We start from the raw sequence: 72,089 nt of genomic DNA on the forward strand, positions 1-72,089 counted from the left end.
AGGGTCCCTCCTTATGAAACCTCCTGCATTTTTGCTATGAACATGGGACAATAAAGATATCAGGACATTCTGAAACTCAGAGCTCCTCTTTCTCACTGAATTTTGTTCCTGCATCTCTGAGTGATATAAGTTAAAATATTACACAGAAAGGGCAAATTGCCCTGGTTCCTGTGCAGCAGAGCTGTTCCCTTCCCATCAGGGAGGGTTTTCCCAGAACGACTTTCCGTGCTGCTCCGAGGATGCTGAGGTTCTGTGCCAGCACAGCCCCTCTCCCCATTCCCCACCCGGTGCCGGTAACTTTGGATGTACAAACAGCAAAGGACATCCCACAGTGAGGAACTGGGCTGTTGTGACTTCTGTTGACAGGGAGAAGGGGAAGGGCAGACTGGCACCATGCCACAAATCACCCACTTTAACATATTCCTTTGCTTCCTTTTGAGTTTGCGTGGGTACTGTAGACACGGCAGACAGGCCGACTAAAAGAAAAGTTGGGCTGGGTGATTCAGTGTTCCAATACAGCGCTGTTTACAGCATTTCTCCTTGCTGTTTCATAACATCAACAGTTGGCAGAGTAAAACGGACGCAATTTGATTTGGGGCTGACTTCCTCTCCATTTCCAGGCTGCTGACTTTTTTGAAAGGAACATTTTTACATCGCAATGACAGTGTTTCATTTTCTCCATAAAACCAGGTCTCCACGTAGCTGCGCTTACAGCCGCGCGTTCCAACCAGCTCTTCAGGATTTCAGGATTTAACTCTTACCTCCCTCTCTCCTCTTAAAAGAACTCAAGTCTCCGGAACGTTCTGGTTGCCAGCGCTGCTTTCTCTAAATGGCCCTGAGTTATTTGTCCCACCAGTCGTGCCCATGGCGAGTGGCCCCATCCCCAACTGGCACCCCTTGACTATCACTTTCACACTGCTTTGGCTGTTAAATACAGAACGATTTTCTCTCTTCCTGCCGTTGTCTGAGCCAAATAAACTCATATGCAACTCAAATTACAGCTGCACACCAGCAAATAGCCACATATCTACACAACACAGCGGAAGGTGACACAAGGAGCGATGGTGTGGAATGCGCTGCGCAGAGCTCAGCCGTGCACTGGGCGCTGAAATACCCCCCTAAGAACGTGGAGAAAGGCGAGGGTGTTTGACTTGTCATTTTTGTCATTCAGAGTCCTGGTCTCCTCTGAACCGCAGGATCTGGAAGGTTTTTACCAGCGTTCTGCTAAGATCACGCATTTCCAGGGAGGTTCTGTGGAACCTCCCCACCGCTGATTTCTGTCCGGGCAACAGAAAAGGTATTGAAAGCTCTTCATAACCGAGTGAACGGGATGGCAGTTGAGCTCAAACTATGGGACATGGATAGAAAAAGTAACTATGTAAGAACACGTAATGGGAAGCTGTTTGCTAAGGGAACAGTTCATTTATAGCAGACTGTTGAGAAGCTGCTTTTGTAGCACTGACAATACCTGAATGAAATCAGTGACTCTTCAGTGACTTGACAGAAACTGCGGGTAGATCCCACTTTGCTGAAGCTTTTATTAAGCTGTAAAACTCATTACTAGCAAAGGGCTAAAAGCTGTAAAACATTGGTCTTGAAAGTTCCAGTGTCGATGTGAGGCCTTGAAAAAAATGGGTTTTGAACGGGCTGCCAAGTTCAGAGTTAGAACTGAGCTTTGAGATCCTCGTTACTGAAGCACAAACATTCAGCAGGGGCTGCTGCTTCGGGGTCACGGCTGCTTATGTCTCCCCTAAGGGGATGCCGTCACTTTTGGCACCAGACAGGGGCTTTGAAGAGGCCCAGGATGAAGCTGGAGCAGCCACAAGTCCTGGACCACCCGCAAGTCCTGGACCAGCCAAGCAGAAACCTCGTGCAACAAGGAAAGAAGTGCTTATAAGCACCTGTGGACAGGCTGTTCTCATCCAGCAGAGACCCATTCACAAACACAACAATATATTAGAGAATGCATGGAGATATTTGGCCACCAGCCTGTTAAGGGGCCAAGAAAGTATTTCCCCGAGAGGGTCAGATCACTTGAGGGCTGCCCCAACGTGGCATTTTCAGACTCCACGAGATGTTCTCCTGATCTCTCGCGAGGTGAAATGGGAAGGAACAACTTGGAAGCAGGACAAATAGCAGCCAAATGCACTGCCCCTGGTTTTAGATGCACAGTGTATGTAAGTAACGACTTGGGTTGACATTCCCGTTCATTGTGAATCACCTGCCGTTGTTTAGATGGTGCCTCAGCCAAGTTATCAATTTCTTACGGCTCCAGTTTTTCACAACTCAGTTCTGAAATCTGTGAATGCATTAAATCACGGTACCGTCTCCCTTCTTCACTCCCAAATGAGACAGAACACCAGGAAATCTGAGCCACACGCAAACACAGAACTGCACCTTCTATTGCTAGAAAAAAGGTAAAAAAAGAAAGCCCAGTAGTGGAATAATCTTGAATTGTAGTTGAAACTGGACATTGTCATACGTGGTTCAGTTTTACCTGTGGTCTGACTTCCCAAATGATGCAGCTGTGGGATCTAAGCTACGTTTGCCTGCACCTGAACAAGCCTCTGTGTGCAATCTGCAACACCCATTTGAACCCATTCTTCCCATTTTTAACTCTGTATACTATCCTAATTGACATTTACAACATATTCTATTCTCTCTTCCCAAGCAGACAGGCCACTTACGGAAGATTTCCCACAACACAGCTATTATTGAAGGATAAATAGCAATGTTTACTGTATCTTCATATTCTTAAAGCATAAAGGCAAAGAGCGTTCTTTGTTTCTAGTTGGTATCTCGTGTTTGCTTGTGGCTCGAATACGACCATCGCGTTCGTGCTTTTACGTGTTGTCACAATAAATCCTGCGAATGTCACCAGACCCGAGCCCTCCCTTCGGTGACAATGGGGAGCAGCTCTGAGGATGCGAAGTTCAACACGAGCAGCCCATCGCACATCGTCTCACCCCCACACACCCACAAGAGCTTTTGTTTGTCTCTCTGAGACGTCTCCCACTTATCCATAGGAAGAGTGAACAGCTTATTGCTTCAAATAGAGACACAGACAATGAAACCAGCCCCCTACTTCCCTAATGGCATCCAACCCATTTGCCCTCAACAGAAAAGGCCCTACCGAACTCAGATGTCACAGAAAGCACGATCCCAGCTCTCTGGATCACACCTTCGGGCTCCCAGGATTGTCAGACGAGGTCAGTGATTTTGAAGGCTGGCGGCTCCATCGTTTCTGTGAAGCAAGCGGTGATGGCGCTGCCCGGCATCCTCAGCTCCATGTAAAGCAGCTGTTACCCTGGGAAGGAAGCACAGAATTGCTTCAGCCTCCAAAGATTCAACACTTCATTCGCTGCCAAAGTTGCACCAGCCTTAAAACCCAGCAAATTTCCCTGTCACAATATGAGAGCAAGCGCTTTACACCACCACTTATTGTACCCCCGCTCAAAAAACCATCACACTGCCTTCAAAATCATCCGGCTGTCAGAACCGAGGGACTGTCTCTTTGCCAGTTAAGTAACACTGGACCAACGCCATCAGATTTGCCAGCACAGCTCACTCATTTTTACAGTATTCCCTTAAATTCAACATATAATATCACTCTTTGTCCACTTTGCTTCCTTATCTACAATGCCTTAAAATAGAAATAGCTTTAGGAAAGGATGAAAGATGTGTTTAATTTTTGCCAAGTGTGATACCATTAAAGTCATTAACCACTATTGGTTCCAATGGGAGATTATGAACAGCGGGAATTCAACGTGCTCCTTCTGCAGGATTAATAGCTACAGGTCTCAGCCGGGCTTGTGCACAACAACAGCTGGGGGCTGTCAGCTCTACCATTTCCTGATTAAAAACCATCAGCCGAGCTTACACCCGATGGAGAAGCACAAACAGGAGATGCAGCTGAAGACAAATCATTACGTGACGCACCCAGTTTTAGCACATAGGAAGGTTTTGGCAAAGGGATGTCTGGGTTCAGGGGGTGTTCTTGTTGGATCATGATGTTCAGCTATGAGGTTTCACAGATTACATAGCATATTATTATATTTTTAAATGTATCTGTTTTATAAAGGGGAAGCAGTTCAACAAAAGCTGCTTTAGTATAACCGCCTGTTTTCAGTCCTTGAGACAATTTCTATTGCTGTTGCGGCAGGACGGGGGGCACGCACCCTCGGACCGAACACAGCCCTGTCAAGCTGTTCCAGAGACACGGGACAGCTCCACCTGGGACACGCAGAGGGGAGGCAAACCCGTCATCTCCACCTGGGTTAGGACGAGCGGTCCTGGAGCATCAGCAACACCAACCACGAGCAGCAGAGGATGGCAGAGACCTCTGGAGATGGAGCCAAGGGCTTGGAAACGACCGCACAAAGCCAGAGCAGGGGCCCAGCTCTGCCTGCAGTCGGGTTTGATGTCTCCAGGGATGGACACTTCACTCCACCACCTTTTTGGACAATGACAACAGCCGGGCGTGAACAACCAGAGCCAGAGCTGCCAGCCGCCCCCCGAAGGACGGGAGCGGAGCCATCACACGGGGCTGCGCAGGGACCCCCAGGTCACCAGACGGGCATGTGGTGACACCAGAGTCACCTGTGGGTCCCAGTCCAGGTGAACAAGGTCCCCATCCATGCAGAGGCTGTGATGGACAAACCTCCATCGGCGGCAGGGCGCGGAGGCTGCGGTGAAGGTCCAACGAGGCCGGTTGGGACCATAGGGTCCATTACTGCGTTCAGGGCCCTGCCAGACACAACACAAATGAGCTGGAAATATCTTCCCCCTGACAAATGGCAGCACAGCTCACAGGGACAGCGTGAACCCAAACAGATAAGGGACCTGCACAAAAGAATAATGATCGGCTGTTCTCTCTTTGATACGGCAATTCTGAGAAAACTATTAACTTACAAACTCAATTCACGATTCAACTGAGTAAACCGGTGGCTCCTTGTTATGCAAATACATGGAATGTTTTGTCCTGGGAATTTAAACAATAGATTGGGCCATCTAAAGAACCTTTATTCCTCTGTCAGTATACACCACCACACTTAAACCCCACATATTTCACTGTAAAAATCCAAGGGAGTAAGAGGCTTCCCGTTAGAAATACACCCTGGAGCAGTTGCCTTGTCGCTCCGTGTTGAGGATCCACGGGGAGGTTTCTCGGTGAGGTCAAGGCCACGCAGCTTTCTGACTGCTCTCACAGCACAAACAGCTCACTGGAAACCAACGCTGAGAACGGCGCTGGAGCACACGTCACCCTTCCCATTTGTAGGGCAGCATCTCATGATTTTGGTAAGAAACTCTTAATTGTTGTATTTGATCTAGGATCCTCACCGTGCAGCAGGCAGGGCACCGGAGCCCGCGCACCGCGCACGTTTGACTGGTGCAGCAGCCTGAGGCTGAAGGACATTCTCACACTTACCAAGGTGGGAAAACGCTCATCTTTCCAGCAGTCCTTACAAAATGCGTTTTCCCTTTCCATTTTTCTTTAGAAAATGGATTATTACAGCTTCAGAAAGGAGGAGCGGTGATTACAGATAACTTGTTTCCTTCCTTGTGATGCCAAACCCTCGGACCTGTTTCTTGATCAGAGTTCAGCACAACGAAAGTCAGGCTTTCGTTGTCGTTGGTTTTTGGGTTTTTTCCAACTTTAGCATTTCTGAAGGAAAAAAAACTGTTTTAACAAGCAAGAGTAATAATCTAACAGACAATCCTACCATCACCGAGGCTACCATGCCCTATCAAATAAAGTTGCAGATCAACACCTTTGGATTGCATTTCAACAAGAAACCCCAAACTATACAGGACTTCCTCCTAGAAGAACACATCCTTAGAGTTTTACAAGAAACAGGACAAGAAGAAGCTTGGCTCCCCAAATTCTGCCGGTTCCCATGAAGAACCATGTGGTGTGCACCCCCCACTCCCTGCTGTCCGGGGAAATCGGCGTCTGTCCTTCCCCATCCCATATGGGGAACCCCCTCACCCAGCAGGCAGCTGGACTTACAACACCAAGTATCATCAGGAAACAACCACACTTTCTATTTAGAGATCAACAGTCCAACGCTCGGTCTAAGGAGCAAAATGAGTCTGTTCGTGTGCATCCAGATGGGCGGGCAGGGTGTCCTTGTCAGAACCCCCGTGTCGCGGGCGGAGTGGCCGCGATCCAGAGCCCGGAGATCAGCACCAGCGCTCTGAAACCGCTCCAGCAGAGCTTTCCGTGATGTTTGTCGTGCTGTATGTTCAGGATTAATTGTTGCCAAGAGATTAGCATCCTCGTTCAAATTAAAGGTATTAAATTAATACCCTGGAAGTTTCAAGTTCACTGGAAGGTAAAAGTGGATTTGTTATCAACAGTCGGGACTTGCTTGAAGATTATCTGAGATCCAGTGGGGTGTCACCGCGCCTCGGGTCACCCCGAGCGGGGAAAATTAAGGCAAGAAACAAAGGCATGCTTAGCATGGAGAACGATCCCGAATCCTCCGCTGGGTCAAGCACAGTAACAAAGCAACATCACACAGTTGGCCACCAGAAATAATGGAAAGCTAATTAGCGTGCAGGCAGGTATTATTTTCCAACCAACCGCTCCACTAAAGCTTTTCCTTTTAGATGTAATACATAACGACAGGTTTGGTGCTGAAAGGATCTGTCTAAAAGCAACACATTGAGAACATGTTTGTATCTAAATCACGACAGAAAAATAACCAAACGCTGAGCTTTCAACTTTTAAGAGCTGCACTGAGAAGTTCAAATGGATTTTCATAAAGTTATAGTCAAGTTAACCTACAAGATGAAAATCAGGGCGTTAGAGCAGTGCAGTGCTGTATTTTGCGCTTTCAGATCATAAGGCAAAAGAAAACCGAGTAAAGATGATGCTTTACCATATTAGGAACCTCAATCCACAGGTCTTTTACTTCTTTGCTTCATGTAATTAGTTGCTGAGTAGGGACAGAAGAAGAGGAATAGATGATAAACACAATTTACTTAATTAGAAATCTAATTAAATAGGATTTTCCAATCAGATTTCTTCAGAAAAGATAACGGACATTGCGTTAAACCCCAGATAGCACGAGCTCCCCGGGTCGGGTCCCAGCGGGTCCCCCACCCAAAATCTGCACCTGGAAACAGGAACCCAAACACTTCCCGGTTCCGAGTTCTTGAGACATTCTCCTGGTACTGGTTACATGTTCTCCTGATACCGGTTACACGTTCTCCTGATCCACCAGCCATCATAGCTCCATTTCCAAGCAGTTACAACCCAGCTGGTGCCTGTGACAGACCAAAAAACCAGCACTCATTTCTGAATGTGAATATATACAGAGCAATTCTTCTGGTAAAGCAGTTCAAACCCCTTTAATATGGTGAAAATGCCCATTTTGGCTGGAAAGAGAAAAAAAACCACACAGTAAAGTGCTAGTACTTTGTAAATTCTGGAGAATACAACTATCCCTGCGAGTGCTGAACGCAAACAAGCCTCAGTAGACAATAGTGTACAAAAATGCAGATTAATCTACATTTTCCTGGAGCTAAACGCTCCATCTCGCTTTGTGTGACAAAAGGGAATAAGAAGAAAAAAACAAACCCAAACCCCCCAAAACCAGAAAAAGAATTGCTAAAATATTTAAAGAACTAAAGCAACAACCTTCCCAAAGAGAATAACTCTGCAAAGCAGCAGCGAAACCAGCTGCCCAGCGTATTCCATCACACAGGGGCTTCTTTGCTACTACACGCCAAACAACTGGCATCCAAGCCGCCAATTATTTCACCACGGCGAGCCTCCGGACTCCATTTACGAGCGAAAAATAAAGCTGCTGTAAATTTAACACCGCGCAACAATCTGCAAGAGTTGCCTGCGAAATCTACTTTATGTCCTTTTACATCTCTGTCTCTATTAGCACCATTTCATAAACGCGCACAGAGAAACGCCACCTCTCTCGCACTGGTTGGAAGTTGGTTTTGTTCCAGTCAAAATGTGACAAATACCTTTGAAAGAAGCAGGTGAGCGGTGGGTACGGGATCCTGCATCACCATTCCCGACAACAGTTCTGCTGAGCTCGGCCCAAGCGTGAAGGAAGATCAAACATTTCTCAGCTTAAGGTGGGCAGGGAGGCAGGACAAGTGTTAACCGCACAACTAAGGACTCCACAAAAAGTACCTAATGAAAGATGTTTCCTTCTTTATTACTGTGTAATACTTCTTTCACAGAAACATGATATTTACAAATATACACATATAGACCGCTGATCATAAAATGTTACTGAGGAATTAGTCAAAAAATCAATTTACAAAAACCAAAAACTTTCCAAAGATATTCCGGCTGAAAAAGTTTAATGAAATTTCAAGGAGACGCTTCTGTACAGGGAGGTTCAGCTCCTCCAGTCCCGGCTGTGGACCAGGCGGGCTGTGGACCAGGCGGGCTGTGGACCAGGCGAGCCGAGCTCAGCTGTACACGGGAGATGAGGCAGTTCTTTAAAAAATTGTTCTTTTCCACACCATTTCCTGGGGGCAGTTGAACGGGTCTCAGGAGGCACTGGTTTGGATGTTTTTGGAAGCTGCAAGCATTGCTCTCACTTTGGCCATTAGATCCTGTAGAAAAGAAAAGGAAAATGATCAGCCGTGTCTGGGCTTTGATGAAGCTGAAGCCGAACCTGCAGCAGGGGCTGGCTCGGGCCACACACCCAGCACCTGGGGCACCATCGGCAGGTATTACAGAGACCTTGCCTAAATGAGCGACATAATCTGCAGGAAGTTTGTATGACAGCAAATAAAGTCTGTTTTTACTACAATGCTACCAAGTGCTGCTCTGCGTAGTATTTAGAGCAGTTTCTATACAGCAACACACAGGTATCACTGCAACTGAAATGGAAAGAAACCACAACTGTATCTTCACAAAAGCTGCGGTGAACACACGCACTGAGCACTGGAGTCTGCTGGTAAGCAGAAGGCTCTAACAATTACTGGCTAAAACAGGGCTTTTGTTCTTTGCTTTGTAAACCTGAATGAAGAATTTCCATAGCAGCAGCATATTCACATTGGACACAGTGACTGAAGCATTGAGACTGCTGAGAAACCAAACAGCCGCTCTCAGTCTTGCCCAAGTCTCCAGTGGGAACACCTTTACGTAAGGAAATGAAACTTCATGTAAATGGCATTGATCATTAGGTTGCAAAAAATGATAACAAAAAGTGTGGATAAGTTATGAATTAAAGTTACTTTAAACATTTATTCACAAATGCAATGCAAATGAATAAAAATCCTTAGTTATTTTAAAGCATTTTTCATCTGAAGCTCTCAAAATGCTTCACGGGGAATTCGGCATCATTATTACACTTTACAGATGACGGGATGTGAACGGGAGAAGTGCTGAATTGGTCAGGGCAGCAAAATAATCTTACTAATAATCAGGTAAATTAGATTTCTTCGAGCCCTTCAAAAGCTGCTAAACAAATCTATGTTGGGAAATAGCTTGCAGATTTGTCGAAGTTTTCTTCTTTTTGTACTTTTTGCAGAGAGTCCCTAACACCCGTGTTCTGATCCGGTGGGCGGCGGGTGGGAGGCGCTGGGAGCTGCTCTGCAGCGGGTGCTGCCCCCTCGGCCCCCAGCGCTGCCCCCTCGGCCCCCAGCGCTGCCCCCTCGGCCCCCAGCGCTGCCCCCTCGGCCCCCAGCGCTGCCCCAGCACACGCAGACCCACCCGGCACACGGGGGCCAGCGGCGATTACCGAACCCAGAACCGCGCAGCCGTCACCTCTGGCTGAAATGGGCAGGGTTTAAAGGGTGGGATGTTGACTCTGCTTTCAAGACCTTATAGTTCATATCGCATTCCTCCTACCAGGAATTCCCATGTGTTTGGCAGCCTAAGCAGCGCTAGGGCCTTCATGCTCCGTTTTCCTTCTCCAGTGCCTCTAATTGCTATTTTCCATTTTCCTGAATATTCCATGTTTTCTCATCAAAAATGGACCAAATATGGTATGTACAGTACTAGTCTACTGGTATTAATTCTGAGCTACCACTATTTCCCTACCGGAACTAAATCTTTGAACGATGTTAACTTACAGAAAGAATCATCTATCCATTGAAAAAATGAGAATATAAAAAGCAATCCTGATTTTATATTGTAAATTTGCCAAAGCATAATTAAAAGCTTTCCTCCTCTAAACCTGGCACATTCAATTGAAGGAAACTTAAATATGCATGAAGACTCTAAGAGGATGACTGAAATTAAAAATTTTGAAAAGTAATACCTTGCAGCAGCTTTTAAAACAGAAATGGAATTATTTCAACAGAGATTGAGTATCTTAAAACTGTGCTAGGGAAGCTGAATGCATTTACATTATTGCATAGAGGCACATACTCAACATGCCATGATTCACAGCAAACTTGAATATATCAACGAAATCGTAACCGTGAAAGATCAGAGACAGGGAGTCGAAGCTACTGCTCAGTGCAAAGCATACACCCGAGTTTGCAAGAGGACGTAGTTTTCTTCTACTGCCAACACCACAAACTCAGCCTTTGCCAAGGTATTTCTGCTCCTTTCTTTCATGAAAGGTGTTAAGAGCAGCCCATGGTGAGATGGGCGCTCAGAGAGGAGGCCCAGAGTGGGGAACACAGAGAAACGGGCCGAGGAGCCAGGGGCAGGTCAGCAAAGGGAAAGCTCACAGTGTATGGGAAGCTCAGAATGGTACAGGGTAGGAAGAGAGGAAAGCGGCATGATGGGCACACTTAAGCAGGCAACATAATCTGAATTTTTTAATCTTACCTGAGTGATTTTACTCTGCACTGAAGACACAATTGCTGAAGAGATTTGGCCATCTTTTTCCTGAGAAACTCCCCTAGAAAAGTTGAATTAGAAGCAGAAAATTATTGTACATGTTTTAAAAACGCATTTCACACATTGCACACGCACAGAGCTCCTCACCATCCAAGTCACGTCAAAAGACACACAGCGTCAGGAGCCATCAGCCCTGCAGAGCTCGGTACAAGTGCTGTTACCTGGAGCGTTCCTGGCTGGATTCCCTGCTCTCCACAGGAGAGACACTAGCTGAATGTACAGAATTTTTGTGTGTGGATGGTTTGCCCGGTGACGTGGATGGCGAAGGAGACCGAGCTTTGGACTTGGTACGTGACCTAGACCGCCTCTTCTTCTTCTTTTCATGGGGACTTCTGCAAGAGAAAAGTATTTTATTGAAGGATACTTCAAGCAATATTACAGTAGCTCAGTTGAAGTTACTTTTCACAGTTCTAAAAGCTCACGTTCCCTCTTCCATAGGATACTTCTGCCCTCAGCAAGAATTAGCCTTATCCCACTGCTGCACGTCTATGGTTGTGCAAATTACTTCCTCAGAAGCTCTTTTTGGGCTCCTAGCAGTCCCTGAGGTTCCCCCTTGGGACACCTCTCCATGGGCACACAGGAATTACTGGCCAGTATTGGACAGTTTGACAGACAACGACAAGTCTTCTGCTGGAGATGCGCAGAATCACTTTGCTAGAGAGAACTTCCTTCCCAAACAACATCAGGCACTCAGAATGTAATGAGAAATATAAGAGTTTAGATCCCTTACAATTTTCCTGGCTCATGAACGAACCACGGAATCATAGCTATGCAAAAGATCTGCGAGGCAAATTCATGCTTCAGTTGTTTCCTTTTCAGAAGAAAGTTCGCCCTTCCCTTCTGAGCCGAACTATAACGCAACAAACCACAGGCTCAGAATTACAAACCAGCTCCTGTGTGCCACTCAAATGAACCCAGACCTAGCAACGTGTTTTAAGTGCAGACTATTTATGACTTGGAAATTATAGATACACAAATATTTGCCACTATGTGAGCTGGAACAAAGGACTTATGGGTACCTGATGTGCTCATTATTGACAAAAGGGGAAAACAGAGGTAGTCTCCTCATATATTACAATATTAAGCTCAAAGATAATTCAATTAGTAATACACTAGAGATGGAACTATGAACATCTTTATACATGGTTATGAATTTATGGATGTATGATTTACATACCAGCACTGATATTACTGTAATTAGCATTACGGGGATAATGCCTTAGAGTCAGGCAGTAGCTCATCGGAAGCATTTCTCTCCAGCATGCGCAGCTACAAGTCTACTCACAAGAGCCGTGTTGAAGCTTCTAGAATATCTTAAACCACCGGAAAACATTCAGCCATCTTTTAGGCACCACAATATTGGCTCCTTATTTTGATTTTCTTAGGAATTTGCTGCTTTAAAAGCAGCTATGCTATAGCATATTCAATTCCCATACAAATACTGTACACCTCTGATGTTTAGATATTTGATTTTTATATAGAATTTAACATTCAAGATTTAAAATTGCAAAACCTCCTTATACTTTTCTTGCATAAATCATCATTAAGCGGCAGAAGCAATGGAAGGAATAACAGCTCTACTGGCCTTGAACACTGTCATGACTATACAGGAAACATCAGCTACACAGTCAGTTATTCCGTGACTAGCTAATTATGTACTGTAATTGCTCAGCTTCTTAAAACATTATAATGTAATCAGGCTGTGAACATATTTCATACTCAACTCTTGAAAATCTCAGTAAACATTCATCAGGCAAGAAGAATATTTTACAGTAATCTTTTTTGGTGTTTTAATCTCAGATTTGTGCATTGAGACGTCAAGCAGCACCAGCAGGAATAACATCGTACCAGTGCACGGCCTCTGCGCGGAGGTCACGCCTTACACAGGCTGAGCAGGAGAAAATGACCCACAGGAAGGAAATATGGAAGTCCAAGGGAAATCTGAACTCTCACAGCTGGGAGACAGCAGTGTGTTAGCATTCACTCATGCGCTTGTATGTTTAGTGTTCAAATATATGCAAGAATGGGGGAAGAAGAGTGAGGGCTTCCAATGTTGTTTTTCTCCACCAGTATTTGTCCGTCTGCCTCGGAGTGCACAACCTATCAGGCACGGTATAACCCCCGGCCCCAGAGCACTTACTTGGAGCGCGGGCGCTTCCTGCTGTTCCCAGGACTGTTACTGATGCGATAGGCTGTGGGGACGCTCCGCTCGTCCCGCCGCCTCTCGGGGGTGTGCGCCCGCCTCCTGGGCGACCTCGATCGAGACCTGGGCACAAAAAAACAGCCAAAAGTTTGCTTCTTGTTACTCATTTAATTACCTTTGTTTCAGCAGAATTGTGCTGCCACCAAATGCAAATATAACACCTTTCAAACGACTATTTTATACCAACATGGGGTATTTAGCCTTCAAGACTTGTCAGCTGCATAAGAATTCCCTACCCCTCCAGGCCATTTAGGATGTGGTTATCCATGGCTTTTCACTGTTCTGCTGATCCCACCTCACCAAAATCTACAGCTTTAAGACTGTTCCCCAAATCCAGGGCATGTGTTGAGGGGTCATTTTGACAATTTAGAGATCACGATTCATTATCATCTGAATGCAATATAGTCTAATGAAAAATTATGAAATAAGCACAGCTCATCTTTTGGCTGTCACAGTTAATTTAAATATAATAGTTTCAATAACTTCAAATCCAAAATACTTATCTTCACTGTGCAGATACCTCAAACCTAATAAGCTACTCTCTAAGAAAGTTACAAAAGTTTATTAAGAAAAATACCTTGTTTGTTATTCTACACTGTTTGATTAACAGGAACTGGAGCAGCGATTACCACAGAAATGGAAAATTCCAGCTGTTTTCTGTTCACTCTTGAGGTAAAATAAGGCATCGATAGTCACTTTATATTGAGATTTGTAGGTTAGAATATACATTTTGAACAGAATAAAATAAAGCAACAAAATCTCAAACATAGAATATTAGACTGAGACACTCAAGTAAAGCAGTTACTCCAAATAGAGATGTTCCAGTGTATTTGAGCATCGATATCCACACAATACAGACCCTCTAAGCAGCATCCACTCGATCCAAGATGTACGTATTAACCTCTACAAATAGTTCACAACCAATGGTAGGACAAGGGGTAATGGGTTCAAACTGGAACACAAAAGGTTCCACTTAAATTTGAGAAGAAACTTGTTCATGGTGAGGGTGGCAGAGCCTGGCCCAGGCTGCCCAGGGAGGTTGTGGAGTCTCCTTCTCTGCAGACATTCAAACCCGCCTGGACCCCTTCCTGTGGAACCTCAGCTGGGTGTTCCTGCTCCATGGGGGATTGCACTGGATGAGCTTTCCAGGGCCCTTCAACCCCTGACGTTCTGTGACTCTGTAAAGGGCTAGAAGGTGTTTCTCAAGAAGCACATGTCACAGGCATGGCCACAAAGATGAAGGAATGTATGATTCTGCATGCATGACACACATGTACAGCTGTGGTAGTATTGACATGCACAGTTTGTTTGAACTACAAGTTCCTTAGGGACTGTTGTGCAGCGTGATCCTGAGAACACAATCCCAAGAACAAGCCCTTCCTGCTGAGCACAAACTCCAATGGGATGGGGCACTTCATGGGATACATTTTACAGATGGGAAACTTTAAAGGCATGTAGACCCATATGTCTTAGATGTAATTAACAGTACGAATATAACTACAATATATATAATCTTATAGCTGGATAATTAATATAGTGAATTTAATCTCATTAGTGACTAACTCCAGAGTCAGCTGCACTGGGCTACATTCTTCTAAGGTCTCCTTTCTTCACCAGCTCTGTTTTCATCCTTCTTGGATTCCTCTCATTCCTCTCCTGTCACTCATCCAGCAGATTTTTTCGCACGCCACCCAAACGCTTGTTTTCCCTCTGAGCTTTGCTGTTCAACCAGGCACTGCTCTACCTCTATTTCTCATCTTAATATTGTCTGGTTACATTACCACAGCAACAGACACAGACTTATTAGCAAGTTCTCTTCCTGCTAGAATCACATTCCTACATATTATTGCCAAGTGTTTCACAGATCAGAGTGAAAAAGCATTTGCTGATACGAATTTTGCGCTATGTAATTAGAAATTAATGATTCATTATTTCATCAAAACTATTTTCAAAAGCCTTCCACATTTGATGATACTTATTTACTGTCTTCAAGGTGACTATAACCCTTCGTAATGGGCATGAAGATGTTTCTATAATGGAAGAAGTGCAAAAATGCTTTAAGCGTTAGCCCACTCTAAAGAATATGTTTGGTTTCCAAACCCACCTTGAATGCCGGACAGTTCTATAGGCAGTGGGAAGTGAGTGCTTTGCTTTTGAATGGGATCTAGATCTGGATTTAGACGATGAATGATACTTGAACGGTGATCGAGATCTTGACCGAGATCTTTTCTTGTGCTTTTTTCTTTTCTTTTCCTTCTCTTCATCCCTAGGAGGATCTCTGCCTTTGCTTGAAGGTCTTTCTGCTTGTTTAACCTCTAAGGTGGGCAGAGCTCGGACTGCAGCCACAGGACAGGGTATGCTATTGACACTCTGAAATCAAAGGCACACAAAGAACTGTGGTCAGTTTTCAAACTTCCATGTGAATTTTTGGTTTGAGAAAGTCCTACAAGTGTAGACAACACAAAACATCTCTAGCCCTTTACCCTAAACAGAGAGCTACATCTGCTCCTGTGTATGCCACATACATGCACATTCTGGCAAAGACGCTTAAAATATCTTGCTCGATAGTCTTGTCAATATACAATATAGGATTTTGGAGAAATGCTGGATAACAACAGCAAGGCAAATAATAACTAACAATCACCTTACATTTTTTGACTCACGAAACTGTGAGAGAAATACATCCATCTTAAGAAAGAAGTTGTAAAATCAATAACAACCTAACGTCCCATGAACGCTTCCAAAGCTCCCAGTGCTGCATCGATATTGCAGACAGTGTGCGCACCTGAGGCCGATGCCTTCGAACCTGCATGGCAGGAGGATCCGCTGGAGGCCTGCAAGTTGGGATATGCACGCTAAGACTGTCACCTGAACTAGGACTTAGTTCATAGTTCCCTTTAGCTTTTAAAAATCAGGTACTAGCAGATCTCTTCTCCTCTATTTATCCCATTTACTTAAAAGGGATAAACCTGGACGTACAATCAGGAACTACTGGCATTCAAAGTCAAGTTTCAGTGTCCCTTTCATCTCCCAACTGTGCTGGTTAGATTACAACCTCAAAACCAGCAAAACGAGTTAGTGCTGATACAAGTTATTTCTACACTTTGCAAAATAAATGTAAAGGGTTAGGAAGATCACAGAAGTGATTAATCTCAAAGACAGAAGAGGTCCACGTACAATTCATGCTCAGTGAGTAATTCCGACTGCAGTCAGTTAAGCGAAACACACCACGCTCCAAGAAATTTTCAAATTATCACCCTGTACCTGAGAGAATTCTGCTCAATACCGTGTTCAGAACAATCCGAGTCAGGTGCCACAGAGATGCTCTCATTTCCAAGCCTGTCACTGCCCCAGCTGCCATTTCAAGGCAACTGGAGAAATCACTTTCCCTCTGCCATAATTTCTGCTCCACCTGGTCTGACACTTTCAGTGTTTGATAAGGGGATGGTACCGTGATCAGAATAAAAAGTAATACATTAAAACCTGAAATACCCAAATTAGACACAGGTGATCTTTTCCTTTCTTTTATCCTTCTCCTCCTGTGAATAAGTGAAGGCAGCAGCTGACCACACCTGAACAACCTGAAACCCAGCTTTGCTTCAGGAGACCCAAGACACTTTGCTGAGCTTGAACTGACAACCACTATCACAATATTTACAAACATAGCAATAAAGCAGTACTAAACTAGTTTGCTTCAAGGACTGTAAACATTTCATAGCATGATCATTTGAGTGACCGGTTTACCCGAGGCCCATTTCCAATTTCACTAACTTTACAATCCACACGTAATTGCAGACACCTCATCTCCAACTCTAAGAGTTTCCTAAGAGACCAGCGCAGCTCCCTTCTGTTCCTTGACAATGCTATTCATCTCTTTTCGCAGTATCTTAGTTTTCACTTTGAACACTACTGAATATGCAACAGGCCAGTTTGCCTTGAAGTAGACACCTCTAATAGCTTGAAATGAAATAGCTGTAGGCAAAGTAGAGTTGAGAGGAAAATAAGAGAGGGAAGAACAAAACAAATGTTTTCAGTGCCCAAGTTCATCTGGCCGCATAAACCACAGCTATCGTACCATGGCCAAAAAGGAACTTAACATGAGTTAATACACACAAAGGTTCTCTCAGCAATCAGAACTAAGCACCCCACGACACTAAGCACCCCTATGTATCCACCAAAACGCCGAACCCGGTCAGGCCGCGACGGCGCCATCGGCTGCGAACAAATGTGCCGACTCCCTGGCTGCCTGCAACAAAAAACACCTGCAAAATGATGAGATTCACCATCGGACCAGAACTCGGAGGTTGCCGGGCCACAAGGAAAATTTCTAGGTGTACAAATAATGCTGCTGAATCCAAGTATTTTGGAAAAAAAATAAACTTAGTGTTTGGCAAACAGAAGAAGCTGTCGGTGATTTGTGTTATTACCAGTGAAAGCTGACCCAAGCAACCCAAGGTATTGGGAATTTCAACTGGAGGCATAAATGCAGAAAAAAACCAAACCAAACACAACAGCAAAAACACACAAAGAAAAAAAACCCCAAACCCAAGGCAAACGCAGACACCGGGACATTGTTACATGTTTCCAACAGGCAGAAAGGTTTTGTTTCCCGAGCAGGCTCTGCAGAGCGGCAGCCCAGCGAACGCCCTCCGGAAAGCGCTGCAGCACACGGGTTACCTGGGGAGCCTGACCACGCATCCCTCGGGGGTGAGAGACCTCAGTTTTCCGAGAGCGAAGTTACTCTGCACACATTCAGATAACATTCACCAAACCTCAATGCTTTGTCCAGTTTGGGTAACAGCACCTTCTTTTGGCCCTTATTAAATGCTGTGTGTCAGACAATTTCACTGACGTGGCTGTTCTTCAGTGTGTTATTGGCATGACTGAAGCAAATCGGATGAAAATAATGGTTCCTTCAGTAAACACTTGGCATAAAAAATGTCTCAGAGATACCTTTTTGGAAAACAAAGATGATTCAACAAGTCCTGCTGAGCAGGAATGCGTTAGGAACGAGCTCTGGATCAGGGAGAACTGACAGCTACACGAGAACACAAATGAGCACCTGAGTCATTACAAGACATTCGCGTATTTGCAGTATTCATAAGACAAGAACACACGTGAGTTATTCTGGGGTTCCGCTACTTCATCAACACACAAAGCCAATGTTAGAAGTGAACCGTAAGGTGCTTATTGCAACAGAACAAAACACTGGTGGTGTTCCTGGTACAAACAAAGTCAGCTGGTAAAGAACATTAGCAATAATGTTACTAACTCTTCTACAACTGGCTATTTATTCTGTTCTGAACAGCTGAATTTTGTAGTTACTTGAATCCTATCTTAGATCCAAATTGGAAAAACTATGGATCAATACACCTTTGTACCTTGAGTACTTTGAAGAGTAAAAATCAAGGCTCAGAACATTCTCAGCTCTCTCACCGATCTTAATTAAGATGGCAGTTCCTGATATTTACATTTTCCCCCCTATTAAATAATAATTGAAGAATCTACAGCATGAGGAACTACGACTCTCATGTAGTTTTTGACAGCAGGGTTCTCACAGTAAAAAAGTTGCAAATGGCAGCAAACTATCCACCCCCCAATGTCACATTAGTTCATGACATTCTGCTTTATGCCTTTTTTTGTCCTTTTGAAAAAGGGAAATAAACTGCTGTTCCATGCACTAATACCTACAGTCCACTGCTACAGAACCACAGCAGTGAGTGAGACAGACAGACACCACCTACAGTTGTTGATAACCCTGTTCTCCTTGGCAAAACTTGAATAGCGCCTTATTTTTAATCACGGCACATTTCTATTTCGTAAACAGACTACTTTCCACAGGAAAAAAAATGGTTACGTACAGGACAAGCGTAAGGACAAGCCATCTAAAGAAACCAACCATCAAACAGGGCTTCAAAACAGATGAAAGGGCCAAAAGAAGTGAAGTTTTGCTTTGTATTATAGAATCTTTATATTCAGAGGCACAACAGCAGATGACATTCGGGACAAGCCATTAGAACAGAGTTCCTTTCAAATCATGTGTGTGTCTGTTTTTGCAGCATTATGACTGTGGATTTCTCTCATTTAAATTGGATACTGCAGCTTAGACAGGTAACACTTTGGGTATAACCAACTGTCTTTTACATGCACAGCAAAGCACTGCGACCCCCAAAACATTCCTGATACAGGATCAAATAAGAGAGATTAGCAGAATAATCTGTATTACAAACCCATCAGACACAATTACAGTTACTTTATGCCCTGTAGATGAGAACCAGATTGCACTACACCTGCAAACAGCTGTCACTACCCCGAGTAACTTCTCTGAAGATGTCAAACCCTCCATGCCTTGTCCAGGCAGCCCCCAGTGCTGCCGCCCGCTCCTATTTCTGTCAGGTATTACCAGCACCAGTAGATTCTGGGACACATCAACTAAATGATTTAATGGTCACCTATGACCATTTCCTTTGCCAGAGTGCAGCTCTGCAGGCCTTCCTTTGCTAGGGACAGCAGGGATGGGACTTTACCTACACAATTATATTTACCAAAACATTTTGCTGGAAGCAGTGATTTGGCAGCTTACATTTTCCCTCTGCGAGACTCCTCCAAGCTGGTACCATTATCAGCCACAGCTAAAACAAGCATTAAACGCATGTTCACCAGCCAGACCTGAACCTGCCCGCTCCCTTGGCAGCACACAGAACCACAGCTCCCAGCAGATCCTGCTCCTTTCTCTTCTCAACCTCTTGTTCCCAGATGCACCTCAGAACAGCCCTGCTCTGATGGACAGGGTGAGGGAATTGGCACAGCTGCAGACAAACACTTTAACCCCTGAAAAAGGTGCTAGAAATGTTACAGGCCTACGATACCAAGTTGCTGCACCAACATTACTGGAAGCTGCTCAGTATTGGAGGGGGAAATAAAGTCACGCTTTCCAAGGCCTGGTCTGAGGCAAAACTCTGCCGAACCGTGCTGTTGTAATGCACGTGAGAACAGTGAGGAGCCACCCGTGCAAAGCTGTGCTGCTTCACTGCTCAAGCTCATTTCTCAGCCTTTTGTTCCTCTTGCTTGATTTCACTCAGGAAAAACAGGAAACTGTATGAAACAAACAATTCAGCTATGGATAAAGTACATCTGATGATTTTTAAGATTCAGCTGAGGCCAAAAAAAGCTTAAAAGCACTACAGTCTGTGGTATCGACTGTCCTTTACATGCAGTTAGTGGAATCAATTTTGTTCAAGGGTATAGTATATATTCAGCACCAGCATTTCTTTCAAGAAATACTAGGTATCAGGAAAATCTGACAGAGGTCAAGAAAGCTTCGCCCATTTAATGCATTTCTACACAGTGTGATAAGCAGGTTTTCAGCACCAGTGTACACTGTATACACATAAATAGCATTACTACTTTTTACACAGTTATTAGGCAGGGGCAATCTCACGGGAATCATCCATCTCCTACAGACATTCTCAACTCCACTTCATGCTTTATTATACATCTCGGTCATTACTCTGTTCTTTGAGACACATTTTAAGCTACCAAAATCATTCCACTGCACTAACTCTGTGACCACGGCACATTAATCTTTGTTTCCTGGATTCCTCGTTGGATGCTCCTTCCTCTCAGAATGGAGATGAAACACATTAAGTGACATTTTCAGTGGACTTAAAACTTTTTTATATGCCTTTTTTTAAAAAAACCCAAACATGACTGAAAGGGCTTTAAAAAAATCCCTGTGCTATGTATTTATTTCTAAACTGATTCAGACATCACGATGCAGCTTACTGGATTCTCAGTGTACACACAACAGAGGTTAACAAATCCACAAAATGACTTCACTCATCTCTTCCCAACAAAATTGCTGCGTAGGCAAACCAGGCAAGAAGAGCCAAAGGCAGATTACGCATTGGAATGAATGTACATGGCAGCTTGTTCAAATACGGCCAATGCAAAGACAACAGCTTGAAAACATTCATGTTTCAAAATAAACTTACATGCTACAATCTTAAGATGTGTATCTATATAAACATATTTATGCATGTCAAGTAAGCAACTACACTTAGGAGGAATATTATTTCCAAAGACATTATGGCGTTTTAGACTGTTCATTAACACAGTACCAACATTCCCAACACAACAGTCAATTTGATGTCAAAAAGCGAGTTCACCCCAGTAACAAATATACATTTTCAAGTCTAAACAAACCCTTTTATAAAGGAAGCATCTCCAAAACATTTCTATCGGGAAGGAGCAGTCAAACCGGTTGCTTCAAAATTCTTAAATTCACTGGACCTTTTTTGTGCGAGAAAGAGACGCTGCCCAGAAACTGTCCATGTGTGGGAGGAGGAAAGAGAAGCTTGGAGCAACTAAGTTTACTGAGAAGTGGGATGAAGGTGCGGGTTTGTTCACTTGCTTTTTAGCAAATTCAGCTTAGAACTTCAGTAAGTTCGGATGTGAGTGAGGACACTCATCTGTTCTTCTGAACAAGAGTCAGTTGTTACCGGTTATTTCAGACATTCTCTTAAAGAAAAATATCAAAAGAACCTTTGCTTAGAAATATCTATGTCCTTGACAAATCCCCTTGAGAAGTGGAGCAGAACTGCAAGTCTGGGGAGTTTTGCTTTGTCACTGACTCTCTGCATTCAGTTTTCAATACATAACTGGAGAAAGGTACTGAACACTCGTGCCAGCCAGGGACAATACGACAGCAGTGACAACGAGAATCCCAGTCTCTTCTGGGCCGTGACCGCATTCAATTGACATGTCTGCTGCTCTCCACTGCTATGAGTACCTGCACTGCAGGTATGACTCCTTCACTCGGCTGTTCTGTTGGATGTGTTTGGAGGTGTAATTCATGATTTCTTTGGAAAAAATCAAGAACTGGGCAATGAATTACATGTTAGGCAGTGGAAATCTTTCTATCAGAAAGAAAAAGATAGAAAACCAGTCATTTATTCTTGTAACCAGCCTGTCACAATCAATATCTGGAACTTTCCATCGGTATCCAGAGATGAAGTTCTCTTGAACAGTGCAACCAGGAGTGATATAGTGGCTTTCCTGGAAGCAGTGTAATTCCCAAACTAGAAAACTGAGCTTCTACTTCCCAACAATATTTGTATTTGCAATGTGCACAAAAGGTGTGACAGTAGCATATGCAGACACACACAGAACTGCAGTCTGGCTTGTGAAGGATCTTGCAACAACACCCCAAGCTGCATAAACTTCTGGCCCAATTTACATTAAATGTCAGGAAACTACACAGTCTCCACCAAATCCCATTCCTACTTTTTCCCTACAACTGTTTACAGCTATTGCAGTGAAGACATAAATCTCAGGTGATTTTGCTGAAAATGGGTTATGACAATTTTTCTTCCACTAAGAACAGAGATTGTCTGGACTTGCTGGAGGTGTCCGTACAGGTGCGGAACCACAGACTCCTCCATCTTTCAGCAAGCGGGCACCAGGTCACACCGGCTGGGACGTGCTTGTGATAAAATGATGCTTAGGCTAGTGTAGAGTTAAACCTGCAAGCTCATTTTCCTTTCTGTAGCTGCCTAACTGACCTCTGAATTACACATCACATTTCTCTACCAGTTCTTTAATGACAGATGAGAGGTATATGTAAGATAACTGAGAAAGACTAACAGCGTTTAAAATTCATCTGTCTCTTCAGTCAACTTCATAACATACTGTCAGATCCACACTCTATAGGTAAGTTTTCTGCCCGCTTTATGGTAAAGAGAAATTGCTTTCTGTTTACCTCGTTATTGAAATTCTCTTCAATTTTCTCTGTTTCTGCCTCTGCCAAAGGGTTTTTCAGAGTCTGCAAGAACAGTGCGGCTTTCCTTTTGCGCTCTGCTTGTAGCTGCTTTTCTTTTGATTCTTTGGAGGCCTGTGCAAGCTTCTCTCTTGCTGCAGCTGCTAATCTGTCCTCTAGCTTCTGTTTTGCTAAGAAACACAATAAAGCATAAAAGTTTAGAGTGAGTCGGTCTTGGGGAACTTGGGTTTCAAACAAACACACACTCCAACACAACCACACACGCTCCAACACAACCACACACACAGCCCCTTCAACCACTCTCAATCCTTTCAAATACATCCATTCCAAGACACAATAAGGACACATCAGCTTGAAATTACGCATTTCCAAGCATCTAAATTCATAGAGATATCATTTGCTTGATGAAGAGTAGTACAGGTGAAGTAAATGACATGAAACTCCAATCCCAAAAATTCAGGCTCCTTGTCCTTCTCCATTTACAAAAGCCACCTCAAGAAGTAACACTGTAAACTCAGAAGCTTTTTCTTCTACTTGTTACAATGAAGCAAACTCTCCATTTTGCTCTTCCCACAGGTCTGATCTTTACCTTAAACATTGTTAGAAACAACAGTTATTGTTATATGATCACAGAATAAGCCAATTGATTTAACTATGCACCTATTGGATATTTTGTCTAACCCTTTCCACCTTCCACTTCCACCTCTGTATTCTGTGCATGTTCCAGGTGACTGGGTTTTTTGTTCAATTGCAGTTCTTCCAACACACAGCTTTATCCAAATGTATTTTGCACTTCATTTTTTTTATCATACCAAATGTTTCTTATTTGCTTTAGATATGTATCACCAAAGCACACTTTGTGCTACTGAAGTTCAGAGAAGAACCGCTACTTAGGAGTGAACAAAAAACATCCTGAAAATGAGAAATTAAATGACTGTGGCATACTCATAGTTGTAAGTTTTTAAGCTGGTAAATACTGACAGCATCTCTGCTTTATTAAACAATCTCTGCTGTGAAATAGCCTGGGGGAGGAATGGAGGAAATGCGATCCCTTGAAAAGATCATTTCATTCAAATTCACACAGCAGACCCTTCTGGCCTTACATACCTAACCACGGTCACCCGAAAAACCCACACAAAGACCTAATAGCGTTGCATTAGAAGAGTAACAAAACATCAACAAGGTGATGGCAGTCTATAGGAGAATGCTATAGAACTGAAAAATGGCTTGAAGCATTTCCATTATTCTCTGAAGAAAATGAGAAATGGCCATGCCTTTTTCTGGCCTCTGTTAATGCAATCTAGAAACTAAAGGTTTAATGATTTAGTCAGAGATTGTAATGGAAAAACAAAGTAAAATCCAGAAAGGTGACGCATTAGGGCAAAGTACTCAGCGCCAGTGTGCCACAAGTAGATTTGAGCTGAGCAAAGAATGAAAATTGAATTCTTAACAACAAGCAGGAAACTGTGGGAAAAGAATTCTGATACCTGACACAGTGAAGACTCAAAATACCTAACATGTCACACTTATTCACATGCCAGTTCATTCTGTGTTCAGTGTCACCCGGGATACCTTGTTTGGCTTCCAGTTCCTCCTGGGTGAGCTGAGGCTTCTTCTCCTCAGCAGCAGCACAAGGCGCGGGCACGGCTGGAGTGTGGTTTGAAGCACTGTGAGCATTCTCTTGGCCTTCCTTGCCCTCTTCTTCCTCCTCATCGCTGTCATCATCTAATTTGACACGGTTTTTCTCCAAAGGAAGAAGGTCATTTTCTTTGGCCTTGATTGCAAAGCTTATTGGAGCAAATGATGCTGTGAATGAAGAGGTAAGATTTTACACATCATTAGACTACAGTAGAAAGTAGGTTGAACTTCTTGACTTCATCCATTACTGATGCAGACTACATCACATGATGCTATTTTCTTTTGGAAAAAGGACAACACAATCTTCTTTTTTTAAAATATTTTTTTAAGCAATGTTGGAAATTTCATTTTCCTGCAAAGATCTATCTCAAAGTCTTTTCTACTGCAGCAGCAGGGAAAAAGAAAAGTACTCCAAACCATCTCAGGAATTACATTTCCTGAGATGGGAGAAATAATTTCATATTCTGTCCCAAATAAATTTTAGTTTCAGTACTTCATATTTTCCCAGATGAACAATCTACTCTTGCAGGCTTAAGACAGAAATGCTCTGTGCTCAGGCTCCTATCTGACACACTACAGCATGATATGGTCCCTTATGTTTCCTTCACACTAAATCAACGCTTTGCACAACAATAGCACTTGGCAGGCTCACAGAACAGTATTTAAAGACTTATTTCCAACTATATGAAAATTAATTACTTCGGGGAGTTAAGAACATTTCATTACAGGAGATAGAAATGCAAAAGCTAAGTGCTTTTCCCCGAATGTCTCAGCCAGTCTTGCAGTAACAAGACTGGTGGTCAATGATTCCTGTCAGGCAGCCCCTGCTCCTCCAACAGAAGGGCAGCACAACACACACAGCACACGGCAAGGACAAAGAATGCCTCTAAACACCATGGAACACCATCATAAAAAGGAAATTGTGCATCCTTTCCAGCTCGACTGTATTAATGGATCCTCAAAAGAAAATATTAAACACGGCTAATATTTAACTATGAGCCTAAACTAGGCTTTTTGCCTCACAAAATTTTCCTTGGAACGTAGTCTGAAAAAAAATATAGAATTAATCTCTAAACCATTTAGCCAAAATGCATCTTCTAAGAATAAAGAATGGAATTTCTCAGACATCTCGGGCAAAGCAACCCACTTCCATATGGTCTGCTGCAGTATTTGTCTTTCTCAGAACGTCTTTTGCATATATATAAGACTTCAATGGGATTTTACTCCCTCATAGGCAGAAGAAAAATCTAGTGGGGATGTTATGTCTGTCTTGTAGCCAACTACTCTATTTAGGTTACAAGAAAGTGGGATTTGTACCATATTACAGGAAATGAAAATAAGTTTACAGGAACAAGTTTGTCATGCAGTGACTCACTGGTTACATTCCATCATCTAAATGTGAGCAGTTTATTATTATTAAAGCATGGGCTCCAGTTTGCCATTTGTTAATGACATAACAACAGGCAACGATACACTTTTCTGCTGTATTCTCTTCACAGGGCATCTCTGAAGACAGGGAATTTTGTTCCCTCCCTGAGGAAGCTGCTCAACCTGCCCAGAGAAGAAACCGCACACCAGGGATGGACAGACAGGCAGACAAACAGACAAGCACAGCCAAGAACCGGGGCCTGCAGCCCCCGAGGGGAAGAGACAGCAGCGAGGAGCACAAGAGAGAAACCCCAGACTCACCAGCGGTTACGGCAGCGCAGTGGCTGGAAGGCAGCGCCCATCCACTGTAACATGACACGACAAGGGGCTGTCTTTCCAGCATGACAAACGTCCAACATGAACGGGCTGGGCAAATAAGTAACAAGGCTGGGCTACCTCCTCTATATGTATGGTCTCAAACAAGACCACTCATTTTATCCTGGAGGAATAACTCCTTTCCTGCACAGAGCTTCTAACTGTCGAGTTTAAAACAACAAAAATAAGCTTCTACTGCGGTCACTGTTGAAAGCCTTCGACTTTGCACAAATAGTTTATTCTGTCAGACCATAAGTACTTGATAGTCTGGTAAGAAATATGAAAGCAATCAAATTACCTAGTTCAGTCCTTTTCTGGTGCTTCCAGTGACAATATTTTCTGCATCATGAAATCCATTTCCTTACTCTCCCCCTGCCTCTCTGCTTTTTTTTTTCCTTACATATAGGCCAACAAATATTTTCACAGCCAGCAATCGTGCTAACATACCTTTCACCAATTTCCCATCACTGACGGCTTTAGGAGGAACATCTTTTTTAGTTCCTGGGAGTCCCTTAGCACTTGGCTCAGATGCATCTTCGGGTGCATGTTCATCTGTAAACTGAGGCTCACTGGATGTATCCCCGGCAGTTTCTGCTGGAACATCTTCAGATGAGGATACTCCCTTTTCAAAAGAAATGCATAGACTTACTAACTGTGTAGTTCATGAAAGAATTAATGTAGTATCTGTGGAGCTGCAATTTTCCCAGCCATTTAAAAACATCACATTATCAGCTAAGCGTGTAACAGCTAATTCGACACCAATAAGCACTCCTGACCAGAAGTCTGCCTCTTACAAACAATGAACTGCTTCACGTAACCCCACAGGCTGCAAAAACTACAGACCTACATTAAGAATGTGCTGTTATTTTACAGCAAAGAAATTCTTCAGCTGGTACACTTTTGCCAGCAGCTGTTTTGAAAATTCTGTTCTTAAAATTAGACCCTAAAAGCATTTATTCTTTTAGGTCTTGATCTCCAGGGTCCAGGACAAAATCCATTAAAGTTAATTCACAGTGACAGAATTAAAGCTTATGACATTTTTTTCCTAATGTACAATTGCATGATACCTTCTTTACAAAATTAAGTTTTACAGGGATCAACAGAGGTTAAGGTGTTTGATTTGTTCCAACATTCTGCCGAAGAACATTGGGTCTATCAATGCTTTTTGCGGCATTAAATTGATACAGTACAGATGTGCTGAGATTTTCAAATGAGTAAAGAATTACTGGTCTGGCATTACAGGACCGAATCATTCAAGACAGCCTCTCAACTCACAGTAGAAAAAAATAATTCAGATGGATATTGTAAAACATTAAAAATATTTACATAGTGAGTCAGAGGATGACATTAAGTAATTTAACATTTAAATGAGCCTCTCTCAATAAAGAGTTTGGTCGCTTTCCACTGGCTGCTGTTAAGTACTCTTGACATTGAAATACCAGGTATGGAAGAGACCCTTTCACTGCCGCCTGCAGCCGTTCCCTGAGCAAAAAACTCATTTCTGAAAAACCTCAGAGAGGAAAAACACAAGGAAATCAAGGACTCCATCCTGTATTTACTGAAGCCAGTAATACAAATTTCTTATTAACTTTAATGGCCAAAAGGAGAACAATCAATTGCATTAGTTGCCTGTATGTACATTACTAAAGCATAAAGATAATATTGAAATCATTATTCTAAAAAATGAAAGAGAATGGTATTACCTACAGAACCATGCAGTAGGAAAATATGTATTGCTATACATGAGCTCAAGGGATTCAAACCAGTTTCTGCTTGCTGCTTAGCTGCAACTCATTCTAACGCTTAAAATGAATCCCTTATTATTACACTTTGCTTAGTGTGCAATTTTCCCCCAAAATAAATGTTAACAAGGCCTTATTAATTATGTAAGTATTGTGAATTCAAATCTGCAAATAAGATATTCTAGAATAACAGTCAGCATTGTGGTACAGGACAATTTATCAACTGAATAAGATCATATTTACCACAGCTTATCTTTACAAATACTGTTTTCAAGAAAATTTTCACTATTGAAACAAAATATTAGACACAAGTTTTTCAACGAGCAACTAGTATTGAATTCCTTCATTTTCCACGAAGCGATTTTGAGGAGTTTACCCACAGGCCTACCTTCTTCAGTTTAAGGCTCCCCAATCTAAGCCTTGAGATGACAAATGACATAGGGCCTAAAAAAAAAATAGCTCTTTCCCATGAAAAGTTAACATCAGATCATGTATTTCTGATACTATTTGCAATTTTCTTTTCAGTAAGAGAACAATCTAATGAGATCAGCTCACACAAGAACAGTTAAAAACAAGGATGCAAGTCAGTATCATCTTCTAATAACATGGACTACAAGAAGTAAAGTAAGTAGGAAGCTGATGGGAGATTTTGAAGCTCCAATATTGCTTCAGCCCCTTACAACAGGACTTTCCTTTAACAAAACCTCCCGCAGTAAAAAGCAGGTCAGGAAAGTAGTTTAGTTACTGTGTTACTGTTCTACAAAGAACCATGAGGCATACGAGAAGCTACATCTACCCTTTCTGACAACACTAATTCCAATGCTACACAGCTCTAAACCTCCACAAAGCATATATGCCCTTGTATAGAAAACCAAAGGATTCTCAGGTTGCTATTTTATATTACAACCGCACTGAGTGTCTGCTTATACTAAAAAGCAAGAACTAAATATTGGACCACCTCACATATTCTTCCATAAATGCTACACAACATTACAAAGCAACAAAAAAAAGCATTCATATCCTTTGCTGAACAGCTTCTCCATAAATCAGAGTTCTATTTTAAAACATCTCATGGTAACACAACAGATAAGCAAGTCCTCTTCTCACACTGCATTTTTAATAGAAGTATATACAGCCACATACATACCTGACAGTTGTCATTGCTCTCTTTTTGAAGGAAGAACTGTTTTTTAAATTCATAATAAGCATTATACTGGTGCCACGGTTGCAGGAACTCAAATCTGTTAAAAGAAAACTCAATATTTGAAAATGCACGTGAACACAGTACATGCCAACAATGCTCTGCCATCTGAATTTCTCTAGCAGATGGAACACTATTTCATGTTTGGAAGCACTGTAGCTTATGTCTAACCTTCCAGAGGATATACATTCAGAACATGTTTTGTTAGGCTGGCTGTTTTGAGGATTTGGGCAATAACGCTCTGGACCCTGAATTCCAACTAAAAAAATGCTAGTGCATCTCTTCTTGAGACATGTCCCGCTAATATATTTAAAAAAGAAAACTTCAACTGGTAAAATGGAAGTTAAAATAACATTTCCTCTTACCTGAGATCATTCTTGGCACGAACACTGGTTTCAAATTTTATCCCATTCCTAGCAACGTACTCAGCAAGCTTATCAATGACAGGCTGGATATCTGGGGGTGGAGGTATAATGGCAACCACCGGAGTAATTGTGCTGAAAACATCAAAAGTACAACATTTTTATAAATGGAACATCGGCATCTTTCAGACTCCTGTTTTAACAAAAAACATCACATAGAGCTTTGCCTTCTGGATTCATTATGCAGCTAAAATATCTTTATTTTCCATCGCACAAAAACTTCATAGTAACTGAGTAATAATAACCATGTACAATATCAAAGACCAAAGTGGAGGTGATCAAAGCCATATTGTATAAACGCTGGCAGACGCTCCTGAGGAATCCCCAATAACAAACCCCTTACTAAATATTTCATATTGAAGTGCAGGAACGAGACCCCTTCAAAGCAACAAGCCAATGTGTGTGCGGTACCTTGTGGAGGTTGTGGTAGGAGTCAGGCTGGTGCTGCTGTCGCTGGCGTCGGGGGGAGGCGGGGGGGTCGTGCCGGGGGGCGGGGGGACGGTCGCCACCCCCGGAGCGCTCGATACCGTCACTCCTGCAGGCAACGCGCTGTAGTACGTGGCAACGTCTATTCCTGGAGGTGGAGGCGCGAGGCAATAGGTTCCATCGGGCAGCATATAGTAACTATAATACATGGCTGCCACAGTTGCTATGAAAAGAGAAATGTAAGAACAATTTTCTAATTAGCAGGAAAACACACAATAAGAAACACTGATTATTGCAGCAGTGCAAACACACTGAGAACCCAGATTCACACCACACATTAAGAAATGGTATCTAATTTCTTGTGCTAAAAATAAAAAGGAAAGAAAAAAATGCTCTTATTAACACACTTTGAATGAATAAGAAATATGTAAATTAAGAGACAGAATCAGAAGGGACCTTATAGCACATTACTTTATAGGACAGTTTGACATTTGGCAGTGGAGGCAGTCATTAGGTTTCGTTAGTAGAATCTGATCGAAATGATCAGAAACCACGAAGGGTGCAGTGCTCACCATTGCACAGACCCAGACTTGCCCTCCGCCTGCCCACCCTCCACCCCGTGCTGGTTTTCCTACACAGCTGACGATTCAACAGATATTCAGGAAAAATGCACCTTCGAGGACTCAGGACATTGAAAAAGAGGAAGTACCAATTACGAGTGATCAGTGTGAAGCGAGTGTTATTTTCTCCCCACCAGCATCCCCACACAATCCCTGCAGACACACCAGCTGCCCCATCACAGGCACTTACAATCAGAGGAATATTCAGCCTGGGATGTCTGCACAGCTGCCCCGTCTGTGGACTGGGGGGTGGATGAGCTATTATCTGATTGCGCTTTGCGCACCAGTGCTGCGAGGGGATGATCGGGGTCTACCACCTTCAAAGGCTGAAAACGTTTTGAGAATAGACAAAAAAGGATTAAAATTTGAAGTACATATTTAAGACATGTTAGCATCAACCCAATTTGGAAAGCAAATCTATCTAAGTGAATACACATCAGTAATATTGTACCAACACTGAAGTTACTGTTGTAGCTCTCACATCAGAATCCACTTATTTTCTGAAAATTTGTAGAAAAAAACCAAAACTAAACAAAAATACTTCAATGTAAACAGAAATCCATCATACATATTTCAAGAAGGTGGTTATTGCTCTTACCCATCTATTGTCAAGGCTGGAATAAGACAAAGAACCTGACTAAATATCAGACAGCAACAGCACCGTTTCTCAGCATCTGTCATTCCCTTTATCCCATCACTGATCAAACCCAGAAAATAAAAATAGCTCCCACATCCAATCAAATTTACACTTCATGAGTAGTATTAATTCTGCTGAAATGTTATTTGCTGAAACTATGACTTCATGTCAACACTTTATCTGCTAAAATCTAAAAAGAAAACATTCCCTCTCAGCTTATATACAGAAGGCATTAAATATCTTAATCTTTTCAGCTTCAATACAGGTTCTGTGGGATAAATCCTTGAGTGATGCCCTCAATACCAGAGGGCATCAAAAATAGAAACATAATTCCTTACAAATGGAAAAACAGCAATTCATGTACTAGAGGAAAGGTGACTTGAAAGTCTACCAAAGCAGATTAAAATTACTAAGACAGAAACCAGGAAAAAAATCATCTTTGTCAACAAAAGATGGTAACACCTGCATATTATAATTTTTGTGTCCAGGAATCAGTTGTTCTACAAGATAGAAAGCAATTTCAGCAAGATAAGTACCTTCATGAGCTCTTCAAGCCTACTGCATTTTTTAGATGCAAAGAGACTTGGATGCAGATAATTTCCATCATCATCATCGTCATCATCCTCTTCTTCCTCAGATTTGACTCTCGAGTCTAAATAAAAGCAGTGTGTGAATTTTATTTGGGTTTGCTATGCATTTGTATTAGGAGAGAGAGACAGTACAGGACAAGCACGTGTTCTTAGGAACCTACTGTTTTAATATATCTGCTTATTCACAAAAACAAACACACAAGATATTGCTCGCCAGCAATACAACTAAAAGCTATGTGCTCAGAGCAGCTTCCCATTGGAGCCATTCAAGTGTTTCCAAAAACTCAAAGTTCATAGCAGCTCTTGTATCTGACAGTTTCTCAAAACAATATTGTCTTGCAAGAATCTTCCCCAACTTAACCAAAATTTTGAATCATCACATCAATCTCAGTTGTAGGATACGAGGATACAAAAAAATGTGGTTGTTTTACCAACAAAAATCAGTGGGTGTTTTCATGATTCACATCCTGAAACCATCCATTTGACAAGCAACGACTCACGTTTTTTCTCGTCCGCTTTATTTTCAGAAGGAGCAGCGTATCGTCCCTCTTTCATGGCCTTCTGAATGAATTTGTAGTAGGGATTGAGGTAGTGATCAAATCGCAAGAAGTCAAACTGGGAGTTGCGTGCTTGCTTGGCTTTTAGCATGATCTCAAACTGTGCTCCTTGCTTGCAGACAAAGTTGGCAGTTCGCTCTATAATCGCGTGCATTTTTGCTGTTGGTGGCTGTGGGAGTAAAATAACACATATTTGTATTTTCCTAAGCAGCTTGTGAAGTGTGTTAAAGCCCCAGAGGGAATGCAAAAGAGCAGCAGTTCCCTGCCCCTCTGCTCTGCCTTCTCTAGCAACTCCACTTCATAATCACTTTCAACTAGTGGAAGCACATCAGCGCTGAAAAATCAAACCAGTCCCAATCCTCCCTAGCTGAGCATTCATTTCCTTTTGCAAGAACCTCTCCTATCAGCATAAATATTTTTGCCACTGCACTGTTCAGATCCCTTCAGGAACAACAGACAAGCTGCAATTAAGTTTACGGCTCATTATACGGTAAATTCTGGTGACATCGCAGGAAGGAAAGCACTTCTGTATGTTAAGACTTCCAAGTTATTTCAGTTTGCTAGAAATGAACCACTGCTTTTCTCCCAGGCCAGTCTTAACCACAGCTGCTATATCTGACCATTTCCTGACCCCTTCACATCAGGACTCAGAAAGAATTCAGAAGAAACTCCTGAACAGAAGCAACCTTTTGGCTTAATGGTCCTTCACACTGGAATGTCAACCTTGACATCTCAGTAGGTCTCCATCCCAAGAACAACTGCCTTTTTTCTACATTATCTAAAATAATATCACAAGTGATATTAAATACACTTAGCATAAGCACTGGAGCAATTTCAGTGAGAAAAAAAAGATTCAAGAGACTTGACAGAACTCAAGAAGTCAAGAAAGAACATTTGAAATTAAGCTACTATTTTAGGATCATTTAAAACACCACACTAGACTTAGGAAAAAAAAAATCAGTAAAGCACCATAAACTCCTTGAAAATTGACAGAAATGTAGGTTGAGTTAGATGTCCACACATACCAGCTCCACATCAGAAGGTACGTTCAGTCCCGGAGGGGCCACAAAAGGTTCTTCATTTTCTTCTACATTTTCTGTCTGAGCCGCTTCTACAGGAAATGACAGAATAAAATACTATAGCACAAAACACATCAAAGTACCCAAATGTTAACAAAAAATATTACAGTATATGAAAAGCATGTGTAATCAAGGAATTGCTCAAATGAATCTATAGCCAGCATTTGCACTGAAGACATTTAAATACAGTATTATATACTGTATTTATATACTTTCAGTATTATCTACTCTACTAGCTTTAAGAAAAACGTATTCCAGTTTCATCCAAGCAAATTAGAGAGCACAAACTGCATGGAAACCTGACTGCGGGAGCTCTGGACACAGACAGAACAGCCTCATCGCACATGACGTATGCCTTGAGATGGCACCAAGGCGTATCAGGGATAAGAGGGTCATTAGGGACAGTCAACACGGCTTCACCAAGGGGAAGTCATGCTTGACCAACCTCGCTGACTTTTACAAGGACATAACAAAGGTCTCGTTACAATACAGACACCCTATAAGGTTCATCAGATTCCATTTTTAGTGACCAACAGAGAGGGGACATTGACCTTTTTAATCACTATGCAGTAAGAAAAGCTGTGGGAGCCAAACTGCAAACGTGTTCTTCTCTATCATCCCCACTTTTTAAGTAGGCTTAAAACACAGTGTTAACACAGTGTTAACAGCCAGCCATGTGATGAATTACTAGTCTTTTCTGAACAAGAATTTGCAAGACAGCAGAATTAAACTTCCTATGCTGTCTACTGCAGTATCGACTGTGCCGCAACAGGAAAACATCTAAGCACATCAAGAGAGAAGTTTGCAAAAACTCAGTAACACAGTTCCATAGAGACTTTGCTGAAATGCTTTGAGACTTCTTTCACCTGCATTTTAATGAAACACACATTTTCAACCTTCAACAGAGATGCCGTGCTCTTCCTCCCAATGAACCCTTGCTATTTTTACTCCTCACCTCTTTGTTTCACAGGTTGATGCTCCTCCTCCTCAGTGGGTTCTGAAGGGTCATAATAATCGCTGCCATAACGGAACCCCACTGCATTATAGGTACCATCCTCTGCCAGAGCTTCACTCAGTCTTTTATATTCCTCCTCTTGAACAAAAATGCAATTACCAATCATTAGAACATATTTAAAAGCTAATTTGTTAAAAAAAAGAAAATAAAAGTAGTATTTCTTACTTTAGGTTTTAAATGAGAAGTTTTCACCTAGTCATTTTAGCTGTCATTAAAAATTGAATAGAAAAACACAGCATGTACATATGCTGACCATTTATTTCTTCCCGAAGAGATAAAGGCTGCGGATTAAAACACTCTAATGTAATTAGGCATACCAGAGCATAATATTGCATTTATATAACACTACAAAAGCAGAACGTGTTTATTTTGGGGGTTTTGGGTCTGAAATCCCAGTCTGCCCTCAGAATCTGGGCAATTTCTGTGTGGCTCTATATTTAAACTATCCCGAGGTCCTCTCCCATACGCAAAGACTCCCGTTTTTCGAATCCACTGGGTACTGTCAAGATAACATCAGAAAAAAGAGAGTATAAAATTAGGAGTAAATTTAATTTCATAATTATTTATTTAAACATGTGCTAAACTCAGGAAGTTTCCTTGAGCAATACCTTGCCTCGCCTCCTCCTCAAGCAAGTCCGTATGCAAGGCTAAATACCTCTCTTCATCACAGAGGGCTTCTATTCTAGCCTCCTCTTCGGACAACTGATAATCTCTGTTCCACGTGGAATATTCAGCATCATATTCAGAAAGGTCATGCAGGTGACCACGTCCATCATACCTGCAAGATGAAACCGCTGGTCAATGCAAAAAACTTAGGGCTTGGGTTTATGCGACTACTTAAATACTTACCCATTAAAAACGAAAGAAAAAAAGTACTTATATGTTAAAGCATTTTTCCTTTTAGAAGTTACGTTTAATTTTGCTAATCATTTGTCACCAACTATCGAAAATTTGTTTAATAGTCTAAATTCCTCTCAAAGAAACTAATAAATTATTAGAATTAAAGGCAAAGGTATCCTTTAATAGTTTAAGTGGGATCCATTTCCTTAACAGCTCTTACCGTACGTGCTTCAACCAACCAATCAATGTCACTTGCAAAATACGTTTTTCTGGAAAGTCAAATAGCTTACATTCACACAAACCCGAATACATAAATACCTATCCGTAAGAACCAAACGGTCGAAATTTCCTCGCTTCTTTCTGCTAGTCCCGAACTCTCAGGAGATATCTTCACCATAGAAACTTGCGTCCATTGGAGGTAAAATCATGGCTAGGCTCGGCCCCTAGCCATTTGGCTGAGGAAATAAGTTCTGGGTTATGTGATAGAGAGACACACATACATAGGAACAGTAACATATACATGCAATTTAAGGAGGTTCACCGTAAAAACGGCAAAGATCAATGACGTACAGTTCCTTTCTACTAAGCAGAAATAATTGTCTTTGCAGGAAAAGCACTGCATTGGGATAATGTGTACGCATCAGGGAGAGAAACTGATTGAAAAGTAAAGTGACAGTAAACTCGACTCCGCTGAGGTGTCTTCCCACACACAACTCTTGACTTGTGCCAATTTGCTAGACCAAAAACAAAGAAAGTAAATACTCTTATAGTAAAAAGTGAATGAAACACGTAGGTCTGGTTAATCAAGCTCTGTCCACAGGCAAACTTCAACCCAAGTCTTCTCATAGCAATGTGCTTTTCTCAAAATGGTGAATATGAAGACTTCCTGCTGCTGGGGATAAGAAGGAACCTAAGCTTCCAAAGGAGCCTATAAGATTAGTAATTGCAAGCTACCTTAATTTATAAATGTAAGTTATTTAGACTTTTTGGTACGCACATACATGCGCATACTCAGCTTTTGTTCCCAACAATTTCTGTAACAATGATAAATTCGGTTATTGTTGCACAGGACCACAAAAATGGCCTCTGCCCACCAAGGAAATCTGTCCCCCAAAAGTGATGTGGATTAGAAGTGCACATTGCAACACTTCTGCTCTCTTCTATGTCAGAAATGCAACACAGCTACAAATATTTATGGTTGTTTTTTCATGTCTTTGTGCTGATTCCAATTCAACAAATTATTTGCAATCGTATAAATCATTAATGGCGTAAACCCCAACATAGCACAAGGGCTTTTCTTTTTTCCCAGTCTTATAGAAGGGAATGAAAAGATCTTCCCTTATTGATATCTTTCCAAGCCAAACACACCTGTCAAATCAAAACAAGAGGAATCATGTATAGCAGCAAAGCAATGATGAAACTGAGGGAACAAATATCTGCAGTATGTCATGTGATCCTTTTCAAACCAAAATCCTTCCCTCTTCCCCACTGAGGTTTTCAGGGTCAGCCACAACTCTCAAATTGCACTTCCTGTGCTCCCCTCCAACACAGCGAACCTGACTTTTCCCTCTCTCCAGGCAAACATTCGGAAAATTCATTCTGAACGCATTTATTTCCAAATCCCACCCTGCACTGCAGAACACCTTAAAGACCAGAAGAAACATCAAAGCAGGTTCTGTTACTCTCTCTGGCCATGAACTTGTACCTAATGCAGAACAACCAAAAAAAGCCACCTGACGTGAAATTTGAAAAGCGAGCATCCAAAATCAAAGCCGTTCTGTCTAATACAGTGACTGATGGTACAATAAAAAGTAATTAGGCCAAGAATTGCTCTTGGGGTATCCCACCAACAGCCTCCAGCCAGATTACACAGGAAAAATAAGAAAACCTCATTCTCCCTGAGGTGGATAAACACCTTTCCACTCCTTGCACTGCACCCTTCTTGCTTAGAGAACACATAAAGTGCCTAATAGGCATTCCCATGCAATAAGGCTCCCTTGGTTCCAAGTGAGAGAAGATGATGTTTGTGGTTTGCACTGAGAATGACCAGATCACTCCTGCTCTCCAGCCCCCCTGCCAGCCCTGCCCTACACAAGTGGAGCAGAAAGGCCCAGCGCACATGAGGGGCAGAAGGAGGGGAACCTCCCAGCACACCCGAGCGGGGAACCCCGAGTTCCCGCTGCCGGGGGACGGTCCTGCAGTCACCAGAGCAGCACCCGCACCGCTGTGCCAGGAGGAGCGGCCTCCAGCGCTGCCAGGGAAGAAGATCCGCACACACCTGCCAGAGCCTCATCCCCCGCCCTCACCTGCCCACAGCATAAGGGGGGGAACAGAAAGAGGCTATAACAGGAGATCTCGCAGCAGAGTCTGGGGTTGTGTTACACCGACCTATCGATCATGATCTTGGGGTCTCCCATCCAAGGAATAAGGTGTCGCCCCTGCTCCTGGTACTGAGCCTTCTCATCATCTCGAAACAGCTTGCAGGCATAGCCGAACACCAGCAGCTCCACACGGCTATTCCCACCTCCACCTCCTCCTCCACCTCCTCCGGGGGGCCCGGGGGCCGCTCCCCCGCCTGACAACAACATTAGGGGCGGCGGGCCTGCTTCTTCTGCGGTCCGGCGAGAACCTCCGGCCCCTCCGTACATCACCAGGGGGATGCAGCGAGGAGGAGGGAACTCACAGTAACAACAACTGTCCGAGAAGCGAGTCCCCCCGCAGGCCGGGCCCGCACTACACTCCCCAGCTCCACAGCACCACAGTCGCCATCACCCGAAACAAAATGGCGACTCTTCCGCTTCCGCTGGCGGAGCAGCGGCCGCACCGGCTTCCGGCGGGGGCAGCAGATTCGCCGCGGGTTTGGGCGGCCCGAGGGGGCAATGCCCGCAGGAAGCGACTCGGGAGGCTCCGCGCTCCGGCGGGGCAACGCGGCGTTCAGCGACAACAGCCGGTTGCCGGGCGGGCAGGGCGACAGTGGCGCCACAGGCGTGACGAAAGTGCGGAACGGGGTGGGGGGGGCCGTGAGGCGCTCGGGTGTGAGCGGGGTCCCGCTCGCTGGGGCCGGGGGAGGTTTGGCCGCTTTGGGCTCAGACCCCCACCGGACACGTTTACCTGCCCCTCCACCCCCCCGTTCCGTCCCGTCCCGTCCCGTCCCATCGCCGCCGTGTCGCCCGTGACCCCGCGGGGCTCCCTCCCGCAGGTGACACACGGCTCTGCCGCTCCCACGGGGCCCAGCAACCTCCCCCTGCCTTCCATGGAGCTCTAAACACCATGTCGGCTGTGCTGTACCATGCTATACATCATTCTTGGTTTGATTTGACAGCTGTATTTGGCTTGGAAAGATATCAGTGAGGGAAGATTCCTTTCTATTCCTTTCCATTGCTTTCTATTCTATAAGACTGGAAAAGAAGGCCCTTGTGCTATGTTGGCGTTCACGCCATTAATGATTTTTACGATTGCAAATAATTTGTTGAAGTGGAATCAACGCAAGGACATGAAAAAACAACCATAAATGTTTGTAGCTATGTTGCATTTCTGAACTTACAAGGGAACTGAAGCGTTGCAATGCACACCTCTAATCCGCATCACTTTTGGGACAGGTTTCCTTGGTGGGCAGAGGGCATTTTTGCGGTTCTATGCAACAATAACCCAATTTACTCTTGTTACAGAAATTGTTGGGAACAAAATTGAGTGTGTGCGTGTATGTGCATACCGAAAAGTCGAATTAACCCGGGGGCGGTGGGATTCACACCCGGGGAATTGGGGGGCAGAGCGGGGAAGGGCTGCACTGCTCGGGGGGGGTTTAAAGAAATGTTAGGCTATTTTTGCTAAAGCTATGTAATCCCGGCCAAAATTTCCAATATTGTTTGCCTCAGGATTATTGTTTTCGTCGCTGCTTAAGAAGTCTGAAGAAACGTGCTGGTTTGTGTATGTTACAATAAAATTTCATAGTGAAGCACGTTGTGGTGTGCAGTTCACAGTGGGAGTTAATCCACAGCCTTTGCTGTGGGAGATTCCGAGTGCCCAGAGTACAGGGCAGAATTTCTGGGTTTTTTTCTGTGAGCAACTTGCTGGCATCATTGTACAGGAGTGGAATTCAGAAAACAGTGACAAAGCAACGCACATGCACTAGAAAAGAGGGGTGGCTGGTGTCAGCGCTCAGAAATACCTGCTACCATGTAAACGTACCGAGTGATGAGTCTAGAAACTTCCTTGGACGCTCCTTTATTCATTTAGAGTCAGGAAATTGAAAACAATGTCATACATGGGGTTTCCACAGAGTCTTTCAAAGTGAACTACAAACTCTGGGTAAGCTGTATAATGCTGCTTTTAGGTAAATGTGACACATACACAGTTCCAGCTGCTGCTCCATGTCCTAGAAAAGATGGTTGAAAAGATGGTTAAAAAGGTGCTAAAGTCAACGTCTGTGTCCTTCACAATGAATATGTGGAAGTTCTCAGTAATTATCTGATAACTTCAAAGCTATCAGTGAACAAATCTGCTAACGGTAGATGCTACAGGCGTACCTGACTGTTTCATTAAAATAATGACTGAGTTATTTTAATGGAGAAGTTCTTACGTTGTTTTAACGAAGAGAGAAGTTCTGAGTGTAACACTTGCCTTTGAGAAGCAAAATACAGATGTGAAAGATACTTGAATGTTGTGCAAGGATTCGATACCAGTTGGGAAACGCTGGGAGTGCAGAAATGAGCAAGAGAAAACAAAAGCAAGAACTCCAAGAAAAAAATGAACAGTTTCTGATGGGGAACATGAGAAAGCAATTGAAGGTTGAGATGTGGTGGGGGTTTTGTGATGTCCATAAGTCTGGCCATGCAAATGGTTCAGCAAATAGTGTGGAACAAAACCGGCTCAGTGTGGTTGGTGGCAGCGTAAGGAGGAAACTTCAGAGCGTTTTATTGGGATGTGTTTTATTGGGATGTGTGAGACAAGGACATGAACTGGGCGTGAGTCAGGTACAGGGCAAAAATGGAAGTCTTAGTTACAAAGACACAGAAATATGGGGGGAGTGTTTTACTGATCCTGGGAAATGGATAAAGGCAGATAAACAGCATTTTTCCAGCCAGCTGAGCCAAGAGGCCATCAGAACACCCAAGAACAATAAAGCACCGGGTGCCGATAACGTTCCTGCTGAATTATTACGAACAGGAGGGGATAAGACTACAAAAACTACTTTATGTTAGTTTGGTGGTTTGAAAATGATGTAAAGAAATGGAAAAGGGGAACCACATGGGCGATTTGTTCACATGTAGTTAACCTGTAAGCAGAAGAGAAATCAGGAGAGGTTTCTGGAAGAACAGGAATCCAGCACAACAGTTATTTTCAGATTATTGAGACCTGAGGAAAAAAAGCAGGATCACAAGCAGAGTACATACAGTGCCATTTAATGTATTTAAGAAAGCCTGTCATAGTGAATTATAGATTTGTTTTGTAGTAAAAAGAGCATCTATCCCTCCCCTTGGTCAGTTAATATTCTTTTTTCCCCAGTATGTGTAAAAAAAGTAGACTTTTTCCTTTTCTTGTTGTTTTTAGTGCACATCATCATGAGGAAGGAAACTTAGTGCTAATCATAATACAGAGTATGTTTTTTTACTGCATTTAAAGACCTATCCAACTTTAATATCTGTTAACAGGAAAGAATACTCTCAAGTTCCTATAGGCTTCTGTTTTAAAGTCTTTATAGGGTAGGGTGCCCAGGTTATTTCATTTAGTCCCTTGATTAGACCCAGCTGTCCCGGTTGTGAGAACAAGAACCAGCTGGAGCAGGGCAAATGGACAAAATCAGCCTCCCTCTCACTTCTTCTTTCATTTTGCCATAGGCAGGAGAGCGAGAACAAAGCAGGTAAAACCAGCCTTTCTTGCCTAGGCAAATACCTTTATTTTTCTTTCTTTTTTTCTTTAACCCTAATGGAAGTGTAATTGTAGTAATTTACTGTTGTTTTGCAGTTTATCTTTAGCTAAGGGTATAGAATAGTTGTGAAGTAGGTTTGAGAGAAATGTGCCCTGTGCTGATCCTGAAGAGAAATGCAGCTTGTGTCACATTCCAGCAGGTTAAAGGAGTTTTCAGTGTACCAAAAGAGCACATGGGAGATGTGAAATCTGGAGTTCTGGAGTTAGAGACCCTGCAGGAAACACAGCACAGGATGGGTAAGCGGTTCCCTACAGAAATGCATGCAAGTTTGCGATAATTAAGAAGCTATAATTTGGGGATGAGATTTGGTGTAAATCAAAAGAACTGCCTTGTAATCTTCTATATTGCTTATCAGGGGACAGGACCGTACACAAGAGCACTGCCATAAAGGGTTTTGTCGATCAACACGAGCATGATGTTTTTTGTAGTAAAAATAGAAAGCTTGCATATCGCTCTATGGATCTTGACATCGACCCTCTCAAACTACTGAAGTAGGTTCATTATTCTTGTGGCAAATGCTCTGCTTAGTCAGGCTGGAGCCAAGATTTAAGTGGTGGTGGTTGTGTTTGGGTTGTTTTGCTCAGCATTTGTTCATTATGGAACTTGGCATGAACCTTCACTGACGTTGACTTCTTTACTCATCTCAGTGATGTCTCGTAACAGAAGAGCTGCTGTGTTCTTGAGGGAAGGATGCACAGAACCTGGGAGGTTTCCCTAAATTGCACATAGTTGTTCTCTTATTTGAGATATTCTCAAAATTTTCGTTACTTTTTTTTGAGTGGTTTTTATTGTTACTTCTGCTATTACTGTAGCATCCACATATAAAACATACAGTAATTCCAGTTGGAATCACATTTCAAATATGGAATTGCTGTACAACAGTAGCTAGGTAAACAATTCACGGGGATGTTAATGACCGTGATATATAACTGGGCGCAGAGCAGTGGTTAAGGATTTCAAGCTTTTTTTAATTATAAACTTCCTGTAATTCATAGCTCAGTCACTCACTTTCTATCCAGAGAATTCCTTACCTTCTGGATGAACTGTATAAATACACTATTTATTCCTCTCTCTTAAAAAACTGAGCTAAGCCCCATTCTCTTTAGCACGGTGTTTCTCTATTGGCAGCCTTTCTCATTCTGCAACTTGCACACATGTGCCAGCCTTTGGAAGGTTTTTGTTCTTTTGTTTTGGTGTTGTGTGTATTTCCCAGCCTGCCGATTTCTATGACGAAGTTATCTGGTTACTGTCTTTAAACCAGAGGGCTCCTTTCTTGGGGGGAGGGGGGTTGTAAGAAGTAAAGATGCACTTAAGTATGAACAGGAAATGATATACAGAGCTTGTCCCTCTTCCCTTTGCTTTCTCTTGAACTGCTACTCTGTAGACCGCACTGATGTGTTTAAGAGCAACATTGGAAGGTGACAGTGTATCTGTTTGATGGTAGGGACACTTTACACTAAACTCTTGGTGTTACAGTCTGGCCAACTGTATTTAATCACCTCTTGGCCATTGGAGGCCACTCTCTGCAGGAGAAGCTCAGAGGTGAGCGGGTTTACTCCATGCAGAACATAAACTTGTCTTTCCTGTGAGTGGTACCGTTTGTCTGTGGGTGGGATAACATTCCTAACTAGACTGTGATGAGCACTGATTGCTGCCTGAAGAGGACCTGGCTTGATGTGCAAAGAAAGAAATGCTTTATGCTTTTATTGTTGTTTGTATGTTACATCGTGGGAAATATATGGATAGTGAAAGCTCCAAGTCTGCCCTTGAGTAATCCTGTATTAAAGCTGCTGTCATTTATTTATAACTGTAACATGCTTAAAGAACCTAACACAGATTCATTAGCTTTAATGAATTGGGAGGCTATATTACTAATAAAACCAGAGAAATACAGGTAATTAATGGCTGTTATATGATAAAATGAACATAGAAGCTGGGGAAAGGCTTACTTGAAAACTTCCTGGCCCTGGCAATCCGTTGTGTTTGCAAACGAAAAGTGCTGTTCATCAACAGCCACCGCTTTTTTGCGGCTCCTCTCTCAGTGCTGTGGAAGCAGCTCTGGCTCCGTGTGCTGTGGAGGAATCACCACTGTGCTCCTGGGTGGAAAGAATCAGGAAAGCTTGGGGCTGGGTGGGCTGCTGCCCTCTCCGAAGGAAAAAGGTGGAGCAGCAGCAGTTTGTATTGTGTATTCACTTCCTTAATGTTCTGTGATCTTCTGTTCCACAAAGTATTTTTGGAAGATTTTCATTTTATTTTTAGTTGTTGCTTTCCTCACAATGACTTTCTAACCCCTGTGAATGTTCACAAATCGCAGTTTCCTAAATCTATTAATCCACCTGTGCAGCGAGTCACCTGCTTGCTGACTGCCGTTCATGTCACAGGGATTGCTGGTCCATTGTGGAAAGCAGAACATGCAGTCTGTATCATAGGATGTGAGCCTTGAACACAATTATGATTTGCTTAGATTTGATGGGAAATTGAAGTGGCACAATAGACTGTGTGCTGTTGTTTGTGGCTCTCTGTGTTTTGACGCCGACTGTTGCGCGAAGACTTTCAGCACCACTGGCTTCTGTAGGGCTGCGTGACTCACAGAGACGCCACATAAGGCTCAAGTTCTTTGTATTGATATTGTTAATCTCAGTAATCAAATCCCTTTAATTCTTCCCTCCAAGGCTTCACGTTTTCTTGGATGAGAAATCCTTGAGTTTTCTCTTTCAGTGTTCGATGTTTGTCTTTCAAATGTCTCAGCAGTGTCAAGTGTTTCACGCTGAACAGCTGGTGCTTTCGGTGTGTGCTGCAGCCCGGCGCTTCCAGGCAGCCTGAAACCACATGGAATTTTCTGCTTTATGTGGGTTTTTTCTCTATTGCAACTCAGCATCATCCCTTGCAAACCTCTTGTCTTTCCCATTCACGCTTTGGCTGGGATCAAGTGAGGAATGTGGGAGCCCGATGGAGCTGTTGTACCCTCACCACTGATCTGCTGGGTATCAATTGTTAGTGCTCCCGTGACGGCAGCATCTGAGACTTCAATCTAAAGTTAAACCGAAACAAAAGAACACAACAACAACACAAAAATCCCCCAAGCCCACAACAACAAAACCCAAACCACCCCAGAAGCCCACATACAAGCCCCCTCAGTGGCCCTGTTCACTGCACAGTGCTTCAACCCCTCAGCCTCCTCTATATGTGATTGAGTTAACAACCGTTAATTAAGGTGGATGAAGTTAGAAAATACACCTGTACTGAGTCCATGTACTTGGATGTGATGATTTATTTCAAATACTTCAATCTGAGATGTATCAAAGTAAAACAAATGCTAATTAAGTGATGAAAGAGGCTTCCTATATTAGTTTTTTTTACTCTCAAATTCCTTTATTTTCCCCAAGTTGTGCCTGTCTGCTCTCTTCCTCTAGTGATGTAGTTTCCCACAGCTTCTTCCTTCTATTTTTTGTATGTTTCTTTCTATCTTTTCCAGGCGAAAGTTATTCAACTTTTACAAGAGCCACAGTTTCTGTCTAACAAAGGGTAACGTCATTATGGTCTTCAGTAGAAAGAAATTCCTACTAACAGTGTTTTACCTGTGTCAAGGAATTGGTCACTACTAAGATTTTTCAACTGTTTTAAAAAAATAAAGCTCTTAAATAGGCCCCTTTCACCTTTCCAGAATGTGATCATAACTTTTACTGCAGGAGGAACAAAGCTATTAAAGAAACATTTTCTTTGTCGCAAGGTGTTAAGTGTGTGAGAGCTTGCCATTGTTTTTCTGTTTTAGTGGGGTTTTGAGCAGTCTGCTTGATTTCTGGGCTATGTAGGCTCTTTGTATCCTCTTCTCCAGCCCTTGGGTATTTCGGAATGTCCAAACCCTTTTTCTCCTGAAGTCACCAGCTCTTATTTTCAGATGTGGAGAAAGCTACTGGTGTAATTGGTTGAACTGGTCTGCCCTGACTGTCTGCAGGTCACTGAGGTCCGAGAGGGCAGAACAGGCGTGGGTCAGGTCCAGCTTCCGTGTCCCTGTCGCATGCAGCTGTTTAAACACCTCGTGTGCGATCAGCTCTGTAAGATGATGGATTGCGATGGTCAGGATCGCCCCGAAAGCTAAAAAACAAACAAGAAACCCAGCCAACCACAACCCAACCCAACCCAAGAAATCTGCAGAATATACTGGGAAAGTAGCTTGATTTACAGCATTTTAGTGTTCACTTGAAGGATCCTGTGTTTCTCTGCCCAGATCTGTTAGTGATGTGGGTAAGTCCCAAGTATGTTTCCCTGTAATTAGTTACTTCATTCTTTGATGTGTTTTCCATTAAATGTAAATTTATGTACAGAACCAACTGTGTTTTGAAACAAATCAGCATTTGTATAGCAAGTACTTGGGTGATTATACTTTAATGTATGCGTATTGTAGAGTCAACTTTCTGCTTAAAAAAAAATCTTAAAACACCAGGTAAAAGTTGCCAAGTTGGAAGAAGAAATAGTTTATTAGCTGGTCATGGCCTCTTCTGATTTTCAACCGGTTATCTCTGGTCACGAGAGCAGCTGTTGGGGGGTTGTGGTGAGTGCTGCCGAGCACCAGCTGAAACCTCCTTGTTTGGGGAAACCAAAACAGAGCGCGTGTGTGTATTCCCAGTCTGGGGCAGGAGGACGTTTGGAAATGTGCATAACCGAGGTTGCAAGTGAAGCTGGAAATAGGCTGCGCATTTCAATTTTTAGTGGATGTAGTTATTAAAGAGATCGAGAGAGGTTTCAATTACAGTGAAGTAGTATTTTCATGGGAGAATAAGTGTGGGGTCCTAAATATTGTTTTTGTAAGAATCAGCAGATGGGAACTGAAGCCAGACATATGCCAATTAGAAAAGATTAGACATTCATCACAACTGCTGCAATAAATCCATACTGCTCTGCCCTGAAATGTCTTTGATTTAAGCTTAAGTATCTTTTTGGAAGATTAACTTTAGCAAAATATGCATAAAGCTTTACTCAAATGTAAATAATTGTGCCAGGTACAAGAGTGATGCTTTTCCATGAAGCCGTTTGAGAGCTTTAGGGGGTGGCTTGGGATGGAGCCCGGGGGCAAAGGGGTTGTGGTATTAGGCAGACACACGGTTTTGAATGAGGAGTGTGTTTCGTATTAGATTTGACTAAAATGTGAATGGAAAATTGTAACGGGCCCCAAGACGGTGTTGTGTATGTGGAAACAGCTAATCGAAGAGCATTTTGGGGAGGCTGAGCAATGTACGCATTGCACACCATGCAGAAATAGTGTTAGTGCAGCTACCAGGCTGATAACCTACTGTGAAAACATCTTGAACATGATGGGAGATGCAAACATTGCAGCTTCACACTTGTGTAACTAATGCAGTCTCCAAAACAGGATGTTTCCCCATCAGCCGTTAACGATGAGGAGGATCGTACTGTTCTAGAGACTCCTTTTCCCTTTACGAGTGCTGGTAATTGAACCACGGGCATTCAGAAGACACATAAGGAATTCTTACGGATTTATCTGTGAGCTGGAGCATTTACTCAGCTCTTAACTTCCACCGGTTGTGTGTTCAGGCTGATTCAGTGTTGACGTACGACTCACCCCCGCAATAGGGCACAACCTCTGCTACCCCATCACAGCCTTTGATTTGACTTATGTGTCCGTAGATCCAAATGTGTCAAATATATTGCTAAACACTATTCACTGACAATGTATGGCTCTTCGTTCTCAAAGCTATGCTCAAGAAATCAACAAAATAAACGTAATAAAGGATCTCGGGGTGTCACTGGGGCGATTCGAATGCTTGTGTGCTCACATAGAGCAGATAAGGTGCTGCGCCAACACCTATTGTGTTGTTTTTATAAAAATGTATTCTCGGGCTCTGAGCTACTTGTTATTGTCTTCAGTGCTGATAGCACGGGGAAAGAATGGCACATTTACTATAAATCAGCACATGGTGCTGGCTTTCTGTTGAGAGGAGGATTGTTTATTAGAGCAGGAGCTGGCGGGACTTACTGGCAACTTTTCCCATCTATTGAAGTGATAGATGCAGCAGCCTTATTGCGTGGCCAGATGCAGCTTTGGTCGCGTGCTGGTTTGTTTTTCATATAGGAATAATGTATGGTTTGAGACACTTACGAATGTGTTCTAATCTTCTATAAAAGCCAAATTTCCTGATAGTTGAAACATATAATTTCTTTTAAGATTTATTTCATTGCTACTGTACAACTTGTGGGAATTAAGGCCTTGTAAAAATGTACAGAGAAATCTGATTGTACGGTGAAAATACAAGAAAAGCAAATATATGCTCTTGGGTTAAGCTCACCTACTTAGCACTGGTGATAATTCTGTTCTGCAGAAACAGGGCAGGGCCTAACCAGGAGAGAGGAGGTTTTGTTGTCTTCCTGGGTCAGAAGATGCTGTTTGTCAATGCAGGAAGAGTGCAGCGAAACTGAGGAACAGCTGCCAACTTTCAGTCCTAGTCCAGTATATTGGCTTACTACCAAGTTCAGGAATATGCCAAATACCTGATTTTCTGCCGAAAGCACCTGAAAAGTATGAATGCAACTGTGAGCTGAGACTGAGTGATAGAACTTGGACCCTGGTCCAAGCGAAATTAAACCCCGAAGGGTTTTGAGCTCATTTTGGCCTGATCCTTTGGCACAGTGACCGGCGAGTCACAGGGCTGGACCTGGGTGTCCTCGCTTGTGTAAACCTTGGGCTTAGTTATCGCTCCTAATTCAAACCATGGTGGTAGCTTGGAGTATTTTGCATGCCAGTGGAATTCCTCACTGTGAGTTAAGGGCTCTCCAGCCCGTCTGTTGAGAGGCAGATCAGTTGTAACAGCTTTACCAAGTGATGGTTAGTTGTGGGGAACAGATTGCTGCATTCACTTGAGTCTTGCCTCCAGCAGTCATCAATTATTCTAGTCATTATTTTGCTTAGACAGTAAGTTGGGGTAATTCTTATGGGATATATTCCTGCCTTAGAGGCTTCCTCGGGCAGTATATACTGAGGAAGAGCAGGTCTGCAGGTCAAAAGAGGGAGATGCTGTACAAGTTCCAGCCTAACAGCCCGGGGCTCCAGGCCTGTTCTTGGGTATGTCAGCAATAACTAATAAATGCAGGACAGATGTATCTAATTATCTCCTACTTACTATATTGCTTTGGTGTCCTTAGCTAAAACAATAAAACAAAAGCAGCTCTTGACAGCAGCAAGTAGTGGTGTTGTGAGGAGAGGAAAAACAGCACAGAGTTATGCCCCAACGAGCCTAGGATTTTTCTCAAATGAGGCAAAAAAAAGAAAAGGAAGCTTGTTATTCTTCCACCAAGCAGCTGCTGTGATTGGTAATTAGGGGAATAAATGAAAAGCCGTCAGTTCATTTCTGTGCGTTGTTCTCAGTGCAGCAGTGGTGGAGCAGACACACCGGAGCCTGTGGGAGAATTTACACTTCGTCTTCAAAGGGCGGGGGAGTCCTCAGCTGAGCAGGTAACGCTGCTCCTAATAACAGGTGTGAACCTCGCAAATCCACTGAGAACCTACGGATTTCCTCTTTAAATGATGTAGTTTTGGAATACACCCAAAACAAATCTAATAGCTGGCACACACACCTTACTCTCCTTCATCCTGCAATGTACACCTGTGAGCATCAGGCTTGCTTGACATTATTGTGAGTTTACTTAAAATGAAGCACATGTTAAACTCAGTGATTTGTAGGAGTGAGGCTTTTCTGAGGGACACAATAATACATAATCTCTCTAGCCATGAACACAGGCACACGTACCCACTTCCACTGGTCTGTGCTGCTCTGGAACTCTATAGGTGCTTGCATATTGCAATAATAATGAAAGGAAAGCGTAATGTGTCACTAAATGACAGGGCTGGAGGTCAGAAGTGTGAATTCACCCGCCTGTGCCGTTGCTGTTTGTGAGCGTCCTGCTCCACATCCACCGCTTGGTGTGGATGTGAGGTGTGGGTGGAAATCACTGCACAGGGGCTGTGATGAGCTTTCTGGCTTAGGCCAACAACATCTACTGGGTTTGTTTGCATGATCCTTGTAGAGGCGCTTGGTAAGTGCTTCCTTGGTCGATATTCCGTGCCTGCAAGAGGATGGGCTGAAGGAGATTAGCCAGCAAATGATCACCATTGAAATGCTTGGGTTATGTGGAACAGAATTAACCGAGGAAGTGAGTTTGTGTGTGCAGGAACCACACGCAGCCTTTGGAAACGAGACCGAGATTGTGCGGGCTGGTGGGAGCCCTGCGAGGGGAAGAAGCTGTTAATGAGCGTTGTCTGTCTTACTAGCTATGAGGTTTTTTGTTTGGCATGATGCTTTATTTGTGCCTCTTTTACAGTCAACCGAATTATGGTCTTGTCGAACTCTGTCATAAGCATTGCAGAAACGGAGAACTAGTAGACATTAGCATAATTGTTTTATGCAGTGGATCAGGAAAAGATTTTGTTATTTGAAGTAGCAGTTGAGGTACAGAATTTTATGTTGTCTTAAAGAAAAGCCTCTGCAATAGCTGTAATCTGTTTCTTTGTATGCGTTATGTTCATACAACAGTGACATTTCTTATGTATGAATTGCCTGAAAATATGCTGATTGTAACAGCATGTTTATCTGCAACGAAATATTCTGTGCCTGAAGGTTACGTATTAAATTACTGAAAGGAGACGTTAATCCGCAGACTCAGGCAAATTAACACCATACCGTGTATGGCACGGTATTTACGTTGTGCTGCTTTAACCCTCTTTCACAATTGTCACCTCTTCTACACCTCCAGCCTGGTTATTGTGTTAACGGTTCTACAGCGGGGCAGAAGTTGGTGATAGTCCATGTATTTTGGAGAATTTTGAAGCTGAGTTACATACAGTACAAACCAAATCCTGATCTCATTAAAGTTGATGGCAAAATTCCCATTGACTTAAGTGGGACCTGAATTCTCATTCCAAATAGGAAATGAGTTGTCTTAAGTGCAGGGACTATAAATATGCAAAGCACCTCTGGATAACCCAAACAGCGTAGGACTGCAAATAAAATACCTCTTTAATATCTCCCAAAAAATACTTGAGTAACGTACTTTCTGAATAACATCAGTTGATGGCTGATGACTTCTCTTTCAGAAGTGCTTGCCTATTTTCTTCTTCTCCTGCTGTATATTAGGTTAAATAACCTTGATGTGATGACAATCCAATCACAATTCCTTGCAGATAAATGACTTTAAAATACAAAGTATATTTAATCTCATTAAGGGTGACCACACGGGAAAACAAATTAGCATCCCATGCAATGAAGCTGTCAGTGATCTCATATGGAGGGTGAACACTGCGAATCAATACGAGTTGTTCTGCTGCTCAGCGTTCAGGAAACAAATGTGTTAAAACCCGGCAGTGAAATCTTAAAATGTAGATAGAAATGAATTGAATTTTGAAGCTATTAATTTCCCTGTCTCATAGTAGCTTGATTTAGCTGGATTTGAGCGAGGTTTATTGCTGGCTGAGGAGGGGAGAGCCATTGAACAGGCACACGGAGCATCACAGGCTGACACAAATACAACACAACTGGGGTTTCATTGAGGCACTTAAACTCCATCGCTCTCCCAGGGTCAGTGGTAGACCTGCCCTTTTTTTAGGTGCCTGTATTATGTACAGAGTAATTATCAACCGAGCTGTTCGTATCTGTGTATAGGACTCAAATGAAAAAGGCCCTGAAAAATGGCATAAAAAAAATTAGTTTCTTAGCATTAACTTTTGTAGCTCTGTTTCTGTAAAGTGATTTTCCTACCCTGCTGCCCTTTGGCTTCATAGCTTGTTCTTGTTCACCTCCCTGTGTCCCATCGTGTCCCAGGCGGTTGGCAGAGCTGGGGGAGGTCCCGGGTTTCCGAAGGCCGAGTGCAGTGTTCTTGCCGCACTACGTTTCACGCGGCGTGCGATGTGAACGGGCCCTCGGTCCGCTCTGCGCAGTCGTTACCTCCGCAATCAACGCAGCAAGCGGAACGCGCTCGCTGAATTTGTGTATTTGCTTATTTCAGTCTTCTGTAGATACGTGTGTAATGCAAACTCAATAAAAATGTAATGGTTTAAAACCCCTCAGAAAACCAGCCAAGCCTTTCATCAGCGGATCGTTATCTCATTGCAGGCGGGTCGTGGCAGGGTGTCGCTGGCCCAGAATCTAAACAGCATCTAAACCAGGAGAAGTCATTCTTCAAACACGAATCCCAGAATGAGCCAGTGCATTATATAAGAGCTATGAATTATTCATCAGCCCTGATTTAACATTCATCTTGCCACTGAGGCTAAAGCCAGCCACGTATTTGCTGGCAAAAATAACAATTTGCATTATAGTGGATAATAATGCAAATTGTTATTTTATCCTTAACCTACAATATCATTACCATGATAACTTTACATACAGGTGGAAATTGCATTGCGTCGTACTCTGAAGTCCTCAGAGACCCAATAGTTATTCTTGTAAAGTTGTTCTGTGTGTGCACACGTGTGTGTATTTTTATATGTATCTAATGGCCATACACAGCTGAAACTCTGCCTTCAGAATTTGAATACTACCAGAGAGGCAAAATGAAGCACTGTGCAAATAACAATATAGTCAAGGAGTTAGTATTGCATTGTACTTTTGACTGTATGCTGAGCAGCCCTTCATGTGTGCTTCTCTTTCTCCCTTTGTTTTTCAGCATGACTTCTCCTTATGCAGCGCACACTGGGCGGTCGGTATCTCCTGGTTTTTTCATCTGCAAATGCTACGAATTATATTATTTGACTTTTCCCCCTTGTTTTTTGCATGGTGGTTGAATACACTGACTCCTGTGAATAACAACCCGCAGTGGCCAGCGCTGCCTGGAATACTGAATGTGTAAATCAAGAACGTTGGCTGCTGGTATTAATTATTCCAGCAAAATTTCCCAGCCCAGTGTTGCGGCTTTCATTCAGTTACGTGTTATTTAGTCCCCTGTAGTTATGTAGGACAGCAGTTAACGCAGGTTATGTAACCTAAAGGACAAGTTCTTTCTACTTTCAGAGTAATTAGTGCTTTCTTCCTACAGTACCAAGGGTCAGATCCTCCCCCCAGCCCCATTAGGCTGACTACAGAAGGAACAAACCACATTTCAGTTGCGTTGCAGCACTGAATGTTGCTCCATTGAGCTTTTCCAGTTTTGTTCTGTTTCACCACCTTGTGGGCCCAAAGGGCACCAATATTCACTCTGCAGTTTGCCCACCTGCCCGGTGTCCCCTGAGTCCCCTTCTGCGGCACCTCCAGAAAACCTGGGAACGGCCTTGACAAAGAGGTCTGAGGGAGAGCAAAAGAGCAAACCCTCCCCAGACCCAGGGGAAGGGGAGGATAGTGACCTTATGAAGCAATATATTTAATATTAAAGCCAGGTGGAGTTTATCCAAGATCCCAAAACGTACATGGTATGACTGAAAAAAGAAAATGATTGGCAAATATTCTTGACCGAGGTCTGCATTTTGTTGTGTTGGTGAATAATGATAGTGAGGGGGACTATTGTGAACATTCATTATGCTTTTCCCTTGTGTTCAAAGCAAAACTCTGCTTTTCGTAGTGTTCACTGAGATTTTTTTTTCCTTAACTTTGTGTGGAAAGCTTTGTATGCGGAGCGTGCTGTAAACCAGAACCCACCAGCACTCAGCACCACGCAGCGTGAGCCCCGCTGGGCTCTGGGCGCAGCAGCCAGAGCAGCTTGCACAGACATCAGTTTTCCTGGCGCTGCTAATGTTCTGAGCCAAATCAGGTTTGCTCTTATTAGCCCTCAGCCAGCAGAGACACAAACATCCCTGTTTATGTGCTGGTAGGAGCAGATGTTTCTCCTTGTGCAGAACGGAGGGACTTTCCTATGGAGCAGCAGAGATGTTTCTAAGGAAAGCCACTTGTGACGAGGGCGGGAAGAATGACATTTACTGATCATGCTGCTTGCCTTGATCTACTTGGTGCATTTAAAGTAGCAGAAAATAATTTTTAATCGCTGTGGGTAGGAGAAAATAGATTTATGTCCCCCTCCACCTTGCTCAGTGGAGGCCTTGCTCTCTAAAGGAGAAAGCAGTATGTCCAGCCTTTAGCATGGGTGTGTATGGGCTGGTTACAGCGCGGACTGTTTTGTCATTGAATATTCTTGCAGGTCTGAAGATGAGGCTGGAGAGCATTTTGCTGGCTGTTTGTAGCAGGCATCTCCAATGCTGCTGTGCCCGGGGATCAGCTTACAATTGAACCTTCTAGAACTACTGTTTTTCTCCCTGACTGTGTGTCTTCCAGCATTGACCTTAGGACTGGACAGTCGCTCTGAGTTACCTGGTTCAGGTTCCTGACAGTGACAGACAGCTCGCTGCTCTGTGATCTTCTCGAATTTCTCGCTGTTGATGTGAATTTAACGTGACTTCTGTGTTTTTATTTCAAGAACTCCGCTAACATCGGGAAACAAAACTGCTGGGAAGGGGATAATGGCGAGTACCAGCTTTTCAAGTGAGTGTTGGTTGTGCGGAGCGGCATAGCCTTCTGTTTATTTGAAAGCTGCGCTGTGCTCAACATCTGCTTTCCCAAAACCGATCCTTCCGCCTCTGCCGACCTGCAGTGTATTTGGTCGGCTTTTGGAAACGACTGGGATATGATTTCTCTTTTGAGACAGGGCCATTTTTATTCTTGGCTTAGCGGTGCTGAATCTTTATGCTCACGTCCTGCCAGAGGAGCACCGGAGCATCCTTTGGAAGGCGTGCTGGCAGTTGTGGAAGCGCAGGCTGTGCTGGATCCGAGTGCCGCTGCTGGCGGGGATGGGAGAGGGCGACGCTCGGCTGGCAGCGCAGCCCAGCCCTGCGGTGAGCGATCATTGCGGAGATGTGCTCGTTTTTCACTCCTGGAAATGATTGTACTCTTTTGCCTCTCTGTTCTGTATCGCCAGATGAGAACACAGCCTCTCAGAGGGGGATGTGGGTATAAGCTCCGCACATTTGTGCCCCCAGTCCCCAACAAGCAGCTGGTTGGAAGCTGCAGGGGCTGTCACTGCCTGCGGGACAGGGACAGCAAAGCTGGAACCTCCTTTCTGTCAGCGCAGCCCCATAACTCAGGTCTTATTCCCTCTGAGCTGCTGGTTTTTCTCAGGCTTAGAAGCATTCACTTAGAGACCTTTTCCTCTGCCAATTTTGTTTGAAAGCAGCCGATGGGTTCAGAAATGAGGTGGAAGGAGTATTAAGAGCACATGAATAGGCAGATGGCACAACTGTATATGTTTCATTTCCTGTGGGAAACCAGACATGGTTTTCCATCAGAAACTTGCAGTTTTGAAACATTTAATGGGAAGTCATTCGAAACGAACTTCTGTAAGTTGCAGGAACTTCAATGCGATGCCTTAGTCTTTATGCATAGTTAAGTGGTGTGTGAATAATACATATACTAGAAAAGGCCTGTTCTTAAGTGACTCACATTTTCCTAAATTTAGCATTGCCTCTGCCGGCATTCCCCGTCTGCGAGGTGGGAATAGCTCTTACCTCCTCTCAGCGCTGGAGATTTAGCTTCACAAAAATCCTGTAAGAAGTGCTACTGAAAAGCTGGCAAGGAAACAGAATTTTGTGTTCAAACGAGGATTTACCCACCATGCGGGAAAAAGGGTCAAGTGCCAGGCAATAGGGCAAAGATTGCACGTCAGACCGAACGCTGCTGCCCGTTGTGTGCGCTGAAGGACGCTGGTCCTGCGGAAAACCCGCGTGTGGCCACAGAACTGACATAACGCGTTTGTACAAGATGGTGTAACTAAGGCTGTACAAATAACATCAGTTCTCGCATTTCCCAGTGCTTGAATGCTTGGCTTTTTTACTTTCAGTAACGCTCTTGCAAGCTCCTTCGCGTGTATTTCTGTATAAGAACCAACTTCTTCCTCCCCAGCTGAAGTGCTTCTCTGCACAAGTAAAGGGACGTGCCATGGGTGGTGCTGAAGGTGAGCAGAACCAGCCTGATTTTGGTTAGCGTTTGTGTCTCTTTTTCACCTCCCCTGTATGATTTTTCCCTTCTCTCTGAAGTTGACACGTGCTCTGCGATGGAATTTTTCCCCTCTTCCAGGAAGGGGCCCTTTCTGGTGTCACTTTGAAAGGACGTATTTGTGCTGCGATGGCATCACACTGAGGGCTCTAGGTTTAGATGGAGCCCATCACATGAGCTAACCAGGCAAAAACTTTTAAATCTAAGTGATCAGAGAGAAAAATGGAATTAATTTAACCATCTGTGAAATATCTACCTGACCCTAAACCAGTTCCAAATCCAAAATTTCCTGGAAAAATCACTGCAAAAGTCTCCTGTCACCTGCTTTCTTATTCCCGACACACTGGAAGCAGAAGCTGTGGCCATTTCCTTTGCATTTCATAGTTTGGAAATGGTTTGACACTGCACTGATATGATGAAAGTACCTGAGAAGCTGCATGCCATAAATATACAGCTGCTGTGTATCATTTTTTCCACAGATCATACATTTCAGGAATGGATAACTCAGCATCCCACCTGGCTTCTTTTATGTCAACAGTTTGCTCACATCACAAGATAACATTTCCGAAATGCGGTGAAGGAATTAGTCTTTGGTGTCGTCCTAACTGACTGTGACAAATGGCGTGTCATCCTCCAGAGACACACTGAGGAGCTGTGGAGTGTGTCTGGAGTGCGACCAGATGTGTCTGCTCTTCCACGAGAGCTCAGCCCTCCCTGGGGCTACCAAGCCTCATCAGCTCTTAAAACCTGAGATTTGTAGATCAGCTTGCCATGAGAGGGATGATAAACGATGTACAGGTCTGCCACAGGAAGGAGTTCTTGTGTTCTTGTTCTCATTTGGCCATCAACACGTGCTGGGGATATGTTGGGAACACGGGATTTCTTGCAAACAGGTTAATTTACTGTGACTGAGGGCTGGATGGATTATGGAGGAGAAAATTAATGTTAATATATGTCTGTGAAAACCTGTAAGAAAGTTTTCTACAGAGGTTATCTAGAACATACGAGGTGAAACATTTCCTGTTGATGCAATAGTCACCTCTGTGCAGTGTTAACTGCCGCTGAGAAGTGCTGTTTGTTTAGTCCTCATCTTGTATATCCTGTGGTACAAAGCCTGATGATGGATTGCTGACACTTCTGGAAACAAGAACATGTAATGACTTATAGGTTCTCTTGGAAACTCTATTTTGCTTTGCCGGTAGTTTTACAGAGTGTACCTTTCATGTCAGCGGTCACTTCTGAAACATTGGAGAGTAGCTGTCACCTGCCAGAAGGACACAACTCTTTTATTGAGGACTTCTTATTCCTTAACCCTGTGCTCAGAAAATAACCTTGCAATTGTCACCCTACACCCCTCAGTTATAGCAGAACAAAGGCAAAATGTTTGAGATGTTATCCTTGTGGTACTCAGTACTCCCTCTTGTTTGGCTTCACCTTCTGAAGGGCACAAGGAGGAAAAAGAAGGTTGCGAATTGCAATGGTTTTCTGTGTTCGTTTCTTTGAGCAAGAAGGCTGATCTTCGAGCTGTGGTGTCGGTTCTAGGCGGTAGGTAAGAGGAATTCATCATAGCAATCCTGTGTGAAAAAGAATTATTCCAAGTGAAGATTCAGCACACCTGCTTTGTTCCCTTGCAAGGAAGACATCTGTCTGATGGAACTGCTATTAGGGCTGTGCTGGAACAGGCCTCTTCTGCTGCTTTGCTTTCTCCTTTACTTAATTTCATGCACAAGTTTCTCTGTTACACTTTGAATTATGTACCCTGACATGCTGGAGTATTCCAAGCTGTGGATATTTCAACATCATGTCACGCATAGTGTCATCTGCAGAGGAGTAAATGGGGACCTAAAGAGACCAAGCAGTAGGAAAATGAGGTACTTCAGGGAAGACTTTGTGTGGCTGCTGGCTCTGGGGTGCTTCAATTTAAGCACAGAACATCTGATCTCCAAAAACTGTCTTTCTGTACTGTCTGTAAGTTGGTGTCTAGAACTGGACAGACACTCTAAAAGTCACTGTGCTTTCCTGTTTTCTAGCAAAGGTTTTTATCTGAAAAAGACAGTCTAGGAAGGTTACCAGGAAAATCTAAAAAGGAGAATATGGTAAAGGCTGAAAAAGCTTTCGTAGGAACTTTCCAATATTCATCACTGTCTACACACCTGAAAATGTGACTGCTGTTTTGCCCTTGAAACAACAGATAGGCTGAGTTATTAACTAAAGCTTTTATTAATGGGGGAAAGAGGGAATGTAGACATCTTAAGAGCTTTCTATTCTCGTTACTGAAGTAGTATGTCCTTTGTGTTTGTAATCTTTGTTAGAGTAGAAGGTGCAGCCCCTTGATAAGAAGCAATTTCTAGTTAAAGATGCACCATCACTTCTGCCCTTCCAGGGATCGTTTCAAATGCAGGCGGTGTCTGTCAGCTCCCCATGAGCGAGGCTCAGGCCATCGGCCACCTTGCCCGTCTTATCCCAGCCGCGTGAATCATGAACACATTGCTGCTGCATCACAGGTTCCTCAAGCTTTTTGCAGCCTCTGTTGCCAATTAGGAGACTTTATCGGTCCCCAAACTGCAGATTCCTCTTCACATTGGGCTGGATGTTACAATGGCTGTTTTTCCATCCTTGGTGATTCTCTGTCCATATGTCTGATCTGCTTCGTTCTTACATTTGCAGAAGAAATGCTTTGGGGAATGAAACTATCCTGCAGAATCGTGGGATGTGCTCATGACCAGTGTGTTGATTGAATTGCCTTTCTACTTCTTTGTCAGTCAGGCTCATGGATGTATGTCACATCAACTACGAGAGCAGCTTGCACAGTCCTGTGGAACTGCGAAGCTCGTGGGTTTCTCAGGCAATAAATGTTATGCCAGTTTTGTTTCCAGCTCTATGTACATCAGACTGCCTGCCTTGGGGGTTGGTTCTGGTTCTTGTCATGAACTGTTAGATGTTCACCATGAAGATTTCTTAACTGGGAGCCTGGATTAATCAGTCGTCCCGTGGGAGTGAGTCTAACATACGGTAATGGTTGCTTATTTCAAAATTGAAGTGTGCTTTCCAGAATGGTGTGTTTAAGTTCACTGTGGGTTGACAGAACGCCAAGGATGAAAGTGACATTTTGAGGCAGGAAATCAAAACTGACAGTCTCCAAGAATGGATTAAAGGGGCAGGTGACTCATCACAGTGCGAAGGAGCAATGATAGGTGCTCACGTTCACTGATGGAAGTTGAGTAATGAGAAGCAGTCAACAGAGAAAGTGATAGAAGACAATAACTGGGGTGGGTAGCAAAGTGTTTCTGATATCTTTCAGCTTTTTCCTAATTAGCAAGCAAACAGCCAAAAGAAAGCCCACCCATTCCTGAACAGCAATAGCTATGAGGCTGTATTTCTGAAGAAACCTAGCAGTACATCGGAAGCTTTTGCTGTATTTTTGGAAAGGTTAATTCACAGTGTTCCTATGAACTGGAATGAGTTTTATCTCTGTGTTGCATTTGGGAACTAAGGCACAGAGGGGTGAGAACATGAGGTCATTTGTTTAAGGTCACACAGAGTATGAGTCTCCTGGGTTTGGGCATGGTCCTTGGTTGATGTGACTTAATGACTTGGTAGTGCTCGTTTCTGCTCTACCACCTTGCGGGCAGGACAACCAGCTCTGTGCAGCGTCAAGCAGAGCTGATGGTCGGTGTCGTGAACACACAGCCAAGGTGCTTTCTTTCACTGCTAGCGATCATGATGGGTTGCTGCTTGCATTATAGCAAAGACTAGAGATTTAAACATCAGTTTGAATTACACTGTAGAAAATTTTGTATGAACACAGTAAAAGTTGGCTGCTTATCCTAAAGGTCTCTTCCTCTTTCAGTCCCGCATTCAGCAGCTTCCCAGTAAAACCTTGTTGGGCAAGGCATGTGCTCCAGCCTAAATCCTGCTTCTCCTACACTGTATCTGTACCTTAACCCTCCAGTCTTCTGTCTGAAAGGCATGGTTTTGTTTGTGCAATAGTAGGTTAATTAATAATGGTGGATGTAGTTGATGACTGTAGGGTGCAGTGGGCCACCACGTAAGTATTTTGGTTTGTGTTTGTAACTACTCTGTGCTGAACACACGTGTGATGCTGGGAGAGGCTCAGCTGTGACGGGAGGTGCACTATGGAAGGTCTTGGACCGGTAGGTTTGTTTCTTGTGGTTTCTCTGCATAATTTTTTTTAATAAGTAAAAGGTTTATATTTTCTTTGTGAAATGGCCTTCCCAAGTAACCCTAAGATGGGCCTGTCTTTCAAATGGACTCATTCTCATGAAGGAGGATGTGTGTTTTTAACAGATGTGAGCAAGAGGTCACAAAAGAGAATCACCAATAACGAGGAGTTTCAGCCATTAGTTTTTATGGTTCAGACTAATGTCAGGATCACAGACCACTATTAACTTTTACTCAGTAATAGAGCACAGTACAAGCCAGGGATGGGATGCTTGGTTAGCATATGTCAGAGTAATTACAGAAGTCATATGAAAAGTGCAGCTCTTAATTAGCTGTACAGTCTAAAGGAAATGAATGACAAACAGTTTGTATAATTCATGACCTGTCTCTGTTAATTTGATGCTGTCATGCATGAAGTTCAACTCCCCTGTTTCCTACTACTCATTGAAACGGTGTTTATACTGATGCGTCTCTGAAAGGGCAGAGATCCGAATGATGAGGATGTTGTACGCTGTGGCAAAGAATAAGATAAGCAAAGTGTTCTTAAACCGTTGTGCAGTGTCTCCCTTGCTTTAAGTCATGAGCCACGGAGCTACTGCTTGCATAAGCAATTGCCCTCGAGATGTTGTCAGAGTCTTGATTGGAATGGAGTTGGTCCTTCAGTCAGTGAAAGTGGGATTTGATGTAAGGAGAACTCACATCAAGCATCCCCGGTGCTGGAGGAGACAGGTGCCTTTGCAGGACCCCAAGGGCATTGTCCTTCTGAACTAACGTGAATCGCTTTAACCCACCTTGCTTTAAAAAGACAGCAGGATTTTGCTGCAGTCTTCTCAGTGATGTGAATGAACGTTGCATTCCGCTCAGAGATAATGAACAGTCTGGCTGTGTTCGTGTTATCCTTTCAACCATGAGACAAAAGTAATAAGTTTGGGTTGACATTAGTTTGTTGCTGATGAGGTGCTTTTTATACCATTTTGGTAAGTGGAAAAAGGAATACTTGTCTCTTCTTCTGACCGCAAATGAGAAGGTTGTGAGAAAGTTTAGATGCGAGAGCTTTGTGAAGAATGCTTTGCTCCCTGTTTGATTTCAGGACTCCCCAGCCTTCTAGACTAGTGCCTTGGGAAATGTCTCCATCCCACCTGGCCCCTGGCATAACTGTTTCCATCCTTATCCCAGCATCTGCTCCCACATATATTGAGAAACAATTTCAGTTTCTAGGAGCGCTAGTTGTTCTATTTTTATAGGGAAAATTTTGAATGAAAAAGCCACGTCATTTTGCTGTGAGATAAAGAGGTAAAACTTATTATCCATCTGTTGTACACACATTTTAGGTAGCACATTTTTGTTATAGTAATACTACAGAGGCCCTTGAAAACTGCAGAACTGGCTTAGTTTAATGTAGCTCCCCACGATCCTCCTGCAGCCCTTTTGCTTTGTGTTTCCTATTGTGATCTTCCAAAGGCAACAGGAGGTATTGCGTCCGTCTCTTGGCACGTTACGAAGCCCCAGTGGATGTTTTCCTCTCTCCAAGGTGTCCGTGGCCATGGGCAGGAGGGCTCGAAGGGCACGGGTTTGACTGGGAACGCAGCCGCAGCTCTGTGCCGCTGTTCTCCTGCCCTGCTCCACCCCAGCTCTGCCTCTGGATGTGGTTTGAGATGCACACACATCCATGTTACCCTTTGATCTGATTTTGTCTTGGTAATTTCTCTTCTTCTTATGAACCACTTGGAGTGAATAAACCAGTAATTAGACATTATGACTGGAGTTAGGTGTAATTAGCTATTTAAAGGAGAGCTAATAATGCTGTTAATGGAATGTCTCATTTTGGGGAGAGAAGGGGGATATTGTTAAAATAAATCTATAAGAAAATCCAGCTAATGCATGGAATTAGCAGCCTACTGATGTTGTATTTTGTTCTGTAAGTCTCCAGCTAAAAGATGCTCTGCTTTACTGAGAGATTAACCCTAACATTAGTTTATAGGAAACTGTTTCTTTTTAAGTTAAAGATGATATAATTTTTCTGAGCTGTGCTGCTCACACTGCAACTTCTGCTTCCTTCTAGGAGGAGTTTTTTTTGACTGATCATTTTGTGTTGGTTAGGAGAACGTCTGATTATGTAGCCTGGGTCCCATGGGTGGAGACATTTGTATATTATATATGAAACTTGCCTTAGAGAATGCTTTTATATCGTGTATCTTGTTCAGACTGAACAGACTGAACAAACAGAGGGCAGCCAACTCAGCTGAAAACCCATTTTGCATAATATGACCCCCTGGCTGTCTTCCTTGATCTCCTTGAAGCAAATGAATGGAGAGTGTTGCCTAGTGCTGGGTGCTGCTGCTGCTTCCAGCTGCACCTGAGAAACCTTGGACTATTATTAATATTAGTTTTTCACTTTGTTTTGCTTCCCACTATGCTCCTAAACTTCATTTGGCAGTAAGTGGTCCTCACTACTTAAAAAATTCTGTCTATAATTTAGTCGATTTATGTATCAAATGGCTGTGAATAGGTATATTTAGCTCCCAAGGTAACGTAATGTAATTCAAGAGAAGATTAACCTTTTGGGGTCGTTTTTTCCATGCACGAGCGTTAACAAAAAATTACCCTCCGTGCTTTTCAAATCATTATGAAAGTTATTTTAGCTTGTTTTGAAATGCTTTCAATAAGTATTTGAAAAGGTCTTGGGGCTCCTTGGTCAAAATGCTGAAGATGTGTTTAGGATCTGATGCGTGTGGAGGTGAGAAAGTTGGACAAAAACTTCAGCTGAAGAAGGGTGTGGAGCATGAAGTGCAGGATCATGGGGTAACTTGGGTTAGGAGGGACCTCGGGATGTCTCTAGTCCAACCTCTTGTTCAAATCATTGTTGGCTGTGAGGTCAGACAGGTTTATGTCCAATATTTCTTGTCCATCTACCATGCGATATTGTGAAGAGCCTGGCTCTGTCATCTTAATGACTTCCTTGAATGTATTGGATGATATATATTGGGTCCCTTTAAGCACAAGATGCTAATGACCAGTACTGTGATTACTATTCATGCTGACTTGTCTAAATAATACAAAGATTAAAAAACAAAACCCAACCAAACTCAAAAACCAAAACAACAAACCTTTCATAAGAGAAGTTAGGAGAGAAATGTGCCCAGACAGGCTCATGACTGTTCTTGAATAGCACCCAAAGATTTATCAAACTCTGTAAGTTTTGTGCGAAATAATAGCTTGAAAATAACAGCACTGGAAGACAATTCTCATAGCAAGCTTGGAAAGATCAATTTTCCGAGAGAGTGTTTCCTACAACAAAGTGCTAACAAGCTTCCTAAGGGCTCAGTGAGAGAAACAAACGATTCAGCTGCAGGATCTTAGGGGCTGGGACCATATTTTATTCGGTTTAATGGGAATGAGGGCTTGAACTACTGTGATACAAATTATAGTATTAGTAAAATCATTACTGCTTAAAGTAAATTCTACTGTGAGTTTGACAAGGGCAGTGTGAGTAACTCCCTGAAAATAAAGCAGGGACCAGTTCAAGCTGCAAATCTTCACTGACGTGTTGGTTTTCTTGACACTGGATCTCTGCCATTAGTCTTCTCAAATTCTTTCAGATACAGTTTGCAAGATGCAGTTGTGGTCCTCATTGCAGGCTCACACTGTCCCATCTTCTTGAATGTAGGGATGCAGGCAAAGGGGAAGAACAACAGAATTTCCATCAGCCAAAGCTGAAGGGGCGCGACTGTGCGATTCAGTGCTGGTGTGGTTGTTCTGTTGCTTGGCTGGCACGTCTGTCTGTCCGTCCCTTTCAGTGTCTGCTGTGGGTGGAGGAATCTCTGCTGACCACGATACTGGATTAAAAATGGGAAACTGAGCGGGAGGTGAAGTCCATCCTGCCCCTGGGCACCAGGTGTGCGTGGGTGATCCAGAGCGTCCTGGGGTCAGTGGAGTGGATCAGGGCTGTGTCTGAGCCTCCACCTTCCCCGACCGCCCGCTCCGTTCCGGGGGCTCCACTGCGGGTGGGACCATGGTTCGCTGGCAAGGATAAGGCAGATGGCAGTTTATCGGAAAGATTGTCGTGACGCGTTGCAGTATGAATCACCAGCTCCTGTTCTGTTTTTACTGTGAATGATGTGTCAAAATAATGTAAAGCACCCCAAGGAGAGCAGATTTTGGACAACTGCATATGCATGAGACCTTGTGACAGGCACCTCAGCGCGACACAGGCAGCTCTGCTCTCCCAGACGTTTGATTCGCTTTGACTGCGCACCCTGCAATGAAAGTCAAGTGCAGCCGCTTTCATGTCTCTGGAGGCTTTTTCTGCGTTCAGCTGCTTCTGATCTTTCAACAAAACTGTGTCAATAGTAGGATGATAGAAGGGATGTTGTGCTGCTCTAGTGTCCTTATGAAAACAAATGCTGATTACTTCTACGTGAAGTAGAAGGACGTTGTGTGTCTATTTAAAATCAATCACCAAAGGCAAGGATGTGCTTTCAACATTAGGGTCGGCTGCATTGGTTGAGAGTTGTGTGGGTCTGGTTTCTTCCTTCCAGAAAATACCACTGGGCTTTTAATTTGGGTTACTTGAAGAATATATATATGTATTTTTTTCTTTCCATTACATCAATGATGTATTCCACATGACATCCCTTTCAGTTTCACAGTGAAGAAAGCTGTCTTTGTGGCTCTCAGTCACCCAGTCCCAGAAGAAAGCATAAAAGGTCTGTCCCACAGTAGAGATACGTGCTGGTTACAGGTATTGCTCAGCCTGGGAAGTCTTACCTGCAATCCAGCTACTTCAGGGTCCATCAGTGTGTGTTGTTTTATCCTGAATACCATAAGGAAGGAGGTTTCTCTCCTACTGATCTGCGACAGCTCTTGTGTCTTTGTGGGTCTCCTTTTCCTCTGCTAATTTTTCCTTGAAGATGGATGGGTGGGGAGTTACACCACAGAAGAGCTGGGAAACGTCAGGAGAGACTCATTTGTCCTGAAGCTTCTTCAAGAGAATCCTTGCTCCTCACCTGGGGTATCTGACTGACACCCGTTGCTAGTCAGGAGTCTCTGCCATAAAAGAGACCCAAAGTTACGTGTTTCATCACAACAGATGCCTCTGAAATGGGAGGTGACAAACTTGGCTGGTAGGGGATTGCTACAGCATCAGATTTACCGGCCCATCAAAGCCAGGATTTTGGGCAGGTGTTCCAAAGGTATCACAGAGGGACACAGGCTTTCTAAGATTAAAGAGGTGACATGCAACACAACTGTGTTTTGGCACTAATAGAATATTGAATATTTGCTTAGGAATAGCTAAATCAACATGGTAATCTTGAAACTTGCCGTGTCTTTAAAGTTGTACTGGTGATAAATGCTTCAAAACTTTCTCCGTGTTGAGGTGTCTTAGTGGCTTCTCCACAATTCCTTAAATCATCATGTATATTTTAGGAGTTTTTTGAAGACAGAGAGATCACATGAAGTAAGCAAGCAGAAAATCCACTTTGAAGCATCTAGTTTTCAGGTTATACTTTGATTTGGAGATGGCACTAGGCATTTTGTTCAAGAATACAGGAAGAAAAAAGATTGTAGGCAGATGTAAAATCTTTTAATAGATCAGGCGAGGAAGTGGGACAAAGAAGTCTAATGTACCCAGAACTTGTCTGTAGAACAACTTGTATAGCTAGATGCTTTTCTCATCTCCAACCAATTCAGCTGGTCTAATATAGCTACTTGCAAACTCTGGCCTTTGTTTAAAGGAGAATTGAATAGCTTATATTCAGCTGAATATCTGCAGTTCCTTTGGGATGATCAGGGCTTTATGTAAAAATCTAATTATTATGTTAATCACTACTCAAATGGCAAGGAGTAAACTACAGAGCTCCAACAGCAAGGTAACAATAGGGAGATATCAGTCATTGGATTTGGTTCTGAAATACATGAATTTTCATGGCCGAAAGCAAACCACCTCCCTAGGGGAAAAATTGCTTTGAAAATCAATGAAGCCATTGCAGTTGTAATTTGGTGTTTTGATAAAACTGAAAATTAGCCAGTTAAAATTCTTGTCAGTAATGAATAAGGAATGTGAATGTGTGTGTGCAGTTTTCTGCGTGATTGTTGAGATATATATATATGTATATATATAATATTGTTTTGCTCTAGTCACAGAGAAACAGAAAACACTATTAGTGATGGAAAAGACAGCTCAGAATCAAAAGATGATTAAAAATGCTGCTTTTCTTGCTGGCGCCGTTGCGTTAGGGTGGGAATTGAAGGGGAGAGCCTGCAGAGACTGCAGCGTCAGGACACCGCAGCACACAGGCAGGAATGGCTTAAAATAACAACATCTGGGCCGAGTCAGAGGATGCGGAGACGTGAGCAGATCCTGAGGGTTTGGTGCCTGGCGGGGCTGAGCTCCCCAACACTGACACCAGGGTTCTGTTCCTCCACCTCGCTTTGATTTGTCTTCATCTTTCACAGGCGTTGGAGATAAAACAGGGAAACAAGCTGAGCTGAACAAGAAAGTTAGAAATGTGTAAAGTTACAAAGCAAATTGAAAGTAGAGGGGTCATCGTGGTCTTGAATTGCTGAAAGGATTTACCTGCAAGCGCGAGGCGCGGAGAGAATAGCCCAAAGCTTAGAGCACAAGAATACAATTTGGGGAAAAGAGTCTCAAGACTCCCACAGTTTTCTTATAACTTTATAATAGCACCTGGGTCCCGGGAGGATCAGTCCCATATTTCTAACAGACATGTGGGAAAAAACCTCTCTTCACATTCTTCTGTGGAATAAAAAAAACCCTTTCCAAACCCGCAAGATGCGCAGAGACTGTGGCGTGACAAGTTGCACGGTGTAATTCAGTCTAAATTTTTAGGAAGTTTGTCAGATTTGATGTCTAAATCACAGCCGTGTTTTTCTATTTCTGAAGTGCGTGATTGTGATGGGTAACTTTTCAATGACGTTCGTTTGTGTGAACAATAATCCCAATGCCTTTTGCTTGTCTGGAGCTGCTTGCCAGCTGCTGCTGTGTGGGCGCAGGACCAGGCGTTGTGTCTGAGGAGACACCACGTTGTTTCCACTCCAGCATCTCTTTCTGTGATGGAGAACGTGGCCAGTGACTCTTCCCGTGGCAGGACAGGAAAGGCGTGTGTTAGAAATGCACATTTACGAGTAACGTGACACTGAACGTTCAGGGTATAGCTCACATAGCTCATGGGGTGGGCTGGCTGGAAGAAGAGCCTCGTTACATCATCTCTGCTTAGAAACCTTGTGGCATAGCACGGGAACTGCGGATGGTTACCTGGAAATGGTTCTTGGTCCCCACTTGGGAAGTGGATTCTCTGTCGACTGGGGCTGATTCCTCCTCCTTTCCTCCAAGTCATTCTGCAATTATTTCCTCCTCAGCCAGTGCCTCAGTAACATGTTACAGGACACTTGTTTCTGGGACTGATGGTAGAAAGAATATTGTTTGATGTCAGCACATACACCACAATCCCACGCGTTTAACACAGAAAGGGTGCTGCTTCCTGTGTTCTGGCTCAATTCCATTTCACACAGTGATTTCACGTCATGTAATTTCAGTTAACGCTTGCAGGCATATGGTGACATAAATTGAAGAATGATTGAAAAGACGACAAGCATTCCAGAAAGCGGAGAAATACCCAGGGACATTGGTAGGCACCAGATTTACTGAAGGATACACCTTTGTCCAAATAGAGCCGGGAGACTCTGAGCCAAATTGAAGATGACAAATTCAAAAGGCAATGAAGAGAATGCTCTTAATACACAACACATAAATAACTCCTGCTTCTTGGAAGAAGTGCTGGATTAGGTGACATGAGGACTTACCATTACATAAAAGAGAAAGCAAAAATATACCTCTGTACAAGCTCCCTCTACAATTTGACACCGAGAAGCAGTAAAATACAGACTTCTAACTTGTGAAAGCCTTGATTTAGTGGACTGCTTGAGCATGCACCAGTATTTTAGGCTCTAAGTGATTCTGTTGACTCCGTTAACAATATACCATGCTCACTTAAGGTAAAGCACATGTGAAGGGGTTTATTAGATCTTAGCCTAAGAAAACTGTTAATTACGTGGCATAAGGAAGACTTTTTCTAAGAGAGCTCTTTTGGAATTAGTTCTGGGATATTGCTTTCTCTTGTTGCACCCATTAGGGATGAAGGGGACCTGAATGTTTCTGTGGAGCTCGTTAGCCTGATGAGACTGCATCTAACAAACATCAAACAGCTGAAATGAGTCAGTGCTTTCACTGGATTCATGACAGGCTCTGCCTAACAAGGACTGAGTATTAGTCCTAGTACAGGTAACGAGTTCAAGTAAAAACAACTGAAATAAAATTCTTTAGTATTAGGCTAAAAGTATTTAGCATCACATTGTGAGAATGGGGCTTCGGTATCTTTGCGGGCAGGATGCACTGTATTGAAAACTAAATCAATACCAAAGTGCATGTTCATTTGTCTTTAAATCTCCATATATTGCTGCTTGGCTTGCTTGCTTTGGTGAATTTCAGAAAGAAACCAGGGTATATCAACATAGCTTGGTGCTGGGGGGGTTCCTCTTCTCCATAGCACCCTGGCCCATCGTAGCTTTCCTGTTGCAACCTTCCATTGCAGCCCAAGATGCTGATATCTCACTGGGGTGGGTAAAGGGAACTTCCTGGCTTGTTTTGGATGAATATGCCCAATGACACCGCAGGCCCCACAGAGAGACTCAGAACCCAATATTCTCAGCTCGCGCATACTTTGCAAAATGTGGTTTATATTGGTTTATATTTCTGCGGATGAATTTCTTGAGACTCGTGTGCTCTCCTGTGAGCTTGGGGCCAAGCGCATCTTCATTCTACCTACAGCATCTTCCAAGTAGAGCACCGAGGAGCACCAGTGGAGGAAAATAGCAAACCATCAGTGTGTATAGTACATAGATTTTTTTTCACCTTTACAAAGCTGTAAAGTATCATAAATGGCCAGTCTGTGTCTACAACACATAAAAAAGATCACTAAGGAGGAATATAGTATCCTATTAGCTTGCTCTTCTGCCAGTCATTACAAAACCAGTCACATGTTACAACAGAGGCTCAATTCATCAATTTCATTGTGTATCTGTGATAAATTTAATGTACTCTGTACCGGAAATCCCATTATCGTGATTTTATATGTAATATATAAATATATGGATCCTATTAAAACCAAAAGAAACAGTAACACTGATTGAAGTCCTTTGAAAATGACTTACCTTAAAAAGTAACATGGTGCGATCCTTAGTAAATTATTCCAACTTAATTTTCCTTTGCAGTGTTCATTTTTATTACGTGAGCTTCACTCTATTAAGCTGTCAGATAAAAAGGGAGCGAACAGCCTGGCCACATTTTCATCTAACAAAGGATACATTTAGCCAGCTCAATTACTAGTGGAAGCTTTAGCTGGAAATACAAAGAGAAGGAGGACAGAGCAATTTATTTTTACAATAAAACTATTAATTCTTGCACCCTCCCCTCCTTACAATATTCTGATGCTTAACACTACATTAATGAGGCATTTTTAATATAATTATGGTTGCTTTTGTTCCAGCTCTTCTTGATTATTTTAGATGTGGCCTTAGAATTAACTGTCCTTGGCTAGAGTTAAATGTTCCCCTTAATTGGGCTGAATCTGTCAGCTTTTTACAATTTCCTCCAACATCTTTTGCTATTTTTGACCGTTTGGATTTAGGGAGAATAAAGAGAAAACACCATTTTATGGTGCTTCTCTCTTCAGGTAATTTAACCAACCTGAAATCCGTAGCGTTGTTGCTGGGACTTGCACAGCCCAAAGCTCAACACGTGGCCACCTCCTTGTTTTTCTTTGCAGTCTTTAGATGCAATATATTTTCTTTTACAGCAGACTGAAGAACACAGGATCTAACTCCTAATACAAGTAATTCATTAGCAACAGGCTCTGTTGATCCTGGAACCAAATATAGCAATTACCCACAAGGTCTTTAAGCTGCCTCTGAAACAATTATTTGGAGGAGTGGGTTATTTACCTAACGGGTAACAAGCTCTGGAACATTGATTGTTCCAGTTCCTGGTCTGCTCCTCAGGCTTGTGCTGGTTATTTGCTTGTGTCCTACGAGTAAGTCGGTTGGTGCTGCACACACCAGCCAGTTTACAGCCTCAGAAGGATGGAGGAGTAAATGGACCATAGCAGCTGAATTCCCTTTTAATTTTTAGTGTTCGCTCAGTGCTGGGAACGCAGTGCTTTGTGATTCAGCAACGCAGTGCTTTGTGATTCAGCAACGCAGTGCTTTGTGATTCAGCTCACCACCCTTGCTGTGCTGTTTGCTTCATCTTTATGCGTGTTATTGTTAGCTGTAGCTGCTCTTCGAGATGGTTGTGGAATGGCAGCGTGAATTACATCTCCCTCTGGATGTATGGAATGTATACCACTATCCTCTTGCTCATATTAAGAGAAAACTAGTCTTTTGTTTTGGGCATAAGGTGATCTTTCAAACATAAGTGAGGAAATTCTTCCTCACTGTCCAGTCCACCTATAAACTTTATAAACAGGGCATCATCACCACACTTAGAGCCCCGACACTTTCAGGTACCCGGTGTACAGGTGATTGATCTTTTTCTTAAGCATGCAAGGGCTGTTATTGTTTTATATTGCAAACACAAACCCAGAAACTATCCATTCCCCCTGTTTACCTTGATGTGTATGTGAGGCAACAACATGAACGTGTTGCAGGATGGGACGTTTGTTCTCCGCTGCCTCCTCCCTAGTGAGCAATTTGCTTTACACCCCCGACCGTGGCTCTTCCAGAAGCAGGCGTTAGTTATTTGTTTCCTGAGGCTTCAGCACTCCTTGGAAAAGTCAATGTATTTGCTTCCTCAGGAGGAATGTTTTACAGCTGGGTCTGCAGTGGTGAACTTTCATGCAGCAGTTGGTAAAACCAAGTTGTGCAGCCCAGGGGTAGGAGAGAGGTAATTTGGTAGAATATGGAGCAATGAGTGGTGGGAAAGCTCTGTTAGGAAGCCGGAGTTGTACCCTGGAAATAAAGAAAAGCACTAAAATAATAGAAAGTAAATACTTGGCTTCTCTTGGTGGAATAAATGGCTTGTTGATGTAATCCATTTGGGATCCAAAGGGATTCCTTTGGCTGAAGAGACAAATGAGAGAGTTATTAGAATTCCCTAGGTAGAAATATGAGGCGGATTGAGGCTGCATGGATGGGAAGATGAAGGCTCGATCTAAGCTGCCAAGGCAGGACGCGAAGGCAAAGGTTTAAAATGAAGCAGAGGCAGGAGGGCGCAGTTGCTGTTTTGGATGGATGGGGAGGTCCTGGGAACAAAGGGGTGTCTGGGTTTCCCGGTCCAGCCTGGATGTGCTGCACTTAAACTCCACAGGTTGTGACAAAGCCACCGGGGAGGTGACTTTGTGTTGGACAAAATGGGGTTCTCAGTACCAAGAGGGGATAATAGACTTTGTTTCCTTGATCCTTGGAGACTGCCCAGCTCTTGGAAGAAATCACAAGAATCCCCTTTTTCCCTTGAGTGCCTAAGGCCATGTGCTCTAAATGCTCTGGGGTAGAGATTAATATTGAGTGACAAATCACTTTGGAACTGAAGAAAGAATTAACGGTCATCTTTGGCTTGCTGTGCTCAGGGTTTAGTAGAGTGTAATTCTTTATAAGAAATCTTTGCCAGATATTTAAATCTGGCATTGTCCAATGAATCATTCAGTGATGAAATATTCTGGAACCATTATAATTTTTAAAAATTAATCATGCATTAGACTTTTTGCACCACTTAATGTAGCAAAGAAGGGTACTATTTAAATATTACAGGCTTCATTAACTGAAACTAAATTATTGTTCAAAATCAAGTGAGAGATGTCTGACCTGTATTTATTTCTGCTGCTGGCAAACTGCTAAAGGAAGTTGTGCGGTCAGTGTTGGTCTTGGTCTCGCTATCAGGAAACCTGCGATGCTCTCTGTTCGCTGTCTCGGGTGCAGGAAGGGTCAGGAGCTGTGGTCACGTTGGCTCAGATTTGCCGGATATTCACATTTTCTTTGTATTTTCATAGACGGGTTTTATAAATATGCAACAGTTCCCAGGAAACCCAGTTCTGCTCAGTACCTACAAGATAGTCTAGACCTAGAAACAGGAAAAAGCATCCATACTCATCCAACTTAATCCTGTATAGCGTGTAATCATTGTTCTCGATAAAGTGCGAATCTGGTGGATATAATAGGCCTTTTAAATCTATATACTCTTTGAATCTAAGATTTGCAGCAAGAATAAATTTAGGCTGGTATAGTTTCTTTTTGCTTTTGCGGATTGTCTGTCTTTACGCCACTTTGCAGTAACTTAACTATAACGTGACAGTTATACATCGCTGCAAGAGTAGAAAATGCTACATAAAAAATGCTGATTTTCTCTCAAAGAAAACCAACTCTCACAGTGTTTAAATGAGGTTATGTGAGTGAAGTTGGAGAGAGTTGCTTCTTCAGATATGTCCGTATTGTTTAAGATCAATAACACGTTGATCGAAGTGATACGAGAACTACTATTAGATTTCATAAAGTAGTTAATTAGCAAAATACCAGCAGTGCTTACTGAATCACTAGGGTATTACTGCTTAATTATATGCCTAACTAAGCATACCCTCTGCTCTAATTAGTGGAAAATGAGT

General features: G+C 43.1%; 1 protein-coding gene across 3 annotated transcripts; it reads right to left on the bottom strand.

The window, feature by feature from the left end:
- Positions 1 to 8,155: 8,155 nt before the first annotated feature.
- Positions 8,156 to 38,117, bottom strand: SFSWAP (splicing factor SWAP). 3 transcript variants are annotated; one of them, XM_065851280.2, is made up of 18 exons: positions 37,714 to 38,117; positions 35,094 to 35,263; positions 34,426 to 34,563; positions 33,417 to 33,502; positions 32,335 to 32,560; positions 31,781 to 31,896; positions 30,798 to 30,933; positions 29,973 to 30,210; positions 29,505 to 29,636; positions 29,086 to 29,179; positions 26,644 to 26,818; positions 24,388 to 24,621; positions 22,798 to 22,985; positions 15,142 to 15,407; positions 12,975 to 13,100; positions 10,996 to 11,166; positions 10,763 to 10,835; positions 8,156 to 8,589 (listed from the first exon to the last, which is right to left on the bottom strand). In XM_065851280.2, exons 1-18 carry the CDS (start codon positions 37,971 to 37,973, stop codon positions 8,524 to 8,526), a joined length of 2,895 nt encoding a protein of 964 aa, XP_065707352.1. In that variant the 5' UTR covers positions 37,974 to 38,117; the 3' UTR covers positions 8,156 to 8,523. The 3 variants fall into 3 exon arrangements, with proteins under 3 accessions (XP_065707352.1, XP_065707353.1, XP_065707354.1); XM_065851281.2 differs by having other exon boundaries at positions 35,141 to 35,263; positions 35,644 to 37,850; XM_065851282.2 differs by having other exon boundaries at positions 35,141 to 35,780; positions 37,714 to 37,830.
- Positions 38,118 to 72,089: the final 33,972 nt, after the last annotated feature.

The sequence above is a fragment of the Patagioenas fasciata genome, chromosome 17 (assembly GCF_037038585.1).
Source record: "Patagioenas fasciata isolate bPatFas1 chromosome 17, bPatFas1.hap1, whole genome shotgun sequence".
Lineage (NCBI taxonomy): Eukaryota > Metazoa > Chordata > Aves > Columbiformes > Columbidae > Patagioenas > Patagioenas fasciata.

Coding starts and splice junctions, on each gene's coding strand:
- SFSWAP (XM_065851280.2), bottom strand. CDS start 37,973: ATGTACGGAGGGGCCGGAGGTTCTCGCCGGACCGCAGAAGAAGCAGGC. Junction 31,897..32,334: donor TAAAGCGGACGAGAAAAAAC/GTGAGTCGTTGC, acceptor GCTTTTATTTAG/ACTCGAGAGTCAAATCTGAG. Junction 30,211..30,797: donor GGCTGAATATTCCTCTGATT/GTAAGTGCCTGT, acceptor CTCTTTTCATAG/CAACTGTGGCAGCCATGTAT.